At 46.3% G+C, this 68,341-nt stretch overlaps 7 protein-coding genes across 50 annotated transcripts; 3 read left to right on the plus strand and 4 right to left on the minus strand.

Annotated features, from left to right (window-relative positions):
- Positions 1 to 3,066: 3,066 nt before the first annotated feature.
- Positions 3,067 to 5,331, minus strand: LOC100191157 (RING/U-box superfamily protein). Of its 2 annotated transcripts, none has more exons than XM_008649057.3 (2): positions 4,625 to 5,065; positions 3,067 to 4,281 (listed from the first exon to the last, which is right to left on the minus strand). In XM_008649057.3, exon 2 carries the CDS (start codon positions 4,265 to 4,267, stop codon positions 3,266 to 3,268), a length of 1,002 nt encoding a protein of 333 aa, XP_008647279.1. In that variant the 5' UTR covers positions 4,268 to 4,281; positions 4,625 to 5,065; the 3' UTR covers positions 3,067 to 3,265. The 2 variants fall into 2 exon arrangements, with proteins under 2 accessions (XP_008647279.1, NP_001130065.2); NM_001136593.3 differs by lacking the exon at positions 4,625 to 5,065 and adding an exon at positions 5,085 to 5,331 and having other exon boundaries at positions 3,075 to 4,281.
- A 2,445-nt stretch (positions 5,332 to 7,776) lies between these two features.
- LOC100126901 (ferric-chelate reductase (NADH)2) lies at positions 7,777 to 11,891 on the plus strand. The gene is made up of 9 exons (NM_001112602.2): positions 7,777 to 7,997; positions 8,579 to 8,720; positions 8,823 to 8,913; positions 9,069 to 9,146; positions 10,090 to 10,170; positions 10,267 to 10,356; positions 10,989 to 11,054; positions 11,145 to 11,231; positions 11,328 to 11,891. Exons 1-9 carry the CDS (start codon positions 7,886 to 7,888, stop codon positions 11,418 to 11,420), a joined length of 840 nt encoding a protein of 279 aa, NP_001106072.2. The 5' UTR covers positions 7,777 to 7,885; the 3' UTR covers positions 11,421 to 11,891.
- A 5,200-nt stretch (positions 11,892 to 17,091) lies between these two features.
- Positions 17,092 to 28,849, plus strand: LOC110354864 (uncharacterized). 39 transcript variants are annotated; one of them, XR_004850010.1, is made up of 22 exons: positions 17,092 to 17,646; positions 18,106 to 18,185; positions 18,362 to 18,437; positions 18,910 to 18,969; positions 19,098 to 19,167; positions 19,244 to 19,348; positions 19,824 to 20,445; positions 20,524 to 20,717; positions 20,797 to 20,905; positions 21,042 to 21,190; positions 21,528 to 21,736; positions 23,129 to 23,224; positions 23,340 to 23,456; positions 24,113 to 24,220; positions 24,956 to 25,369; positions 25,834 to 26,067; positions 26,264 to 26,382; positions 26,512 to 26,634; positions 26,739 to 26,924; positions 27,251 to 27,476; positions 27,561 to 27,899; positions 28,302 to 28,849. XR_004850010.1 is itself a non-coding variant. In NM_001351740.1 (12 exons), exons 2-11 carry the CDS (start codon positions 18,156 to 18,158, stop codon positions 21,733 to 21,735), a joined length of 1,623 nt encoding a protein of 540 aa, NP_001338669.1. In that variant the 5' UTR covers positions 17,413 to 17,646; positions 18,106 to 18,155; the 3' UTR covers position 21,736; positions 21,899 to 22,230. The 39 variants fall into 39 exon arrangements, 1 of the variants encoding a protein (NP_001338669.1); XR_004850015.1 differs by having other exon boundaries at positions 25,861 to 26,067; positions 26,274 to 26,382; XR_004850012.1 differs by having other exon boundaries at positions 28,305 to 28,694.
- Positions 28,850 to 29,099: 250 nt separating this feature from the next.
- On the plus strand, positions 29,100 to 32,325 carry LOC100282945 (uncharacterized). Of its 2 annotated transcripts, none has more exons than NM_001155850.2 (7): positions 29,100 to 29,524; positions 29,641 to 29,698; positions 29,807 to 29,911; positions 30,799 to 30,856; positions 31,233 to 31,408; positions 31,585 to 31,642; positions 31,744 to 32,325. In NM_001155850.2, exons 1-7 carry the CDS (start codon positions 29,349 to 29,351, stop codon positions 32,037 to 32,039), a joined length of 927 nt encoding a protein of 308 aa, NP_001149322.1. In that variant the 5' UTR covers positions 29,100 to 29,348; the 3' UTR covers positions 32,040 to 32,325. The 2 variants fall into 2 exon arrangements, with proteins under 2 accessions (NP_001149322.1, NP_001399158.1); NM_001412229.1 differs by having other exon boundaries at positions 29,807 to 29,872.
- Positions 32,326 to 33,488: 1,163 nt separating this feature from the next.
- On the minus strand, positions 33,489 to 34,870 carry LOC100281959 (lipid binding protein). Its single transcript, NM_001154877.2, has 3 exons — positions 34,293 to 34,870; positions 34,043 to 34,147; positions 33,489 to 33,826 (listed from the first exon to the last, which is right to left on the minus strand). Exons 1-3 carry the CDS (start codon positions 34,702 to 34,704, stop codon positions 33,696 to 33,698), a joined length of 648 nt encoding a protein of 215 aa, NP_001148349.2. The 5' UTR covers positions 34,705 to 34,870; the 3' UTR covers positions 33,489 to 33,695.
- Positions 34,871 to 37,062: 2,192 nt separating this feature from the next.
- On the minus strand, positions 37,063 to 40,867 carry LOC100384428 (uncharacterized). Of its 3 annotated transcripts, none has more exons than XM_008649968.4 (7): positions 40,642 to 40,867; positions 40,395 to 40,547; positions 39,478 to 39,548; positions 38,884 to 39,003; positions 38,469 to 38,587; positions 38,140 to 38,221; positions 37,063 to 37,820 (listed from the first exon to the last, which is right to left on the minus strand). In XM_008649968.4, exons 2-7 carry the CDS (start codon positions 40,540 to 40,542, stop codon positions 37,806 to 37,808), a joined length of 555 nt encoding a protein of 184 aa, XP_008648190.1. In that variant the 5' UTR covers positions 40,543 to 40,547; positions 40,642 to 40,867; the 3' UTR covers positions 37,063 to 37,805. The 3 variants fall into 3 exon arrangements, with proteins under 3 accessions (XP_008648190.1, XP_008648189.1, NP_001170436.1); XM_008649967.4 differs by having other exon boundaries at positions 40,636 to 40,867; NM_001176965.2 differs by having other exon boundaries at positions 37,080 to 37,820; positions 40,748 to 40,839.
- A 1,824-nt stretch (positions 40,868 to 42,691) lies between these two features.
- Positions 42,692 to 47,115, minus strand: LOC542500 (centromeric histone H3). 2 transcript variants are annotated; one of them, XR_002748548.2, is made up of 8 exons: positions 46,869 to 47,115; positions 46,745 to 46,770; positions 46,604 to 46,652; positions 46,333 to 46,448; positions 46,164 to 46,241; positions 44,082 to 44,157; positions 43,056 to 43,341; positions 42,692 to 42,989 (listed from the first exon to the last, which is right to left on the minus strand). XR_002748548.2 is itself a non-coding variant. In NM_001112050.2 (7 exons), the coding sequence occupies exons 1-7, from the start codon at positions 46,942 to 46,944 to the stop codon at positions 43,289 to 43,291; spliced, it is 474 nt and encodes a 157-aa protein (NP_001105520.1). In that variant the 5' UTR covers positions 46,945 to 47,054; the 3' UTR covers positions 43,130 to 43,288. The 2 variants fall into 2 exon arrangements, 1 of the variants encoding a protein (NP_001105520.1); NM_001112050.2 differs by lacking the exon at positions 42,692 to 42,989 and having other exon boundaries at positions 43,130 to 43,341; positions 46,869 to 47,054.
- Between the last annotated feature and the right edge of the window lie 21,226 nt (positions 47,116 to 68,341).

The following is a 68,341-nucleotide window of genomic DNA, read 5'->3' on the forward strand; positions in this document are numbered from 1 at the left end:
CACTATAATATGGGAAGTTAGTGCCGTCGAAGTGTGGTGGCCTATGGGTATCCATCCCTTCCTCTAAAAAGTGTCGGCTCTTTTAGCGGTGAAGCTAAAGCGTTTCAAATGAGCCAAACCGGCTCTGATACCACTTGTAGGAAACGAGTGACGACTAAGAGGGGGGGTGAATTAGGACTCCCAAAACTTTTACTAAACTAGGCCACAATTAAATCCCTAGAGTAAAACCTTTGCAAGTAATCAAACTAGAGTGTGCAAACTAGGTTTTGTCTAAGTGTTGCTATCTCTACCGCAAAGGCTAAGTTTCAATCTACACTAAACAAGTATGACTACAAGATTGAAACTTAAATGCTTAATATAAATGCGGAATGTAAAGAGCTAAGTAGAGAAGCAAACTCTCGTGGATGACGCCGGTATTTTTACCGAGGTATCCGGAACCACGCAAGGTTCCGACTAATCCTCGTTGGTGCCCCTACGCAAAGGGAAGCCCACGCGAGGGCCAAGCACCACGGTCGAGTAACTCCATAGAGAGCCACGAGCCTTCTCCACGCGCAAGTGGTGCTCCGCTTCCGGCTCCTCTCGGACGCTCCCCGCCGTCTCCACTATCGAGCTTTCGGCCGAAACGCCGCGGGCCTCGTTCCCTCCGGTACACGGTGGCGGCCGTGACACAAACGCGGTTGTCACGGTCTCGCAAGACTCTCGCCCCACTCGGTACAATTACAACGACTCACGCAAGAGCCGAGGGGTTGTGTGGTTTTACAAAACTCACTCAACTAACTAGGGTTCATCTAGAGCAAGCGCTAAAGCGGTCTAACTAACCTAAGCACTTCGCAAAGCACCTACGCTAATCACCGAGTGATTCTATTTAGCACTTGGGTGTTTGAGCTCTTGGAAATGTGCACTATATGCCTTGGTATGTTGCTTGGGCTCCCACCCTTGAGAATGGCCGGCTGGGGTGGTATTTATAGCCTCCACACCCCCAACTAGCCGTTGGACAGAAAGCATCAGCTTTCTGTCGTCGGGTGCACCGGACAGTCCGGTGCACCACCGGACATCCACTGTGCAATGTCCGGTGCATGCCATGTCAGCCGACCGTTGGCGCCTGTAGCAGTCGATCGTTGGACCCGACCGTTGTCGTCTGCCCGTTGGCACACCGGACAGTCCGGTGCACACCGGACAGTCCGGTGCTACAGCCAGAGAGCGCCTGTCTGCGGCCTCTCTGCGCAGACTGTCCGGTGCCTCACCGGACAGTCCGGTGCACACCGGACACCAATGTCCGGTGCGCCACCAGGCGCTGGCTGACAGCCCTTATCTTGGATTTCTTCGCTGATTTCTTCGGGCTTCTTTGTTCTTGAGTATTGGACTCCTATGCATCTTTTTATGTCTTCTTTTGAGGTGTTGCATCCTCATTGCCTTGGTCCAATTCTCTTCGCATCCTGTGAACTACAAACACAAACACTAGAAAACTTATTAGTTCACGGATTGTGTTGTTCATCAAACACCAAAACTCAATTAGCCAAAAAGGCCCGGGATCCATTTTCCTTACAGATGAAATACCAGTCAGAGGTAGATCGAGGCTTGAAGGGTTCACTGTTACTAACCTTCATCATTATCGGGCTGAGATTTTCTATGTTGTGGTTGATAAAATTTGTGTGGAAATGAATCATCGGTTTGGTGAAGCAAACACAGAGTTATTAGTTTGCTTCTCATATCTTGATCCAAAAAAATCATTCTCCAAATTTGATATCAATAAGCTTGCTCGACTTGCTAAAATTTATGATGCAGATTTCTCGGATGGTGATCGTGCAATAATAAGAAGCCAACTTGAGACTTATATTCATCATGTGAGAAGACATTCTGCCTTTTCTAGTTGCATGGATATTGAAAGTTTGGCAGTAAAGATGGATGAAACTGAAAAGCATATGGTTTTTTCTTTAGTCTACAAGCTTATTGAGTTGTCATTAATACTGCCAATTTCAACAGTATCGGTTGAAAGAGCCTTCTCTGCAATGAAAATAATTAAGAACAAACTGTGCAACAGGATTTCAGATGAATTGTTCAATCACTTGATGGTGTGTTACACAGAGCGGGAATTGTTCAAAGCACTTGATAATTCAACCATAACACGATGATTTCAGAGTATAAAGACTCGAAAAATAAGTCTACCTCGTGTTATACGAGACTAGCACATTATATACATGTAAGCAATTCTTTAAGTATTTTATAGTATATGTATTATTTTTTTACATCATATGATCTTTTAAAGTTGTCCAGGCTTCTAAAAATTTCTGGCTCCGCCACTGCTCAGCATACTCAAAGATTGCACCAAGAGAAGGGCATGCGATGTACTACCTCGGGGTACTCGAATATTTGTAAAAACCGTGATAAATAAAAAATAACGGACGGAGTAACACATAAGGAAACATCTTCAGAAACATACAGAGCGGTAAGATCATTGTTTCCCCCCGTAGAACCTAAGCAAGGAGTTCCTTTGCAAGCCCAAAGTGAAGTAGCTTTGTACACCCAAGGCTTTGCTTGGATACACTCTTGTCTGTCCACCCTGATTTGCATGTATTGAGGTGGATTGGGTGGAAAATTAGCTGCGGGTTGAGGTGGATTGCATTACATGTGCAGGCATCATCAATATAACAGATTTCAATAGGGGCAATTCTCCTCGTGTTCAGTCAGCAGATACTTGATAGGATGATACATTTCAACTGGTAAAGCACGGGCCAGGCATGATCCATGATAGTTTATAAGACTACCATATTCCAGAAATAGTTCAAAGACATCCCATCTGGGCCACAAAACACAGCCAGAAAATATTAATATTTCTAACCAAATGTGTAAATTTGGTCACAATATTTCAGGTTGCCTTTCGTGATATTGATATCTGTACTCCGTGGCCGACAGATTCTCCCCAAGAATGTTTGGTGTCTTCCCATGACGAGGCTTACCTCTACTGGTGTTCACAAATCACAAACATTTTACGACTAGCACTAGTTCAAGACAATAAACATGGGTGGATTCTCAGAGCCAAGAAAGTAAATGATCGCACACATAGGATGCAGAGATGCTCAGTAGCTATGAAATCAATCAACAGTGAAATGATCGCTAAAATCCTGGCAAAAAATGGAGCTGTCACAAACTTTGTACCTTGCGATTCATCCAAGAAGGATTATCAGTACAGAAAAATAAGTTATCTACTGACAAGGTCCATTGCTATTCTCAGATGTATGGGCATTATTCACAAAGGAGGAAGAGATCAGCTTTCGCCAGCATTCATGTTGGTTCCAGAAGTGGAGCGAGTCTGCTGATCAGTGAAAGCGCCTCTGACAGTTTGTGGTTCAGGTGTTGAGAATAGCCCACTGAACCAAGGAACAAGGGCCCACGCTCTGTTACTGCTCTCACTGTCATCTTCAGGGCCATCGGCCCTGACTTCCTCATGGGTGTTCTCTGTTCTGTCCACATTGCTAGGCTCATCCAAATCTTCTGTCTCTTCAGATGGCAGCTCAAACCGGCACACAGGGCAGGAGCTATGGAGTTCAAGCCATGGCAGTATACAAGGAGAGTGGAACTTATGCTCACAAGGCATTTGCTTTGCCTGGGACCCTAGCTCAAGATCATCAAGGCAGACTGAACAGCTGACAGCCTCTGCTATTTGGACAGTGGGCAGAGCGTCAACCGCCTCTTTGTTTGCAGGAGGGGTGCCATACTGGCTTGGATCATTCTCAGTCAAATATTGAAGCAGCAGGGTTAGCCCAGCCCCCAGGACATATTCTTCCATCAAGCCATCATCATTGCTAGATCCACCTTGGTCATCTCGGGCCTCATCAGCATCAAGCACTGAGCGTTGCAAAGCGAGGGCTTGGTTGAAGGCATTGATCAGAATGGAGAAGTCACTATCCCTATCAGCTCTAAGGTCGTCCTGGATGCTGTCAAACGCCCGACGGAGAGCTGATGGCCGCCCATGCCTCCTGATGAAACTCTCAAATGCACGGCCTATATCATCATCGTAATCATCATCATCTTCTTCATCCTCACTGTCCGCCTCCGCCCTTGGCTGCTCAAAGGGGTTGTTCGACGCTCCCCATTGTGATGAATCCCGCTCTGACTGCTGGCTGGCCAACCCATCAAATTCCTCACCAATCATCTCTTCAATGAATCCACCACCACAAAATGGGCACTTGATCTCCTCCCCCATGGCCTCCTCAACAACCCTCACACATCCATGGCACCAGTACCTTGTAACTGCAGCTTCTGTCATCCTCCAAATCCTTCCTGCTTGCACAGAGACAAAAGGTGTCAACAAGGCACTATGATTAAAAAGGGAAATGTGCATTGATTCCCAAGTGAGTAACAATAGGATACAACTCATCATTGACGAGAGTAAGTGCAGCATCTACAACAACTTTATCAAGAAGAGATGAAACAAGATGAAGACTACAGTGGCCATCTGTGGCTGAACTTCACTCAGTAATGGCAGGCATGGAGATCTTCTAATAAATCGGCATCAAGAATAAGAACAAAGCTAGGTTTTGCATCGAATACAGATATTAAAACTCTCTTCACTTCAGTTGTATAGGAAGAGGAGCAGCAAGCTGTCCTTAAAGAGAAGACCCACTTGGAGACGGGGCAGCACTGGCAGATCTTCTAGACGGGGAAGGTAGAGATTAGGAGTCGAGATTCTCAGAAGAATAGTTCCTCATAAGAATACTCGAATAGGTCCCAATTCCATACTTTCCATTAGAAGAACAAGATTCTATTCCACCCTATCACAAGTCGTTGTGGTTCGCGGCGCAACACCAAACTAATTCCCTGTCCTCTCAGGATTCACTCACATTGCACACTGTTCGCGAACTCATCTCCCCCAACCAATTCCCTCGAGAAATCCCCAATCTACCGAGCAGTGCGATCCCCTCTTATCAACACAATATATTATCGGGCCGAAGCAACCCAGCTCCGGGCTCTTGATTTCGGGCACCGGAACCAATCGCCCCCACAGAAACTACTTTCTCCTGTATATACGATTAAAAAAAAGAAGAGAAGAGGAAGAGCTCGCGCGAAGAGACGAGACGACTGACCTTCGTGCCGCCGGCTGTTCCCCTAGTAGGGGATTGGACGACTGACCTTCGTGCCGGTGCCGCTAGTAGGGGATTGGACGACGGCGCTGGTCCTCCGTCTGCGCCCGTCCTTGGTAGCTTGGAAGTAGGATGGAGGGGAAGAACAACAAGTTACGACGCAGATGGCTGGCTTGCTAGATTCTTTCGAAATGGATCCTGGCGCAAATCTCCAACGAATAAAGAAAGATAGGTACTGGAAGTATTAAATATAATTTAATTATAAAACTAATTATATAAATAAAGATTAAACGGTCGCCATGCGTCATTTTTTTACAAATAACCTCTCACAGTCATTTCAAATTAATTCACCGCACGTCTATATATACCAAACGATGCCCGACACGGCTAGATGCACGTGGGCCACAACTATGGCACAGACACGTCATGACGGCCTGCTAACTGTGTCGGGCTAGCCCGTTAGTCCGTCGATCCATTTAATTAAATTAGCGTAACGACGCCCGACACGGGCTAGATGCACGCGGGCCACAACTATGGCACAAACACGTCATGTCAGCCTGCTAATTGTATATGTCTAGCCCGTGAGGTGGGGTTCGAACCCATGCCCTGATGGAAGAAGGGCGGAAGACACTGGGTGAAACTGTCTAACCAGCAGAACATCACACTAAAATGTTTTTAATATTGAATATAAATTGTATATAGGTATATACGTTTTTTGTGTAAAATAAAAAAAATCGTGTCGGGCCGGGCCAGTACTACGGGCCGAGGCTATAGCTCAAGCACGGCACGACGTTCTTGGCTCTTGCAAGCATTAGGTCGTTTCTGAGACCACATTGACGCAATGGACTACATGGTGTTTGAAGTTGCTAAATTGGATGGAGCAGCAATGATTTGTCACACTAACAGCAAATGAAAGGTTATTTATTGGCTTTAAACGTTAGTAATTGCTACGAAGTACTCCCTCCGTTTCTTTTTAGTTGTCGCTGGATAGTTTAATTTTACACTATCTAGCAACAACTAAAACGAAACGGAGGGAGTAGCATAATTTATATGGAGCGCATCCAGTTTTTATTGATGCATGACTTTAGCAATCACTCTATATTTTAATATATCTTTTTTATAAGTTTGATTTCATGGGACTTATTTTAGAAACTTGATCTCACAAACTTTCTCTTATTTGGTCTCTGTATGATGGAATTATGTCATTTTATGATCTCTGTTCATTCAGTCAATTGTTGTGAACTCTCTTCGAACCACTCACTTCATTGGCCGTATTATACCAAGACATATTTGCATGGAGTAAACATAATATTAGTTAGCCAAATCAAAAAATATATTATACAGAGAGCGGAGACAATCAATAAAAAAATTTGAATTTTTTTATGGATAATTTATGTGGGTATTGTTGTAAGCTGTCGCAACGCACAGGCAATCGACTAGTAGTTTTATAATTAAACTGTATTTAATACTGATCAAACCTAAACTTTAGTTTGGGAACCACAAACACCTTTACAACCTGCTCTGCTCCTTTTCGCCTTTTCTGGGGAGTTTGTTGAATGCTTGTAATTTACATTTTGGCTGGTAAAACCTCCCTTCCAGTCGAAGGTGCCTATACCAGCTAATCCTCCTGCCCCAACTATTGTTTTATTTTTAACTAATCAATCGTGGAGAAAAACCAAAGTAGCAGGATACCGGATGGAGTTGGTTCTTGCTTGGTACTACTGGTTAGAAATTTTGGATACAGACTACAGAGCAACACGATCTGTACGGGTGTGGCACAGCATGGCATTGACCGACGAACGCTTCCTAGTCGACCTTTAGCTTCGCCTTGATGAACCGTATGTGAGGTGGAATACGGTGAAAAGCAATTTCTTTCCGTCGTTTGGTTCTAGAACCCGATTGATTCTCATAATTAAATTTTAGTCTCTATCTGCTTGGTTAAGAACTAAACATTTTAGAACAATATTAAATATACTATAGAAAGACTGAAATAGCCTTGTATATTTAAGACGTCATAGAGTGATCAATAAATGAAGGGTGGGGAGAGGAATAAATCTATTTAAATCCATTTTAGCTACCTTTTTGACAAATTTAAAACTAAAACCAATTATTATCTACTTTAAGTTTTTTCGTTTGGTGAAAAATAGACTAGAAGAGACTAAAACTAATGACTAGATATTAGTCCTTGGAATAAAACGTAGTCTTAGTCTGTCTTTGGTCGACCGTATAAAATAAAGAATATAATAATATATATAATAATGTTTGATACTTTTTTAGGTAAAGTTTGAAATAGGATGAGACAGTGATTATATACGTGCGGTCTGCGGACGGAGAGGGAACGGCCGGTCAAGATGGATGGCGATTGGCTCCGTGTTCAATGGAGACGGCATGGGCTCGGTTGGGAATCGGGACAGAGAAAAAACGCCACCATGGCCGCGTCCATTGGAGCCCAGTGGGACAGGCATCATTTGGCGTCGGGCCGGTACGGTATTGGCGGCGGGCCAGCTGACGAGAAGGAACGGCCGCAGCCCATCCTGATTCCTGTCCTCCCAGCACCGGTGTCTCATCAGGAACAGGAAGCGAACACCGGCGGTTGTCCCGTTCCAATTCCAACCAACCTACCTAGGCTCCGCGCGCACCTACCCCGTCTCTGCTCCGGGGAGCGTCACCAGTCAGTCACGGCGGCTCTAAAATCTCAGATACCACCAGACCAGACCAGATCCGTCCCGCGAATCTAAGGTCAAACCAACCGCGATCCGCGAATCCGCGGAGAGGAGGGGAGGGGAGGGGAAGGGCGCGGGGGCATGGAGTTCCTGCAGGGCCAGAGGCTGGAGACCACGCTGGCCGTCGCGGCCGCCGTCGTTGCCGTCGCAGCCGGCTCCGCCTACCTCTTCCTCCGCAGTAGGAAGCCCAGGGGTGAGAGCCCTTTGCACTTCCCGTCACCAGTGACCCGCGCGCGTGTGTCATTAGAGTATGTACGCATCTCTGGCTCTTGATGGCTGAATGACTGAATCATTCTGCGCTGGTGTTCTGCTGAGCTGAAACAATTTTGTAGTGTGCTCTCTGGATTGCACGCGAGTAGGTGATCCGCTGATTTTTTTTATTATTATTTTTTTTATTTTGTAATGCTAGTAATTGGATTTAGCTGTGTTGGCACCTCTGAAGTCTGAGCACTAGTGTCAGTAAAGTTACGTAATTCGCCAAAGCTGGACACTCGGAGATAAGTTCCTTGCTAGGCCAAGGCCTTCTAGTCGACATGCTTCTTTGGGTTCTTAAACATTTGGGGACTGGCCCTGTTTATCCTAACAACCGTGATTATGTCCTTGCTTCTTGGTACTTTGTGTATGCATATATCGTTCTACTTATCTCAAGTGAGCTACTTCTTTTGAAGCTAGCAGCTCATTCTTTTTTTTCTTCTTCTTTAGGAACATGGAGCTCGCAGCCTAGTCCCATTTTTCTCTTGTACCTCATTTGTGTTGGCTGTGTCTGTTCTGTAGGATGCCTAGACCCCGAGAACTTCAAGGAGTTCAAACTTGTTGAGAAGAGGCAGCTGAGTCATAATGTTGCCAAGTTCAAGTTTGCGCTCCCAACACCTACTTCTGTATTGGGTCTTCCAATCGGACAGCATATAAGCTGCAGGTTTGGGCTCTTCGTTACCACTTTTGAAAGTGGGTTCGAAAGGCACAGCCGTTACTCTGAATTTCTTTCAGTCTTACTGTGTCTACCTCCCAATCGTTCCAGAGGACAGGATGCTTCTGGCGAGGAAGTGATCAAGCCTTATACTCCAACTACTCTGGACTCTGATGTTGGATCTTTTGAGCTTGTTATAAAGGTAAGTTTTCAATGAGATGCCCCCCCCCCCCTTTTTTTTCTTTTCCTAGTCATTTCATTGTATCTCCAGTTGTGTTATGCATCTTCGGTCATCGATGCAACTATTTGTGCACTGTTGTGATTCACCACATGTTTTCTTTCCTTCTCGTCGTGAAGATGTATCCCCAAGGAAGAATGTCTCATCATTTCCGTGAGATGAAAGTTGGTGATTATATGTCTGTGAAGGGACCTAAGGTATACGGTATACCTGTATCACATTGTATTTTGTACGTAGATTCTGCCTGTTCCATGTCCGAACTTACACACTTTACATGCTCCATTTGGTTCTATGTCATGATACATATTTTGGTATCGGTTTTTGTTTTGTCTATAATCCTCTGAGTTACTGAGTATTATTAGGCATCACACTGGTCATTCTGTGGTTGTACACAAAGAGTAAAAAATGGTTCAAATACCACCTAGAAACCATTTGATTATATTTTGGGCATTGGAAAGAGGCGTTCATTTGTTTTGTGAGAGTGATAGCATTTATTTTAGCAAACGCAACAAATGAACAAAACAGCAAAGAAACCACCTAGAAGTTTTGTATTTTGAATGAAGTTGAGAAGGCTAACAACATCTATTTTGAACCGGAGGGTGTGTTTTATTATAAAAAAAATGTAGATATGTCTGTGAAGGGACCTAAGGTATACGGTATACCTGTATCACATTGTATTTTGTACGTAGATTCTGCCTGTTCCATGTCCGAACTTACACACTGTACATGCTCCATTTGGTCCTATGTCATGATACATATTTTGGTATCGGTTTTTATTTTGTCTATAATCCTCTGAGTTACTGAGTATTATTAAGCATCACACTGGTCATTCTGTGGTTGTACACAAAGAGTAAAAAATGCTTCGAATACCTTGCTCCCTTCATTTTTTTTTTGGCATTGGAAAGATGCGTTCATTTGTTTTGTGAGAGAGTGATAGCATTTATTTTAGCAAAGGCAACAAATGAACAAAACAGCAAAGAAACAACCTAGAAGTTTTGTATTTTGAATGAAGTTGAGGAGGCTAACAACATCTATTTTGAACCGGAGGGTGTGTTTTATTATAAAAAAAATGTAGATATGCTCCTGGTATGCATCTAGGCCATTTGATATTGACGTTAAATAATTGCTTCTCTAACCTAGGGCCGTTTCAAGTACCTACCTGGACAAGTGAGAGCATTAGGAATGGTAGCTGGAGGATCAGGCATTACTCCAATGTTCCAAGTAATAACACGTCGTTCAAAGTTTTTCTTTACGATGGTATAAAAGCTGAGATATAGTTTTTTAGTACCCAGCCGTGCATTTTTTGTCTTACTATAGGTCACAAGGGCAATTCTTGAGAACCCAAAGGACAACACGAAAGTACACTTAATCTATGCAAATGTCACGTATGAGGATATTCTTCTGAAGGTATATGCCTTTTTATGCTGACAGACTTCATTGACTCTTAACCTGATATCAGTTATATACCTGTATGCAAAAGGGTCTGGTTCAATTGATGGTGCCTATTTGGTGAGACACTGGTATCATTACTCTCCATCTGTCCAGCTTACATTACGAATAAACTAGTAGGTCTGGTTTCTGAGATATGGAAACAATCTGATTTTTTGCTCATAATTTATGGATCATGCCATGAAGAGCATAAACATGTCTCAGAATACCAGGCAAGTTGTGTTTTTTACTAGAATTCTATATACGGTCTCTTGCAAAAAATTCTTATATAAAAATATGTGTAAGCAGCACTCTTTGTCTACAAATAATTACGGATTTATTTCTCCACAGTAGAACTAGTAACTCTTGTCTCAGTTCTTGTAATCTGTTTACATTACTGTTTATTGCTGACGATGTGTTTATATTACTTTTATAGACACATGTTTGTATGCTACACTAAACCATCACAGTAGAAGCAATCTTTCTGCGTGAAAGCATGCTTTCGTGCCACTGATGGGGCTTATGACGACACTACATTCGTGATGAAATCGCTATTATTATCATACAGTACGGTTACCGTTTTTGCGTGCTTTACATCTAGCTTGATGCAGGAAGAACTTGACGGCATGGCCAAAAACTATCCTGATCGTTTCAAGATCTACTATGTCTTGAATCAGGTTTACTTGTATTTCCCTATAATTAGTTGGTACCCTACTATGCTTCGCTCGTCTGTGTGTCTTACTAAACATGCATCGTTTCCTGCGCAGCCTCCTGAAGTCTGGGACGGTGGCGTCGGGTTCGTGTCGAAGGAAATGATCCAGACTCATTGCCCAGCGCCTGCCGCCGACATTCAGGTAAGCTTTTCCGGTTACTGAAAGTATTTTGAGGGAACTTGGATGGGGGCCATCAGTTTTTGCTCGGTGGAAGTCAGATCAGTTTTCCGTTTTCAGGTATTGCGATGTGGACCTCCTCCCATGAACAAAGCCATGGCCGCGCACCTGGACGACCTTGGCTACACGAAGGAGATGCAGTTCCAGTTCTAAGCGTTACATTCTCTCTACCAGTACCAGAATAAACGGGGGTGGAACAAGTTTCGTCGCCTCTTTGAGCAGACGAAGCCTGACCATATCGCCATATAGCTCCAAACAGACGCGGTTTGCCACTGACAGTCACAGAGCGTCGTACTTAAGGGGTGTTTGGTTTATAGGGACTAAACTTTAGTCTCTCCACTTTATTCCATTTTAGTTCATAAATTATTAAATAGGGAAACTTAAATAGAGTTTTAGTTTCTATATTTAGTAATTTAGGGACTAAAATGGAATAAAATAGAGGACTAAAAATTAGTCCCTAGAAACCAAACACCCCTTTACTCTACCTGGATGAAAGCAGCAGTACAGTACCCACCTAATTTGTATCGGTGTCGGGACATTGTACCATGCCGTTCTTTTGTATCGGTTTGTCACTCACTCACTCCGCGAGCCAGCAGCCCAGCACACGATCCATCGTGTCATTTTGGCAACGTCATACAGATACAAAAAACTGCATGTGCAGCAGATGTGCTCTGTTCTCTCCTGCAGAGCGATGAACGCGTACGCGCACGGTAGCAAGCAGGCGAGCAGGCCGACATGTGTTCGCTGCAGCTCCTGCCGTGTGAGGGTGAGGCCGAAACACGAACAGCACGGCGACGTCTGGTGCAGGCCAGAGCGACACCAAGGCGCTCGTCGCCTTCTCCTGCGCGCCTGCTACACGGTTCGTGGCGTGCCCGTACGTGTACGTGTGATTGGCTCGTGCTCGGGGGACATGGCAGTGCCAGTGCCAGTGCGTGCGTCCTCGGGGTTACAGTATATAACAGGCTGCAAGGCCAAGGCCACGTGTCTGAGTGTGACGGACACCACACGGTCGGGGTCGGATGATGAAGACATGGGAGGTCGTCAAGATCGAGAAGTTCCATATATACTTAAAAAAAAAGACTCTCTGTGTCTTGCTTTTGTTGCAAGAGGGCTCCTTGGTGGCCATGGCGAATTCGTGTGGTCGTCGTGTGTTCTCGTTGGGAGAGGGGAGGGGGCACTGATTACTGAGCCTGGGCCATGCTATATGTAGTAGCTTAGCGGTTAAGCTTTCACTGATGTACTACTGGGAACCCCATAATATTACCACCAAACGCACTTGAGTGAGTGTGCAAACCGTAGGGACCAGAAATTTTAAATAAAGTTGTATAAGGTGAAAAGGACGCATCGGTATGTTTTGTTTTTTTTGTCTGTTTGCGTAGGTAGTAATAGATACAGCTAGAACTTTAACATCAGCCATGTGATAAGCTTCCCAAATCCCAAATGTGTGTTGAGGTGGATTGAAAGTGTAATTTAAACTAATTTATATTCCAATCCACCTCGACACGACACGTGGATTGAGTCAATACTAGAGTACACAAATAAAGCCTTATCTGGTAGACAAACGATATTCCCTTCGTTCTGAATTATAGGACATTTTGATTTTTTTTAGTTATTATATATTTACATACTATAATCCCTCCATCTTAAAATAGTATTTGTTTTAGGATAATAATGAATTCATATAATATTTAATGTATGTGTCTAAATTTATTGTTATCTATTGGAATATGGACAAAAAGTATGGAGCTGAAACGAACTATAAAGTGGAACGGAGGAAGTAAAAATAACAAATTTGAAAGTATCAGAGCGTCTTATAATTTACAATAAAGAAAGTCCGAAAAAGGATTTGTCAAACTGTTCACTTTGGATTAAAATCAATTATTTATATTGGTGCAACTATAATTTATATACACAAAACACTGTAAAAATAGTAAAAGTTTAAACCCAAACGAACATGATGTTTCGTTTGTAATTTCGTAGAGAAGCCGAATGGTGGACGATGGCCTCTCGTGGAATATCGGACTCACCCTCACGGCCTCACCACCGTTTTAAATGGGCATCATGCAAGGCATGGCCCCCCACTAATCGGCCGAGTGGTCTCGCCTCCAATGATGGCAATGGCATGCTTTCAGCGAGCTCCCTCTACTCAATTCCTCATAGCTAAGCTTCATACCCCGAACCACATCTTTCGCACGCAGCTTGCGTTTGGACCATTGCGCTTCACACACAGATCTGCACTACGGCCTAAATGCGCTACAACACCGTATCCTGCGCATTCAATTTTATCAACATCGAGTAGGGTAGGGTAGGGGTAGGGTAGGGGGGCGGCTGTCTTTTTCTTTTCTCCAGTCTTCTTCTTCTTTTTTCTCCTTAAAAGGAACTAGAGTAACCATTCTATTAACGACCACTTTCAGTGGGTGGCTTTGTGTCTGTTGCTGGAAATTTGTCTTCAAGGTCATGTGCCCTCACATACATCACCTTTGCGTACCTATAAGGGCGTGTACAACCCCCATTTCATAGGGGTTTCTTGAGGTGTTTCTATATAGTTAACTCAAAAAATACAAGAGACGAGTTCTTCGCAAAGAGTACGTCTCTACACGATTCTTTATACGTGTTGTCTTTTAACTGTATTTATGATTTAAGAGATCAGAGTTGTATTATGCAATTTTTTTGTTGTCTCTTATACTTAGAAAATTGTTCCACCGTCTCAAAATTGTGCATACCCTAAGGTATATGTCTTCAAGGGTCAATCCTAAAGGAAGGTTTCGTTTTCATTTAACGAGGTGTTACATGAGTAAGTATGATGATATGGACACTAAAGTTATGATCGACGAGTGAGAGAGAAAATGTTTCATTTAGGTAAAACTAAGGCGTCGTTTGGTTTACGAAATGTAACGTAAATGAAAAACTCGGCCGTAGGGAAAGACCGCCCTCCCGATATTACCGAAAACAATGGTCCCGGACGAGAAATCCCTGAACCCTGGCCCCCATCACTAACGGGCCGGCGTCAACTGTCCACTCTGGAACGGCCCAACCGAAGGGTGGCGCACATGACATTGTAACCCGAGAGCGGATGGAGCATAACGAGGGGATTTTTTTAACCAAGCCTGAAAATTCGCTCCTGAGGGGAATCGAACTCAGGACTTGGAGGTGCTACTCGGAAGTCCTTAACCACTAGGCTAGAGGCCCTTTCGCATGTAACGTAAATGACAACGGTAATAATTACCCGTGGTAATAAGTTTGAATATGACGATATCAATTTTTAGTGTAGTATCTGATTACTGTTAGAATTAACCAAACATGGTTTAATGTTATCGGTTATCGTTCAAATATGTGAATCAAACAACATCTAAGTGTGCACTCTTTTCACTTAGAAATCAAAGAAAATTCTCTCGTTGTCGCTCAAACCTATAACAATTCCTTCATTGCTATCCAAAGTTATAGACTTCTCTCACTTTCGCCCATTTAGAATTTTTGACCCCTCGTTGCTATTAGAGTTGTATGGACAAGCCTCATTCCTTTGATTACCATCCATACACATATATATAATTTGTTCTTTTAAATGCCATTGTGAGAACAAAACACCGTTACAAGGTGTTTATTACATAAGACTATGTGAGCATAGTTGATAACCAAATTCGACCATTTTTATGAAAATATGCTTATACGATTTATTTCATCACATTAATTACATTTAAGTCTTATTTGGTGTTATACGCTCTATTAAATAATTGGCATCCTCCGCTATTCAAAGTCCGAAAAAACAACGCATCCTTATATGTAGACCCTCAACTCTTCCTGGTCTTGTAACTCATGTGAACATTATTATTTGGAAATGAAATCAGTATCTTTATAACATGGTATAGCTTCCAATCCACTCATGATAAAATGATACTAGGGTAGTTGACAGTAACGACCAGTAAATAAAACATAGTGGTCATCCGAGACACAAAGAATGATCAAAACAAGTGCAAATTTGCATAAAGATTGATGGCCATAATACAAATCCTCACATGTAATTTCTTTTCTCCATATATTGATTGTTGGAACTTTTAAATCTATGTCCCTAATTTAACACCACTGCTCCGCGGTGCTAAACTAATGGCACGGATTTAAAAGTCTCACTATTAAATGCCTTGACTAGTGTCTAAATAAAAAAAATGAAAATAATGCATAAAATGGTTGCTTTAATTCATCAAATGACTCTAGATGATGTGACACCCCTTAAAGGTAACAAAAAGCTCTCCAATTAAGATTAGCCTATAGGCAAAGTCAACGTTTACCCCGCTTGTTCGAATACGGAGTAATTCCAAAGGTAAAACATGTCCCATATATTCTATACGTCACTCAATGGGCAAAACTGTCATTTTTAACCCTAGCTCTACCTAGCAATGTAAGGGCATGTTTGGATCCATCTGGAACACTTAAACTGCTAATTTTAGCATCTTGAACTCCAAACAGATTGATTAATAAATAAGCTAAATGTTAGCTAGAATTATTTACTCATTAATCATTTGACCTTGCTATTAGGTGTTGATAGATTATTAAATTCTCTCCAGAATTCCTGGTCCCTCTTAGAGCTAGTATGAGAACTTTATTTTTTTATGGGATTTTTATTTTCCTAAAAAAATAATTTTTCTCTTAAAAAATGGAAATTATTTGAGAAAATGTGGTTCCAAACTAACCCTTAATGCTCAGAAATCTCAGATAAAATTTAAGTTTCTAAACAAAACTAGCCTTTACGGGGTCTTCTAGATCGAGGAATCAAGACTTAGGCCCTGTTTGTTTCAGATTATAATCTCTCCAGATTATATAATCCAACGCAAATAATCCAGTAGTTAAACAAACACATAGATTATAGGTTCAGATTATATAATCTAAACTTCAGATTATGATAATCTCATAATCTCCTCAAGACTAGCTTATTTGAGATTATTTTGGCAAAAGACCCACTACCCATGGTAATATAAATAGAAATTACAATATATGTTATCCTTCTTTTCTCACCTCAAATAAACAATAAGGGTATTGTTGTCTTTGTGAGTAATATATATTTGTATAATCTAAACTACCAAACAACTACATATAAATTATAATATATCTAGATTATAATCTGAATTATATAATTTAGGTTATAATCCAGATTATATAATCTATAAGCTGAAACAAACATGCCCTTAGTCCCAAACTGTTTTGGATAAGGGTGGAGATTATTCCCAGGCTACACATGAAGCATGCAGAGCAGCAGTGGTAGTATAAGGGTCTGTTTGTTTACCCCCCAGATTATATAATCTGGATTAAATAATCCTAAAAGGCAAACAAACAGTCCAGCTTATTTGCCTAGATTATATAATCTAACCCCTTGGATTATGATAATCCATAAGCAAGTGAGGAGGTGCTTATTTCAGATTATTTTTTTCCCACTTCCCCACTACTCTTTCAAGTTTCCTAGAAATTACCCACCATTGCCATTATAATCCACCGAATCGTTTTTGCGCCTAGTACTAGTCAATTTGGGGATGAAGAAAGTGACATGAATGCCTTCCGTGATAATATTGCTAATGCAATATTTGCCAATGTCAATTAATTTTTTTTTTCATATATGAGTTTCAACCTAGTACAAATATAGAGGGCATTCTTGTCTTTCTCATACAAAAGAATCCTATTAACAACTCAAATAATCTGGGTAAACAAACAGGACTACCGAGATTATATAATCCAGATTATATAATCCAAATTATATAATCCTCCAAAAATAATTCAGATTATATAATCCATGGGGTAAACAAACAGGCCCTAAAGCACGCAAGGACAGGATTGACCCATGGCGCCTGTCCTGGCGACCTCACCTTCGCAGACGGAAGGCCCAACCGTCTCGCCTCCCTCGCGCCAAACCCAATCCGACGAGCCGCACGTGCGCCACTCAAGCTCTCCTCCCCCCTCCCACTCCTCTCCTTCCCACGGTCGGGTCAACCACCCCCACCGGAAACCGTGCTCGCGCCGCGTCCGTTCCCGTAAACAATTGCTGGATCCCCATTTCCCCACCAAGAAAAGCAGTAGAACCGCGCCGGCCCACGCCCCGCTGTACAGTTGTCGCGCTCGGGCGGCCGAGTAGTTTAATCCTCGAGGAAGGAGGGGGGCGGTCGCCCCGGATGGCCGTGTCCTCGTCGCCTTCCTGCAGACCCACTCCCGGGTTTGAGGCGTCCCTCCTCCTCCGCCGCCGCTCTTTCCGGTTGCGTTTGGGAGGAATGGTTGTGGAGTTGGTGGATTCTCATTCTCCGCTGGGGTTTTAGGAGGATTCCGGGCTCTTGGCCGGGGAAGCGGAGATCGGAGGTTCTGCCAGGCGTACGGATTGGGCGCTGGAGCTCCTGTTTGTTTGGTGGGTTTCTGGCTTTCTGCTGTCGGGCTGTAGTTTTCAGATGTTCTTCTCTTTCGTTCTCGGTGTTTCTGTTGCACTTTATGATGTGTACAGAGTTCTGCATCCTAGAATGGTTAGATTTTGAATGGGCCATCCTTCGTTGAGGAACTTGTGGGAACAATGCTTGGTTTTTCATGTCAAAAATTACATTTTGTGTGTGTGTGTGGGTAAGTTTTCGATGTTTTCCTCTTTTTGTTATTTGTAAATTGTAATCGAACAGTGAGGCACTTGGTTCCAAATAACGCTGTGGATCCGGCGTAGTTTTTTCGTACTTGCTTGAAAAAAAGTGGAGGTTTCGTACAACTGCTCCCTTTTTATATTTCCTGTCAGAATTCCATGTATATGTTTCTTTTATTTGGTGCTACTGTGATAACCTTGATGATCTTAGCTCGTTTTCGTTCTATTAAATTATGTGTTCAGAATTGAATTTTGGGGAAAAGCTTCCACCTTTCTTCTGCCTTTAAAAGGAGATGGCTTTTTCACACGACGGAAAGATGAAGGTATGAATTGGTGTGCCTATTGTTTCACTTTTGTTCATATCATGGTCATGATCTTTCTGACCTTTCTATCATTGTTCCTCTTCCTTCTGTTCTTTCCAACTAAATCTTGAATGCATTTGCGTAGCTGTAATTAAATGGAACATTTCACCTAAAAAGTGTTCTGCTTTGTACTATAGGGCTGTCAGACAAACCTTTTCCGGACAAAGGATAAGAAAGTCGTCAAGATGACAGATAGTGCAAGCTGCTCCACAGGTTAGTTCACCTTATGTCTTTCGGAAAACTGTATCAACACTCAATGCAGTAATAAATGGAATATATAGCTCACTAGCTTACTGGCTAATTTCATCCGATCAAATGGGTAATGGCTGAAGCTCAAGTCAGTTGGCAACCACAAAGATATTGTCGATTGAGCCTATGTTGACTTTGTAGAACTATCGATAGCTACTCTTCCAGTCTGTACACAATTTTGAAATGAAATAAAGAGATCAGATTGAATTCAAATGTCTTTGCAGAACTATGGATAGTCACTCTTTCAGTTTATACAAAATATCGAAATGAAACGAAGAGATCGAACTGAATCCAAATATGGTCATATAGTACTGCACTTGATATCTTCATTACAGAAGTTCAACATTTTATACATAATGGACACGGTATAACTTTTCTAGTTTATTCTGAAACCATAATAGTAACCAATTGTTCCATGTTTTCTTGTTTATTGTAGCTAAGTATGGATCAAGCAACTCAAAATCACCATCTTCATCCCCCTTCCGGAAGCTTTCAGGTTGATTTTATACTTGCCAATTTTGCTTTTGAGCTAACTCTACTGACAGTACAAAACTACAGATTTAATTTGTTTTTCTTTTGTTGTGTGTGTGTGTGTGTGTTTTTCTTTGGACTAAATGAAAGCAGAAGTTAGGAGCATACGTCTCAACCATTTTCTAAGTCACTCTTCAAATGCTACAAAATATGAACATGTCAGGTAAGAGATTTAATGTTGCATGTTCAGTTATACATGAAAACCAGAACAACTCCTTATTCTTTACCTTCTTGTTTAGGATATTTGTCTCCACATGGAATGTTGGAGGAAAAGCACCTACTGCCGAGTTGAAACTGGATGACTTTCTTCCTGTTGATGACCATTCAGACATTTATGTTTTAGGGTAACCAGCCTCATCATTACTCTGAACCTTATCCATGTTAATGTCGTCAATTGTGGTGCTAACATTATCTCAGAAAAATGTGTAATACCCCGTATGTTCTGTTCCTTGTTTCATGCTTACGTTTAGGATTCAGTATAGTCAGGATGTTCTTGATTCTTTATCTACCTTGGTATATCGGACTGTAATTGATATACTGGCATTTATTTGTGCTTTCCGAAATGAGGCTGTAACTTCCCTTTAAGGATTGAATTTTTTTCTCTCTGTTTTTTCTTGAACACGAAGGAGAATTAAGTCTTTTTTAATGAATGAATCACTGTATTGAGAAGGTGAAAACGATTCGAATATCCGATTACAATTCCATGGAGAATATGAAAACAAAGTAAACCTATTAAGGATTGGAATCTATTTGTATTTCATAAGTTAATGGAAGATGCCATCATATTACTTATTTTATTTGATTTTGATCTTTTAACAGCTTTCAGGAAATTGTGCCTCTCAATGCTGGTAATGTCCTTGTGATAGAAGATAACGAGCCAGCTGCAAGATGGCTTGCTCTTATAAACCGTGCGCTAAACCAACCAGTTGACACTGTTGATGATATATTTCAGCATAAACCATATCCCTCCCTGGATTCAACCTCATCCCGGTCAACACCATGCCTTGATGGTTCCTTCTCCAACCGTTCAAGAACAGCCAGTGGTTCTATAATCTTCCAAAAGTCCTTGAAATCCATCAAGAAATCTTACATGCCATCCCAGAGAAAACAACTCAAATTCTGCAATTGCCCAGTGGAAATGGCCAAGAAATCCTACAAAGATGCTTGCTTTTGGTGTCCACAAGCATATGCCAATGACATGGACTCCTCAGAAGAGGATGAATTGGATGACAATTTGAATGATATTTTTGGCCTTAATGATGATGGCGTTACTTCGTCTGTTTCTGCCTCCAGGGACCAGCTAAAGTATAACCTCATATCTTGCAAACAAATGGTTGGTATTTTTGTCACAGTCTGGGCAAAGAAAGAATTAATGCAGCATATTGGACATTTGAGAACGTCCTGTGTTGGTCGCGGAATAATGGGATATCTTGGAAATAAGGTAAGAGGCTAAAAGAAATATCTGAAAGCATTTTCTGTAGAGTGTAGTAGATCCCTTATATGATTCCTGTTGATACAGGGATGTATATCAGTAAGCATGACACTATACCAGACAAGCTTTTGTTTCATCTGCAGCCATTTGGCTTCAGGTGAGAAGGAAGGTGATGAATTGAGGCGAAATTTAGATGTGTTAGAGATTCTAAGGCTCACACAATTTCGAAGGATTTGCAGAAGAGCTGGGCGAAGAATCCCTGAGAAAATTCTTGACCATGAGTAAGAAAGTTATCCCACAAATGCTTTAATTTTTTCTTACTTCCTGCAGTTTTTTTAATTCATATTATCTTTATGTCAGGCGGGTGATATGGTTAGGAGATCTGAACTACCGAATTTCCTTGAGCTATGAAGATACCAAAAAACTTCTGACTGAAAATAACTGGGATGCCCTTTTTGAAAAGGATCAGGTGAACTCCTCAAAATAAAGCTTTTCTTTTCTAGAAGGAAGACTAGTTACAGAATAAGAGACCAGTTCAGTTTTTATTTTATATTACGGTGAAATGATACTAGAATTTCACTGACATGTTACACAATTTTTCTCAGCTCAATATCCAGCGTGCTTCTGGAAGTGTGTTCAAGGGGTGGAGTGAGGAGAAGATATATTTTGCTCCCACATACAAGTACTCTTGCAATTCAGATTCTTATGCTGGAGAGACTGCCACATCAAAGAAAAAGAGGAGAACCCCAGCCTGGTATGTACTACAATGTTTGAGATAGTTTCAGAGAGTTCAGATCTCATTCTCATATGATAACACTCGTCAGTGGCTATGAAGTATCCTAGAGTCCACAAACCTCTTTGCAACCCGAAAACCTTGTGTTTCCCCTTTCTGTACCATCTTTTGAGATGAGTTAAATCAGATTTGGACAGCAAGGTAAGTTGTAAGCGTGGGGAAACACAAAAGAGGAATCATTCTCATGTGCAATAAATAAACAAATCAAGATGATTCACATATTCTGAATTCAGGAATCACACTTCCCAAACCATGAATACATAATACTATTAATGTCCGGTTTGTTGCAAATGTTCAGGTGTGATAGAATACTATGGCATGGAGATGGTATTGCACAGTTGTCCTACTTCCGGGGGGAATCTCAATTCTCTGACCATCGTCCTGTTTGTGGGACATTTATTGTTGAGGTTAAAAGGCTAGATGGTCAATCAAAGCGGCGCCCATCAAACACCAACATTAAAATCGGTGCTGAAGAGTTGTTACCGACAAGAGACAGGCATAACTAAGGTACTTATGTGTCTTCAGCCTTCTTGATATTGCATTAATATCTGCAGGCACTACAGCAGTCTGTGTCCTTAAGCAAAGCACAAAACACTGCACTAGACCAGTGAACCATACTTGCATAGCTATGGCCCATGGCTAATTACTATTATTGTTATGACACCGTAGGTGCTGGGGCGGGGCCCAAATCACCGATTAAAGCTAGGTTTTTGTGTGACTTGGGAACACAACACCGCGGAACCTTCGTAAGGACGCTAAGCTATCTGTTCCTCGAGGAAATTACCTGTGACCATAGAAATATGATTAAAGATCATATGCTTATTATTATGTTGTTGTTATTGTACATCATATAGTCGCGTACAGTTTTGAAAGGAACATTAGTCATTAGTTTATATTGTATACTTGTAAAACTTCCTCACAGGGTTGTTTTGGTTTTCATTTCTACTTCTTTCATTTGTGTAATTTCCAAAGTTCAACAGAGTAGCCAAAGCATGTTCGCTTTCTTTGTTGTACTGTACAAAGTTTGTATTTTGACCTTTGTAGGGGTCAAGTTTTGAATTTGTGTATCAGCCTTGCTGGAAGGAGTTTAATTGTACAATATACTACCTCCCTCCTTGTCTATTTGACGCCAAATAATGTAAAATTGAACTGCAAAACGTTAAATAAAAAAACAGAGGGAGTATCATTTATCCCCTATCGTGATTGTTAAATGGATTAAGTACTGTGAATGGACAAAAAACTGATAATTTATCTGTGTGTATATCGCTTAGTTTCCAAACACTTGAGCAAATAATCGAGCAAATCAGAGTAGATGACGGACTCGACAGATAACAAAGGATCGTAGCGTCCTCTTTCTCAGAGCAAGATTAATAACAGAGTTCTGACTATAAATAAGATTAAGCTATACAATAGTTGTCCTTTATTTATCTACAAAAAAGTTATTATTATTATTATTATTATTATTATATTCATATTTTTTTATATTTCTTCTATGCATCGACAAAAAATACTTACTAAATGGCTATAATAGCATAATTATACTGGTTGCAGTTAGAGTTTTTTTATAAAAACAAAAGGTTTTTTATTTTAAATGAAATATCTCTATCTCTACTAACTCCCCGCCGCTACCGAACGCCCACCCGCGCGAAACGCCCGCCCGCCCGCCTGCCCGCACGCTCGCCGCCGCGAATCCCGCTGCTACCGAAGGGCCCGCACGCCCTCCGCCGTGAATCCCGCCGCTACCGAACGTCCACGCAACCGCCCTACGCCCGCCGCCGCTACCGCGCCAGCACGACCACGCAACTGCCCGCGCGAAACACCCGCCAGCCGCTCTGCACGCCTTCCTCCTCCTACTCCTCTTCAGCGACGGCCACCACCTCACCACCATTGCCTTTGTAGGAAGCGAAGGTGGATCCGACGCCGTCTGCCCCCGCCCCTGGTCATCACAACATCCGGGCCTCCCGCCTCCTCGACAACGAGATCCGCGTCCTCAAGGTGAGCGAGCCCAGTCTTAGATCGGAACCTCGCGGTTTTGGAACTCTCGTTTGTTCGTCGTTAGGGTTTGCGTCTGATCTGTTGGACTTGTTTGGTTTTTTACGGCGGTACCCAGGACGAGTTGCAGCGGACGAACCTTGAGTTGGAGTCGTTCAAGGAGAAGATCAAGGAAAACCAGGAGAAAATTAAGCTCAACAAACAGCTACCCTACCTCATTGGCAATATCGTTGAGGTTCTGTCTCTTTCCATTCGGTAAAATCCCTGCGTGTGATTGTTGCCCTGGGTTAATTTGAGGCCAGGGAAGTGAATGGGTGAAAATGATTTGGTCTATAATCACATGATTTGGTGTGACAGCATACTTAACTGCTTGTTCTATTATATTATGTTTATTCATTTATAATTCGTGTTAAACACACCAAGGCGCACTTAATCAGGAACAGAGCACACTTTCCTCTTGTGCAGACACTTCAAATTAGTTAGCGTAGTTTGTCTTTAGTACACCATTGGTTCTTTAATTGAGTAACCGACTAACCGTGGTCTGGCTAAGTATCCAGACATTCATAAACTTGGAACTTGATAACTGGTTTATAACCAACTACCTTAGCTTTCAAAATTTCGAGTCTCTGAGTCAGTATACAATAATTTTTGAACATTTGATGGCTTTATAGATCCGTGTATGTATGGAGCATTCAAATATCTCACATCGTAAATGAACCATGACATATATTCGTGTAGCTGACTCTGCTGCACTCCTTATCCTTTGGAAATTATAATAACTAAATTTTTGTTTCCTTATTATTTGATATTTGTCAGGCAGGGAGTATTAAATGATTTTATTTTGTTTATGAGTTACTCATATATGACTTGCCCTTTTCTCAACTGTTCTAGACCTTGGAAATGAATCCTGATGATGAAGCTGAGGAGGATGGTGCTAACATTGATTTAGATTCACAAAGGAAAGTAAAATGTGTTGTTCTGAAGACCTCCACAAGACAAGTGAGCAATCTGTTCTCTGCTCATCAGGGTCATGTCTTTTGTTGTTCTTTTTTTGTGTGTCCTATGATTTCTACGGTACCTCTGTTGTGTTTTGTTTGATTGGATTCTCTGGTTTATGTGATGGAAGTTAACCATGTCCAGTCCAGTTACTCAGTCAGTTCATGGGAGTATATATGATTCAGAGTGCGTTGAGCTGCATGCTATGCTGATCCGTAGCAGAGTAGCGGAACCGGGAAATTGCTCTCAGATCACTCGGTGAAGAACTGGAGATGACTTCAAGCAGTGAAATCACGTTGTTTCTGTTGATAATTCAGACGAAATGTGGCTCAAACATCTAATTAACCATTTTCCTCAATGAAACTGCCCCCCTGATCCTCCTACCCAAATAGGAGTGTGGTTTCAGACGATTCATGTAATGGGTATATATACGTGATATGTTTGTTGGCCATAAAAAATGAAACGTGCATGGTCTGATGGTAGCAGACAAATTTACGACCAATCAAGTATCAAGATAATGAATAATTTGTATTATCAGCTAGCACCAAAGTTTGGTTATCTCTGCGAATTTCTTGAAAGCTTATACTCGCATGAGTCAAGTATTTGTTTTTTTAACACAAAGCCAAGTTCCGTTTCTTAATCATGAACACTTGTGCACATTAGTTTTGGCTGATGACCGTCTTCTCATGGGCGCTTGCTGGTGTGGTTTGCTGATCAAAATGGGGTCTTTCCTTGCAGGTACACTGGACAGCAGTGTGGCTTGCTGAGCCTGCAGTGAGAATGCGCCTAATGGCTGTTCTGGTTGATGGATGCCAGGGACTGAGCGGTGGTGCTATGGCTGGTGTGATCCATGGGCAAGCACAACACGGAGATCCTATGTTTCAGGAGTTTGCGGGCCGATTACTGCGCCGGGTGTGCTCGCCGTTGTTTGAGATGGTCAGGAGCTGGGTGCTAGAAGGGGAATTGGAGGATGTATTTGCAGAGTTTTTTATCGTTGGGCAGCCAGTGAATTACCAGCCAGAACGAAGGTGATGAGATGGCGTCAAAGGTAGCTTTTGATCACCCAGAACGATTCTCCGAAAAGTTCGAGTTCAGTGCAGCCAACATTGAGCCCCTGGTTCAGACATGCATGACAACTCTATCCTCAAAGATGTAAGTCGTAACAAATCTTTGACATTATGTTCCATCATTCAGCCTTTGTGATGCAGATCTTTTCATTTCATTTATGTTCTTTGGTAATTCCTACATCTATGGTTAATACTTAATATTTTTTCACAGAAGTGATGTGATTTTTTCTCTGTGAAGTGCTGTTGCACCACTTTTTTGTGTTGTTTTGGTAAAACAGGAAAAAACTTTGTTAGGGAAGTAGTAACTTTTCAGGGTTTTCTTTTCTTTATATGGGCCAACCAAACAGAAATAATTTTGGAGATTTAATCGGTTCTCACATGTCATTAATCCTTATACCAAACACACGAACTCATATCCAAGCAGGACTGTAACGAACTGTTTGGGAAAGACCAGGTAGGCTTTTATGTTTTATCGTCACATTGCAAAATACCCTTTATTCAGAAGTCCTAGCTCATCTTTCCATTCCCTTTAATGATATCTGAAAGTAGAGCTGAAGAAGGGGCATCTGTTTGAAGGATGGACTGAAGGGGTCATCAACTTTTGGGTGCTATTAAAGTGTTCATATACCAAACACAGTTTTGCTTTATATGTTGTCACCTGACCTATGGAGAAAAGGAAGGAGATGAACTAAAAAGGAATGCTGATGTTCAAGAAATCCACTGGAGGACAATATTTAATCCAGTTTCGAGAGTCAACATGCCTAAAACGATATATGATCATGAGTGAGTAATATATTATATATTGTTTCTGGTTACCTCTACTTTTTAGTGGTTCATTTGGTACTTATTTTAATAGTTGAAAGGAACAAAGCATTATCTTTAGCCATTCTTGAATATTGCAATACTATTAGAACTTTTGCTTTCATAGTTTACCAGTTCAGTTCATGGTAGCTATATTTGGTGACGCATTGCAGTTTAGCTTGTTTCAGAAGGAATGTAGGGCTAGGTGATCTCAACTATAGGATCAACTTACCATATGAGAAGACACACGAACTCATATCCAAGCAGGACTGGAACGAATTGTTTGGGAAAGACCAGGTAGGCTTTTATGTTTCATCGTCACATTGCAAAATATCCTTTATTCAAAAGTCCTAGCTCATCTTTCCATTCCATTTAATGATATCACAGACATTAAGATCGATGATGACATCAGGGCTTACTCTGCAGATGTGATCTCTAGAATGTGCTTTGTAAGCGGCTACATCAAAGGAAAGGAAATCTTTATGAAGACCAGAGAACTCTAGCAGGCTGTCTGAAGACAAATGTGCTAGCTGAAATGACTGGCCTAAGGTTAGGGGTTAAACGAACTACTCGTGTATCAAGCGCATATTTGATTGTGAATAAACAAAAAGAAAGAACTATTTTTGACCTAAGGCAACACATTGATTGAACAGACCTGTAAATTGTAAAATTAAAGGTGATGATTTGGAGGCCATGGTTCATGTTTGTGAGCTCGTTGCAGAATGGCGACAGCCATTTCATTCAAATGTAGTGGTGCACATTGTATGCTACTGACGATTTGGCCATAATGAAATTGATGAGCCGCCCCTCAGTCCCTCACCCAACCTAAGATGTACAAGGTACACACTCTTCTTTGTTTCACTTTGTTGTTAAGATTTGGCACAGATTTATACATACTTTTGTCTTCACATATTTATTTCTATTCTGGTTCTTGCTTTACCATTTGAGTAGTGATACCTTCAGTACCCTATCTAGCTAAATGTTGAAGGACAGAAAAATATGAGTCTATTATGTATCTTTTGGTATCATAATCAGAAGAATTCTTAGAAATATGAAATCAACCTAGGTTCTAAATAATCAAATTTGGTGGAGTTTCAGTATTCTTTGACACTATCAAATGTGTGATTGTACCCATCACATTTTTAAAGTTTTCTGTTTGTGTCAGGTGATTAGGAACCATCCAAGTGTGTTTGAGATTTATCAAAGAAAGTTGTTAGAGCCTGGAAAGATCTCAAAGAAATATATTGATAAGTTAAACAAGAAGGTCAGCACTGTACTTAATGAGTATTTCGAGAATAGCAAGGACTATGTTCCGAACAAGAGGGACTAGATTTTAGCTTATTGGCAGGGTTCAAGTCACCAAAGCAGATTTTATGTATCTGAAACATTGGGTAAATAGATCTACCTGTTTAGTTTGACTTTTTCTGTGTTTCCTCACATTTTAAGTGACCTTTACCTGACAATCAACCATGCAGAGTCAAGCCAGAGATTCTAAAACGTGTTGGAGAAGCCATGACTACTCTGCCAAAATTTCAATCCTCACAGGGCTGTGAATTTTTTTTATCAAAGGCATCAAATGATTGAGACTAGAGAAGACATTGATTGGACAGTTGGTGAAACACTTGTTTTTGCTACTCTTATCATTGAAGGGAACCACGTCAGGTTAAGTGGTTAGGATGTTGAGAGGGGTACATTTAGCCACCGTCATTCTGTCATCCATGACCAAACTAGAGAATAGTACTACCCACTGTACCATCTTGTTATGAACCAAGATGAGGAGATTTTTACTATGAGCAACATGTATGAACAATATGGTAATGGTTTGTTCCAGTTATGGATATGCATTGCTTAATAGCTTAAGTTCGTCTTTTATAGGAAACATGAAATATTACAATAATCAAATAGACCCAAAACGAACCAGTTTATCGAACAACTTTGGATGTCGTCGGAATGCACAGGCATTGTACTATTTTTACTAATGTTATGGATGTAGTAATGAACCATCCAAAGAATTGAAGCTGAGGAAGTAGTTTATCTGTGCCAAGCTTTTATTGGTTGCTATACTATTGCCAAGTAGTGGCTTTGTTGTAAACAATCACAATTATGAATCTCCATGAAATGACTCTTTCGAAATTTTAAAAGGATGAAACAGTGTGTCACTGGTTTTCTAGCAGGAACCAAGGGTATAGATGCTACAAGTATCATTTGTTTTGTAGCAGGACAACAGGAAAACTGAAGGCGCACTGCACAGTTTGGGTGAGAGCGTTGCTTCATTTACAGGAGTAGTTCAAGTGACAACATCTGTGGTTGGTGCGGCTTGCAGCAGCTAGGCCAGTAGCACTGCTTTGAAGAGATCGATTCAGCTGAAAGTGGGAAATCCTGCTAAAAGATGAAGGGATGAAGGCCATATACATACACTCCTTCAGGTGCTTTGTTGGATGCGCCCAACATTTTCGTCCAAGAGTAAATACACCTGCGAGGTCTGGCACAAAGTTAAACATCTGGCCATGTACTCCTTCAGCCATGAAATTTTCTCCAAAGTTTGTGCAAGAGTTTCAGGGACCTATTTCTTTGTTCCGAGGGTGTACATATCAAAGAAGTTGTCCATAGCGTTACAATCCTCTGAAATTCCTTGGGCCCCCTTAATTTTAAAAATAAGGGCCAGGTGTGGAAGATCCATTTGTTTTGACACAATGTGCTTAGTAGTTGTGAGCTATAACACTGTGTACGAGTCTTCCGCTGAGTTAATCACTTTTTTGCTTTACCTTTTTTTATAGAATGGTTACTTGAACCTTGTACTAGAGTCATCGCGTATGATTTTTTTGTTGCGCCAATATGTTAGATCCAACACGTTCCTGGTATGATGTGTTGTCTATATCACGTGGGTGTTTATCTTGGGTATTATCTGTTGGTTGTATCTTGTCATTTTTGTGGGTGTGGGGTCTGGACGGTCCGGTGCAAGTGCAACCGCGAGGCAGACTATCGAATGTTTGATTCCGTAGCAACACACGGTATATATCTAGTGAATTAATAATAATCCAAAGAAAAGGCTGAGAGGCTGTAAAGAGTGTTGAAGGACGCTCGGTTCCTTCAGGTGCGGCGGCGACCTTGTCTAGGATTTTACCCGTGGAACGTGGCGACCACTTCCGACGGGCCACTCGCCGCCGCTCGCCCGCCCTGCTCTTCACCCCTTCTCCCGGGACCGGGACAAGCGATCTCCCGTCCCCGTAGTCCGCAGGAGAGAGATTTTTTTCTCGGTTGCAATGAAGAGTTATCCGTGGGCGGGGGCCCGCCCTCTTGCCGTCGTGCAGCTCCTCCTCTTCCTCGCCCACCTCGTCGACCGCGGCGGTGCTGCCGGTGGAGGCAGCAAGGGCAGCTCGGTGTACCCGGCGGCTGTCGTCTACCCGCATCACTCCCGCCAGATCTCCTGCAAACCCAGGTAGGCAACCCCCATCACCGTTCCATCGCTCGGTTGTCCTGCCTGTATGCCATCTCGATTTCATCGAAAACACATGAGATGTCTGACTGGAGATCCATGGTGCTTGTACGGTCCAGGGTGTTCCTGTATCAGCACTTCCTCAGCGACGACGAGGCTAACCACCTGATCTCCCTCGTCAGTGCCACTCTACCGCCCCACAATCCCACAGAACGTTTGTCTTTGCTTCTCGATAATGCCCGAACTCGATTGAATTTTGGATATTGCTCGTTTTCATCTTTTCAGGCGAGAGCGGAGCTCAAGAGGTCAGCGGTCGCCGATAATATGTCTGGCAAGAGCACGCTCAGTGAGGTCCGCACCAGCTCCGGCACCTTCCTCAGGAAGGGCCAGGTTAGGCCCTTCTTACTTTCGCTGTTTGGTTGAACTGCCTACAAACCCCTTTACCCAGGCTGGCCCAGAAATCGTACGTGCAAACATTACTAATTTTCCTTGGGAAAATGAAAATCCCTTGGGAAAATGAGGTTCCCAAACTAGTATAATATATTAATATGCCATAGATATTGCACCATGGAACTGCATCATCCCCAACAAGAGGCATCTCACTAGTTCGAGTGTTACAAATTACCCTTGGAAAGTCGGAATGCATACTTAGTGTATTTGCCTGTTGATCATGCTAACTAGCAATATAGTTGCTTTGTTTTCAAATCAGGCGACTGCTATTTTTAGCATGTTGCTTGTGGTGAGTACCTGAATCAATGTACAAGGTATTCCTGAAGAGGCCAAGAGGTCCAAACAGAAACTAGAAAATGCTGATGTGGTTGAATGAATGAAAAATCGGGAATTTTAAAAGATTATATAGTGCTTTCCTATGTTTTTGTCAAATCTCATAGAAGATACTGGCATTTAGCCCTACCGACCAAATTTCGGAATTCTGATTGCTGGCACTGCTACTTTGGATCAGAGTTTCCCCTCCCTTTAGGATTACGAATTCATACCCTCAGCTTGTACTTGTGTTTCGGCGGATAGACAGGGAGGAAAATAAAGTATTTCGATCAATCTGGTCTATTAGTGGATGCTGAGCATCTATTTGGCATGTACATTAGAATGAAAGATGTGGTTTTAGTTTATCTTATGGGATTTTTTGTCATGTTTTATTCCAGCTCAGCATTTGTATCTTATATCTGGTGACTAATCATACCTAGTGTCCAAGAGTACAACAGTCGGCAGACGGCTGTTGAGGCATTTCTCTTGTTCACATGGTTCTTACTTGATGACAGGATCCTATTGTTGAGGGTATAGAGGACAAAATTGCTGCATGGACATTCCTTCCAAAAGGTTGTGGTTCTCATTGAGGCATTAACGCTGCATTCTTGCATTTTTTGAAGGCACAAAACTTCTAATTCTAGTGCTTGGTGGATTATCCTTAATATTGTTTTATCTTTTGTTGAATTATATCTAGAGTTTGCTAGATGTTACATGACAAGGGCAGTTCACAATTTTCAGTAGACAGTAACTCTTTGCGAAGTGTCGTGACCATGCCTGTATTAGAATCGTTCAAAAGTCTGCTTTGAGAATAGGGTGATTGTTTTGTTGTTAATCTCTTCTGTTTACATCTTCCTATTTCATGTATAGGTTGGACCTGCCAGAATAATGAGAAGTTTTGTACCACTTTTAGTTTTTGTTTTCCTTACGGGTGTTCTTTTCTAATCAGAGAATGGTGAAGATATCCAAGTCCTAAGATATAAGCATGGGGAGAAGTATGAACCACACTATGATTACTTCACTGACAATGTTAACACTGTCCGTGGTGGTCATCGCTACGCTACTGTTCTTTTGTACTTAACTGATGTACCAGAAGGAGGGGAAACGGTTTTCCCCTTGGCTGAGGTAAATTTTTTTATATTTTCCGTGACGTTTGTGTTTAAAGAGATGGTAGAAAGTGGTTCAGAAGTTTTTTTGATTTTTTTTTTGTTCTGGCTACATGTGTCTATCATGTCCATTTCCTATTTTATTTTGGGCTCTGATATTAAATAACGTTCTGCTGCATTAATAATTCTTAAAAGGAGCCCGATGATGCTAAAGATGCAACCTTGTCAGAATGTGCTCAGAAAGGCATTGCAGGTATTGTGTTTGAACCAGTGCCTCTCTTGGTATTCCTTATTCTTGTTTCCTACGTGTGCCATCTGACATATTTCTCAATCAACCTGGAACTTGTTCCTCAGTGAGACCACGGAAAGGTGACGCCCTCCTTTTCTTCAACCTTAACCCAGACGGCACCACCGACTCGGTGAGCCTCCATGGTGGTTGCCCGGTCATAAAAGGCGAGAAATGGTCGGCTACGAAGTGGATCCGTGTGGCCTCGTTCGATAAGGTCCATCACCCACAGGGCAACTGCACCGACGAGAACGAGAGCTGCGCGAAATGGGCGGCCCTAGGGGAGTGCATAAAGAACCCAGAGTACATGGTGGGAACCACAGCGTTGCCTGGTTACTGTCGGAGGAGCTGCAATGTGTGCTAGGGTCAGGACGTGAGAGTACTAGTATTTGTTAGTGCATACCACTTGTATCCATAGTCTGTTGTTGGTCTCCTACATCTCGCATAAAAGAAATACTCCTATGCTATAGGTTATGCCGATGGAGGTGCATTTAGAATAAGCCTAGTATTTGATCTATTGATTTATTAGATTGCTTGGTTCTGCTAGCTCATAATTTGTACCGGAACCTTAGAAGATCTTTGATTCGTTGTCATCTGTAACATTTTCTCGATATATATATGGTGTGCATTTCTGGTCATCCCACAAAATCACCAGGTCTCTCCGATTCTACAACTTAAAGCATTCGTGTGCTTTCTATCTCGCTCTCTATCAGACTATCTATTTCAAACCTATTCTGAGAGCATGTAGTTTATAGTGTAAATACAGTATTTTGCATGGCTTTATGAGAGCGTAGTTTATAATGTAAATACAGTATTTTGCATGGCTATACGAGAGCGTAGTTTATAGTGCAAATACAGTATTTTGCATGGCTATATGAGAGCGTGTAGTTTATAGTGCAAATAGGGGTGGTAATAAATCACGATTTAAATATTTTTTCATAAAAAGCTAAGTCATTTAAATAATTTTAGTTAAAAGATGAATAGGAAGAGTCTTATCCTAATTTAATTTAATTCTTAAAATTTATAGTCTAAAATTTACAGTCTATTATCGCTTTTAAGTGCAAACAATATTTAGGTAAAGAAAGCTAGTGTGTGTGTTCCTGTAGACGCGTTGAGGAAGAGTTCCCGCGCGTCGTGCCGTCCTGCGCCTTCCCGAGTTTGGGTGGACGTGCCAGCAAGCAAGGAGCTAGTTTTAAATCTGGATGTCTCCGAACGGAAACCTCCAGTCGCATGGCGATCGGTAAACCTGCCTGCCTGACCCACCTGCACCTGGCATTCTGGCCATCTCATGAATTCATCAGTTCATCAGCCCACACAACCCAACCCAACCGAATCCTGGCCACACCTGCACAAAATCTTATTGGACGCTCGCAGCTGCAGTTCTGGCCACGCTGCCTGACCTTGGCCTGGTGACCGCAGCCGCCGAGCTCAGCGGCGTCACATGGGAGCGCCGCCCATCAAAGCGGCGGTTGGGGAATTCAATTCGTCAGTGGACGGGGCCGGCCGGGCGACGGAGGAATTCAATTCATCAACGCAACGGACTGACGTGACGTGCTCTCTCGTGCATTCGCCTCGCTGAATTCAATGCGTGCCTGCCCGCCCGCCCGCGCTGGCCTCACGTCGGCGGCGTTGTTCGGTCTGCCTGCATGCGATGCGACCTTTCCCGCCGGAATTCTGTGCTCTAGCTGCTGGTGAAGATCCGCGTGACCAGTCACATGAAAGGCATGAGTGGAAGGAGCAGGGTGCGCGTGACGACGAATCGCTCGTCCGAGCTATGTCACAGTCACACACGACACACTGACACTAGCTAGCTAGACATGAACGGGACATGACATGCATGTATTCTCATTCTCATCTCGGCTGGCAAGAAGCAAGGCTAACGCCTTATGATAATCGATCGAGTCCGCGGTATGTGTATAGTACAACAGAGGCAGCATAGAATAGAAAACACAGTGAAAGCTTATACTACGCAACAATGTCCAGCTGCGCAATGCATGCGGAGACGAAGGAGTCGTCGACCTTAGAGCATCCCGCTGACGGCGGCGGCCAACGGCAGCATGGCGAGGGCCACGAGGTGGCTGCCCGCGCCGGCGGAGGAGCGGCGCGCCGCGGTGCTGGTCGAGGACGGCGGCGAGGCGGTCGGCGATGTTCCTGGAGAAATGCACATGTGCGGACTCATTATTAAGAACTCCGTTCTCGAATGAAATATACTACTAGCGGTTAAACCGGATAGATCGTGCACAAGCACAAGAGCAACGAGCCAACGACGTGTACTGCTAACTCGCTCGATGAATCAGTTCGCTGAATTCGATCGGGTTGTAGGAAACATGGGTTATATTTAATAACCAAACGAAATGATGTTCTTACCTGGGAACTGTGGGCCCTCCCCGGAGGGAGAGATGCCTGACATGGGCGAGGGAGACCCTGACATGGGCGCCGCAGCTGGGCCCACGCGGACGTGATATCCGAGGGCTGCAATTTTGCATCAGTATCAGTAGTAACCCACGATTAGCTCAGCGAATTCATATTACCAAAAAAAACACGTACGATACGACAATTGTGCAGTGTGCATAGCTGCAGCAGAGTTTAGAGTAGAGAGACTGACGGGGTGACGGACCTGTGCAGGTGGAGACGGGCGGTGTGGCGACGCGGCAGACCCCGGGGAGCGCGAGCGCGCGGCCGTAGTCGACGGCGATGCCGTAGGAGTCGGCGGCGCCGGAGAGGAGCTCGCAGAGGCAGACGGGGTTGGAGCCGACGAGGCCCGCCAGCTCCGGGCAGCAGGGCGCGTCGGGGCGCCGCGCCGTGCTCCCCTGGCTCACGTACGGGAGGCAGTCCGACATGTTGAGCAGCGAGTTCAGGCACGCCGAGTCGATCCCGGTCCCGCCCGCGGGGCCCGGCGCCGCCGCCGGGGACGGCACCGGCTGCGCGCTCGACGGTGACAGCAGCAGCAGAAGCACTAGCGTCGCCGTCGCCGCCGCCACCAGCAGCGCTGGCACAGCGCACGGCCGCCGCATCGCCGCCACCACCATGGGTGTGTGTGCAGTGTGCCTGCGTGAGGTGAGGTGAGGTAGCTAGGCCAGCCGGCTGCGGAGATGGCGGTCGGACAGCACACGCATGCGATGCGATGCGGCTTGTTAGGACTTGAAGCGGCGGCGTGCACGGGTCACGGGATGGGGATGGAGATGGATGGATCAGTAAATTCGGAGGTGGCCATCCCCCGAGCGATGCACCGTGCTTTATAGAGAAAGAGAGAGAGACCCGGCAGCCGTGTAGCGTAGCGGTGCACGCCGCGCGCTCCGTGTGGTATGCGTGCATCCCGATCGACCCGAACGGTCACGACTGGACTGAGCTGCTGCTAGCAACAGCCGTCGGCCGTGTGCGGTGTGCTCGCCCGCCGGACGACCAGCAGAGAGGTGTACTAGCCACGGCGATGTGCTGGCTTAGGTTGCGCCCAGATCGAGAGCGGAATAAATTGGGTCGGTTTTAGTTTCTTGGTGGCGCTGGCGCGCGTACCGGCCGTGTGTATGGCGGCGGTGCTGCACGTATCAGTATCGCATTCGCTAGTATACTACTAGTCATCTAGCCCCGTTCAGATTTCTTTCTCCCCGGCCCTGTGGATGTTGTGTTGCAACGTGCTGCACTGCACGCCTGCACCTGCACGGGATGTTGCGCTGTGCAGTGGGCTGTGGCCTGTCCGTACAGCTGAAAAAAGCTCGAGCTCGACAACCTGGTTCGGGCTCGCAGTAGCTCGACTTAGCTCGGACCGGCTCGATGCTTAGAACAAGTCCGAGCGAGTCTGTTTTTATGGCTCGTGAAAAGAGCGAGTCAGCTCAGCTCGTGGCTCGTGGCTCGACCCAACAATAATTTATTACATAAAATCTTAATTAGCATATAATATTAGTACCGAATAGACAATTAATTTATGTTATTTGAGATACTATACAAAAATAATATACTTTATATATTATATTAGTGATATATTTATTTTACTAATTTAAAATATGTTATTTAAAATATTTTTAAGATTTTATATTATAATTTAGAGAACAGATTTACTTTTATGGCTAAACTTGTTGGCTCGATGAGTCGGCTCGCGAGCCAAAAGCGAGCTGAACCGAACCGCTTTTTCGAGCTCGCAAGATAGGCGAGCCGAGCCGAGCTCGGCTCGTTTCCACCCTACCCTGTCCGGATGGAGGACTGTTTTGTTTTGAGCTCCTACTACCCTAGAGCAGTTGGGGGTGGTTTCCAGAGGGAACAAACCTCGAGTATGTGAAAAGCACAGGGCCCCGGCGCGTTAAATGCATGGCCATGGCAGTTTGTCACGCTCACGGTCAAAAAATATCTATACTAAATTTAATTATAAAGCATAAAACACAAAAAAATATTATGTTGTTAAATTGTGTATTTTTTAGTTTTTTTATCATTTATAAATCATCTATAGACCCGTTATGCATGTTGGGCCATAAGCCAGCCCAACACGATAAATAGCATGTGTTTAGACCTTAGTTTGTGGCTCGCGGACTAGCGCGACATAACTCGTAGGCCAATCGAGGCCAGATCAGGTTAGCCTCAATTCATACTAAGCTTTAGCGAGCTCGTGTCGAGCCTAGCCGAGTGCCTCATTTATACATGTATAGTTAGGCTATCTCCAGCAGGTTATCTATCTCTATACTCATATTCAAACTCTATTTCGAGAACAGTCTACAATGCAAACAAATGTTTTGGTGATCATATGTGTAAGCTGCTAGACACGATCTTATAGCGGCATAGCGTGAGACCTATGATGTGTTTGGTTTGTCTTTTGGCTTTGACCTTTGTCGTCTAAAAACCAAACCAAAGGACGGGATTAAAAAACATTTTTTTTAAAAAACCGACTTTCTCGCAGTGTAAAATTGAAAGCATCTCTAGACCTGCTTTTAGTGGCTTTTCGATAGAACTGTAAAAATATGTATGGAAGAATTTTTAGCAGTTTTTAGTGAATTTTACCAAATAGTTTTTAGCTTTTTAGCAGTTCATAGCTAACAATAACTTTTTTTCATAACTCAGAGCCTATAGCAACTTATTTCACAACCATGGCCCAATGAAATAAACCCTAAGTTACTAGGTAACCGCCACTATCTGTCGAATACTCGAATGCCATTGTCGATTATCTCTTCTCTACTTTAAAATAGTAGATCCTAAATCAACTACTGTTGTGGCGTGTGCTTCCACCTGCTTTGTCACAATACCTACCGATCACATTATGCCACTGTAACACTAACGCTACATTAAACAACCCTTCGTTCTCGATTAGTTGTCGTCCATAGAGATTATTAATTTTTTATATACTTCTAAAATTTACATGATTCATAAAATATAAATACAAATTATATAAATCATAAACCATAAATAAAAACTGTATACTTTATAGAATATAAATAAAAAATGTATGATTTCCAAAGCTAAAAATTACATTATTTGTGGAGTTCATAGCTGACGTCGCACACGCAACATGTGTGATCAACAAAAAAAAAAACAATGCTCTCTTGAATCACTAACCATCAATTACAAAGATAAAATATAGTGTTAAAGGTACAACCAGTTTATATAGCGATATCAAAGTTAAAAAGTTTAATGAAGGATAAAAGTGAAGTCGAATTTAGAACCGAAGCCCAGTTCAAAGACGAAAGCTAGCTGCTATCCCATGATGCCTCCGACGACGTAGCACAATCCTCTGATTGCTCGAAATCAGCCAACAATACAAGATGCAACCTCAACCGCAGAAAAGAAGAGCAAAGTTGAGAATTCAGCGTGAGCAATAAGACCACCGAAGCCCTCGTGATATTACCGAGCATGTGCTAACAAATTAGGCGATCATTTTGCTATGCCAAGAGACAGCCGGACAGGCCGGCCCGGGATAGTACAACGACTCAGACAGTGGCGAGCACACAGTCAGACATGGTATACCTTGCACAAAACCAAAACAGAAGCACGGAAAATTACAGGTACCATAAAAAACATCTGATACCTAGCTCCTCGACCAAAAGAGCCTTTTATCTCCCAAAAACACACCACGTCTGACACAATCACGACTATATACTTCATAGCTGTAATGGTAGAGGCAGTTTGCTTCCACTGATTGAAGCCTTGCCTAGATGCTTCGAGCCTAATAGAGAAATTAAGGACAAGTGGTCAGCAGCGTGAAACTTGGGTTCACATTTATAACCGAAAAATTGTGCAAGCAAACGCGAATGAACCCAAATAAATTGATAACAAACTGCACTCAATGATAACATATTTTTCTAAAATTTATTAAAACCAGGTTGGCCAGTTTTAGAGAAAATTGGCTGTGCGTGGATGTTTGCACCAATCCATTGAAGTAGCTGTATGACTAATTGACTATCTTACAGATTCATGCACCTTAAAGTCTTAATCAATGTGCGTATATTCATTTGGTTGATCAAATTGTAATGCAGTTAGAGTACCTTGTTAGCGATGTTGTTCGAAAGCCAGTCAAGCCCCTCATACAAACCCTCACCAGAGGTAGCACATGTGCTCTGGATGTACCTGCAGTGAGTAAAGATGGGCACATCAACGATTTGGATGGCTTCAGATACAAGCAACAAGCAGTAACAATTCTGTTGTCAAGGAGACCTAGCATACATCACTTGCATATTGCAAGCTGAGCAGAATATTTTGTGCTTAAGGTTAAATGTTTGATTTATGCAAAAGTACATTCCAAACACCAATACACAATTCCTTTGTCAATAAAACAGTGCAGGACAGCACACAAATTTCAGAATGATAGGATTACCAGTGCCGCTGGCGCAGGGAGTGCAGGCCAAGCTTATCGGTAATTTCAGCAGCGTTCATGGCATTAGGCAGATCTTGCTTGTTTGCAAACACCAAAAGCACAGCATCACGGAGCTCGTCCTGACAGCATAAGACAACAAAATAGTGCCACTAGTTATATGAAACCGTCAGAACTAAACTATTTCAAAGGATGAAAAACGTTTACATGAGTGTTTTAAATTTAAATTAAAACCAAGGAAAGTGATACATAATTTCATTCCTATATGTAAGGTAATTTTAGAAAAAATTTGCCTTTAAGGTAAAACATTTTAAACTAATAAAAATCTTGGCCGAAAAGATGGAACCATAGGCCACCCATAATTACTACAGCATTCATGGTCCATTCAACTGCAAGTAGTAATACACTTTGATATTACCTCATTCAGCATCCGGTGGAGCTCATCTCTGGCCTCAACAACACGCTCTCTGTCGTTGCTGTCTACAACAAAAATGAGGCCCTGGGTGTTCTGGAAGTAGTGCCTCCACAGGGGCCGGATCTGTAACACGCCACAGAAATCATCAGATCACAAGAACATGCAGGCTAAAAGTAACATAGCACAAAGCTGCAAATGCTTATGATGGACAGGTGCATTCCAAACAAGAAGTTGAAGTTAATGTTTTATGCAAATTTAAATGTATCCCACATATCAAGATAGAGTGTTACAATGAAGTCATGTATAATTCTGCATGATGCAATTGATAGAGGACAGACCCAGTGCCAAAGGTTCCCCACACTAGTCGGGTCTAGGGAAGTGATAAATTGAGATAAGCCTTCCCCTGCAGATGCGGAGAGGCTGTTTCGAATACATGACTAGTGACTCGGTGAGACAACTCTCACCACTGCACTAGGCCTGCCCTTTTACATTATTCAATTGATAAATTTCTTATTATTGTACAGCACAGTAAAAAAACAAACAGCATGGTGTAAAAATGTCATAACCAAAAGAAAAAGATTTTAGGCAACTTCTTACCTTGTCCTGACCACCGACATCCCAAACAGTGAAACTAATGTTCTTGTACTCGACAGTTTCAACGTTAAATCCTGCATTTTCAAGAATAACAAGTTTAAAAAGGAACATAAATGATATCAGATCATAAAGGCAAATTCTTACAGAAGGAAATAATCAAAAAAAAATACTTGAGTATAAATCAGTAATAGAAGTGTAATTTTACGCCTGAACAAAACAAATAACAATAATAAATATAGAATATGTTCAGAAACTCACGAGCAATCCAGAAAGCCACAAATGAGTCGTTGGTATGACTATAAGTCTATAATAAAGCTTTTAAAACACACATAGATAATTTTACTTTCAAAAACAGTGACCATTTGTGTAATGGTTTAGTTAGGATAATCAAAATGACAACATGCCAAATAAGTCTATCCTATTAAGACTATCTTAAATTTGTCCAAAATGTGCATCAGTAAATAAAGTGTTGAAAATATTGTCTAATAGAAGACTTGCTACCGCAGGTTGATCTCAGGAAGTCAACCATTAAAAAAGGTTCAGCACATAATAATAGTCTGGCGACTGACTAGTTTAATTAGCATCACTGTGGCAAAGCTTATGTCCCATGTGGAAGTTAACTTACAGGATTCAATTTTCCGAAAGCCAATTAGATGAAACATATGGCCATTGTGCCAAGTTGGATACAAATTCTAAAATAAGATTAACTTGTACAGAAATTCAACAACATATCAACTGTGAATTATCCCTATATCCAATTTCCTACTAGAGCCCAAAGTATCAGGTAGTTCTATGCCTAAACTAGAGCTAAAAATCAAACGCTGCATGCATTAAAAAATTAGACAGTTATTGAATTATAACAATATAAACATGGTGTAACAGCAGTAGCACATGACCCAGGATGCTGATGAGGGGCGTACCAATGGTGGGGATGGTGGTGACGATCTCGCCGAGCTTGAGCTTGTAGAGGATGGTGGTCTTACCAGCTGCATCGAGACCGACCATGAGAATCCTCATCTCCTTCTTGGCGAATAGCCGCCTGAACAGCTTCGTGAACGTGAGCCCCATCTCCGCTGAGATGTAAACGAAAGCAAAGGGTTCAGCCTATGGATCCACTCACAGTGCGCAGATGATTAACAATAACACTAGAAACAAAGCCACCGCAACTAGATCCACGGAACCCGATGGCACAAGCACGCAGATCCGCGGCAACGGCGCACGCGAACCGTGGAAATGGGTCAGATTCGAGAGGCCGCAAGCGAAGAAAAACTACCCAAGATTCGATAGCACCCGCGTGGTAACGAAGCAGAATCGAGCGGAGCCGGTCAAACACTAGATTCCTCGAATAAATTCCTCCGAAAATCGATGAAACGTATCAATGGAACTTAGAGCAACTCCAGTAGTTCTCTAAAAGAATTCCTAAATCAATAATTTAGGTAGTTAACATGAAAACTATTCTTCAACAGTTCCCTAAATTAACTTTCTAAATTTAACAACTTGTCATCTAACCTTATTTTCTCTCTACATTTGGCAACCATTTAACAACTCCCAAAACAAAAATGTTGACTGCATTATATAGTTTTTGTGACTAATTTTTATATGGATAAATACAAAACAAAATTACAACCTATATTTAGAGAACTATTGGAGAAATCACATTTTTTTACTCTAAAAATCATTTAGCAACTTCTTAAATATGTGATTTAGAGAGCTAAAATTTACATAACTATTGGAGTTGCTCTTAGAGCAGTTATGTAAAGGTCCTTAAATATGAATTTAACAAATTTTAAAAAAAATTATTCTCCAACATTTATGTACATTATTAGTTCTCTAAATTTATAAACTCCATACAAAACTTAATTACATTCCTACATTTACCAACCTTGTTGTAACTCCTTAAATCAATTGTTGTGTTTCCATCCATAATATGTCCTGTTGACCACAAATTCATCTATGTCTGGTTTCCATCGATAATATGTCTAGTTTCCATCGATAATTTCGACCTCTCAAGACATCAGTGAAAGTTGTGATATTGATTTCTACCGTCAGCTCAATTAAAAATAAAAAACATATTTTTTACGTAGATAATTTTAAAAATTAGCAACTAATAAATATGGAACTATTAGAGCATATATATTTTTCTACTGCTTAAAATGTGTTAGCAACTTTTAAAATCTATAATTTAGGGTGCTAAATTTACATAATTATTGATTGAAGATGCTCTTAGAAGTGACCTTCCGCTAGACCTAGCAGACAAATCGATCGCCAAAAGCGCGCAGAAACACTGCAAGCATTGAGGCGAGTTCGCACCGACCAAGAGCTCAGCCGGATTGAGGAGTTCTAATGAAGAATTTAGGTAGTGTTTAGTTAAAGATCCAAGTAGAACGGAGTCGTTCTGTCTCAGTTTTGTTGTTGTTTGGTTACAAAGTAGCCAGAACGGAGTGACTCCAATTAGTGAATATTCTCCTTAGATTCGAAACCATCTCACTCCAAAAAAATTAATGGGACGGAGCCGCTCCGTTCCCAGCCCGCTCACACAGCTCGCCCTCCCATCCATGCGCAGCAGCTCGCGCGTCTCCCTCTGCAACCAAACAAAAAATAGAGCCGCTTTGTTCCAGTTCACTCTGCAACCAAACAAAAAAAACAGAGTCGCTCCGTTCCAGCTTACCAAATACAGAACAGAGTGGCTTCGTTCTTAGAATTAGAAATGGAACGGCTCCGTTCTACTTGGCTCCTCAACCAAAAACAAAGTCTTAGAGGAGTGGTTACAGAGATCGCAAGGCCGCGCCCCGGTGACTAGGTGATCCATTCTCTTCCCAAGTTCTCTGTGACCCTGTGGGTGCGGGCTTGGATCACAGGCGGTGCTTAATTATTTAAGTGGTTCATCAACGCATATAGGGTGCTTAATTATTCTCGTCTTATATTTTAAACTTCACTCTTTAATTTTATAGTATAAAACTGTACAAAACAAAAAACAATATTTTACATGTTTATAAACACTAGTGGTATAATCAAATTAGATACAGACAAGTATTGCTTGTACATATTTGTTTTCATATTTTCTCTTCGGATTCGAATCGGATACAGATATTATCGAGTTATGACAGATAAGATTAGAATTGGTATCGACATCTTAAATATCCAACTTTGAATATATGGGTACGAATATAATTCAGATACGGATCGGGTACTGAATACGTGGACTCGAATACGGATCGGATTTCAACCTTCTTAGATAGATCAAATTCGAATACGGACAGATAATATTTGTACCATTTACACCCCTAATAAACACGATGAATGGCCTAAGAAGAGAAACAAGATCCAACTGTGTGTGTTCCAGTTCAAAAGGAGAAAGAACCATGGTTTACTCAGTTCTCTACTCAATTCCACTGTGCATAAAGGCCCTCCTGCTATCCTGGCAACTGCCGTAGCAGTGGTTCGGGTTTCAGCATGCAGTTTCAGCAGTGGTTCGGGTTTCAGCATGCAGTTTACTCCATAGTCCATACTGCAGACTGAATCGATCTCGGTTAGCTGAAGCAAACCGAGAATGAAAACATCATAGTTCGCAGCATGGTTACCTGAAGCAAACAAACTACTGAAGAGCAACCAAAACAACCAGTTATCCCACAGACACAATCTTCGGCTGTTGCCATATAGTCCACAGATGTTCAGCTGTTGCCATGTAACATACTAACTCCACAGATGTTAGACTGCGAAAAGGATTAGGAACCATGCAGCATTCAACAACACTAATGTCTAGCTCCTACAAACAAATTCACAAGAATGATGCAATCAGAATGGATATTATATATCATGCCCAACGCCTTCCTCCGATACGCCTTGCAAGTTGTATGTCCTTTTGCACTGCATCAGTAAGGAAAACATTTAGGGTAACACATTTCCTACAGATCCTTGAGTTGTCAGATTTCTCAATCAATGCTTGTGTTTATACAAAGCTGAACTAAATTTAGCACCACTAGAGATTTTTTTGTCCCACTCTCTAAGTTGTTACATTATTTACTACTCCGTGTGTCCCAAATTATAATTCGTTTGACTTTTTTGTGTCACGTTTGACCGGCTCGTCCTATTCATTTTTTTTTGCGAAAAAATGAAAAACTCAAAGTCACATTTAAAGTATATTATACTAAACAATATCACAACAAAAATTAACAATAATTATGATTTTTTTTAATAAGTCGAGCCGATCAAACTTAGATAAAAAAAGTCAAACGAATTATAAATTGAAACGGATGGAGTATTACTTGATGCCTTTGTTGAATGTTGATAAGCAAACCTAGCTGATTCCTTTGTTGATAATCAAACCATATAGCTGATTCCTTTGTTGATAATCAAATCATATGATTGACGTATTTGTTGGTAATCAAACCATATAAATGGCCTACTAAAAGTCAACAGTTGCACTTTGCGCTATTTGAACATTACTATTTCCGCTCGTAAGCAATTCGCCACTTCAAAATAACATCTAGATTTATCATATCCATCTGAAGCAGAATCACTAAAGAATCGTGCAACCAAAATGCATCACACATATTCATTAGGAGTAATGCTACAGAGAAAAAGGAGTTCACTCAGTGATAACTTACTGATTGTGACACGCTTGGCATGGATGGCACACAGATTCGCCATTTCAAACAGTTCTATCAAGTGGAATTCTGCTGCCTGTAGACAAGAACGAAAAACAATACAAGAATTTAAATGATGCACGTACAAAAATATGGAAACCTAAAACTCTTAATTAACCAGAACAAATAGAGAAAAGAAATAATCATGAATAATTTATGTATATGAAATGCAGTCTCAAGGTATTGAATAAATGCAAACTCTAAGCTCTCTAACCATGCCTACACAAGCGACAAAGTTATCAGCATTTGGATCACTATAGTCCAATCAATAGCAAGCAAGCTAGGAAAGGCCGCAATATGAAATCCATTTTAACTACACCACTAGGAAAGCAGTTAAATTCCCTTTTAACTTTTTTTTGAAAGGAAGGGGCAAAAGGTTTGTCGCTCCGATCTATATTAGAAGAAAGAGGATAATACAGACTCCAAGCAACTTAAGGAAACGAAAACAACATAAAAAGAACTAAAAAGAAATTAAAAAGAAAAGCAACAAAACCACTAGTCCAAACCAACTAGACTTCAGCTACTAGCATAATCCTTGACTGCCAGAGCAACTTGATCTACACTTCTACGCTGCCTTTGAAAGATTCTGTTATTTCTTTCCAGCCATAAGTTCCACCAAAAGTGAAATAGCAGACCGTCGAAACCTCTTCTTGCCTGTCTGCTGCAAAGGCTGCACATGTCCGTCCACCAATCATACAAAGAAGTGTCACTGGGAGACCCAGTCAGTAAAGGAAAGTTGGCCCGAGACAAAACTTTGTTCCACACCTCTCTACTAAAGGGGCAATCCTTGCATAAGTGGGGAATTGTTTCTGAGGCTGAGTTGCAACCTCTTTTATGAAGGTTATCGGCAGTCAGAATTCTCTTATGAAGTAGTGTCCAAGCAAAAAATCGGCATTTCGGTTCCACTTTAGCCTTCCAAATAGGGCAGAGGTTCATTTTAGTGAAATTGGATGCGAACTGGATTTTGTATGCACTGCTAGCACTGTACTGCCCATCTGCCGTCCATCTCCAAGAGATGTTGTCTTCCAAACCGTTAAGCTCTTGCATGTTACCTATGGCCTGCCAAAGAGAGACGACCTCTCTAAACTCCCCCTCACCCGTGTATGGTGAGCATAAACGAATCCAATTGTTGTTAGTGAGCGCTTTGGCGACCGTGATGTTCTTCCTCTTTTCCTTCTTGAACAGTGTTGGCGCAATGTTCTTAGGGGCTTGGCCTTGGATCCAACTAGAATTCCAGAATTCAGCTATCTTTCCATTGCCTACCGTGACAGTTGTGGAAGCATTGAAGAGATCTTCATCAGTTTTGTCACAAGGAAGCTTCAAGGCAGTCCACGCCCTATCTTTGCTCTTCCATCGTAGCCACAGCCATCTTAGTCTTAGCCCCCTCGCAAAACGATCAAGGTCCAGAATTCCAAGACCTCCCTTGTTCTTTGGGAGGCAAGTTACGGGCCAGTTGACGAGGCAGTGACCCCCGCTGCAAACTTCTGGATTGCTCCCTCTCCACAGGAAGTTTCTTCGTATTTTGTCAATTGTTTGCAGCAGCCATTTTTGAGGTGGAAAAACCATTAGATGGTAGATTGGTTGTGCGGATAGCATCGATTTTACAAGAGTTTCTATACCAGCCTTGGACAACATCTTGCCTTTCCAGCAAGGCCAGCCTGTTGTTGATTTTTTCGATTAGAGGTTGAAGATCATTCCTTTTTACTTTCCTGAAATGAAGGGGCAACCCAAGGTACTTCCCAGGTAGGCTAGAGTATTTGCCCGGAAACACCTCCATTAGCGCAGGCCATAATGCTGTCGGGTATCGAATTGGGAAAATTTCTGTTTTCTCATAGTTGATCTTTAGCCCTGAACACCCCTTTTAACTAAAAGCAATTAAACTACTTTTTAACTACACACCACTAGGAAAAACCGCAATATGAAATCCTGACTAGTAAGTAGTACCAGACCAATTAACAGAAAAAAAAGACTTCACGATAGCAATAGCAACTATGTATATGAAGAGGATCTTAACAGAGAGATAAGACATTTTTCATAACTGACCTCTTGCAGCGCAAGGAGGGCTTCTGCGGTATAGCGCTCTACTTTCCCGTTTGTTACGAAATTGGTTAACTCCCTCACCTGCATTTTTTTTCTCAGAAGAATAACTTTCCATTAGACAGAATGCGGAACAACCCCATACTATGCAGAGGACAAACACGCCTGCACCCACCACACGGACGAAAGGCGCAAAGGGGATGAGCGGTTCAGTGGACTTCTGGTACTTCCTGATCTCCCGCAGCGCTACAGTCCCTGGCCGCCAGCGGTGGCGTGGTTTCGTCTTCTTAACTGTTTTTTTTAAGAAAACATACTATGGTGAGCAATTAAGGTAGTAACTCCGAGACCATGACACCCACATGGAACTGGCACATTCGCCCTCATCTTGCAACAAAATTAGATTGCAAGCGAAACCCAGCATCCAGCAACGACAAATAGGTCCTCACCTGAGTCACCTCCAGACGCCGCTCTTCCCCCGGTCCCAGCAGCCCTTTCCTGCATTCCATCAAACAGCTTGCAAGCAAGTAAGAGCAGCCCAACAAAAAAAGGCAAAAGGAGGGAACTGATCCCCGCACGCACGCGCTCACCGGCGTCGCCGAGGTACTCGCACCACCTGCAAAAGACGGAACAAGGAACGTGCTTAGCACCAGGGTCGGAGAGAAGCGACAGCGTCTGCTTGCGAAGCGGGGGGGAGCGCGGGACCCGGGTTACCTGAGCGCTCGAACTGGAGCTTCTTCTTGGGCTTCTCCGCCGTCTTCCTCACGGCCTGGTGCTTGGTTCGAGCCATCGCGGTGGGCGCCTCGCACTGCTCTCGTGGCCGACGGTTTCGATTCAGAACTCTCGGGACGGGAGGGCGTGTCGACGGTGAGTCTTTTTTTTAAGGGGGCAGGAGATGGTGAAATGAAAAGAGGTGCAGCGTTATTATGGTGAGCAGTGAGCACTGAGCACACTGGTGTGGTGTCTGCGTGCGAGTGGCCGAGTGCCTATCGATGTAACGGCTACCTGCCAACCTGGCGTGCCGAACGTTTGAGTAGTGGGCCCGGAATGCAGTGAGAGATGCTTTCTTTATCATCGTCCTCCCAGCCGGTAACCAGCATTGAGTTAAAAAAAATCTTTACATCTCGGATGTAAAAAATATCTTTTACAGCTCCTCACATACACCAGCTGCTTATCCATATAAATAAAATAAAAAAAATATTAAATGATTATTTTATAAATTTTGATCTATCTTTGTGAACCTCTAAATGTGAATGTGATAGGCTGTAAAAGATAGTGTTTACATCTGGTATATATAGGATTTTTTTTCCGCACTGAGCCACTCACAAACCTTGACATATTTGGGTTGAAGTCCCGAAAGTAATGTGTAAACGCTCCTCCCTTCTAAATATGCAGAAGATTTTTTTTTCATATTTCCTTCAACAACACAACGTCCTCTAAAACGTTCTTTTAAACATAGAGGACGTTCATTCGTCCACTATCTTTTAATACTTTAAATAATAGCAAAACAAATATATATACTCTTTCCGTCTCTATTTATAATTCATTTGATTTTTATATCAGATTTGATTGTCTCGTTTTATTTAAAAAATGAAAAATAGAAAAAAATCAAAACCATACTTAAAGTATATTTGTACGGACGAAACCAGCGCACTTTTGCGCCTAGGTAAACCATCCACATCAACATAACATATGGACACCGTTGATTTGGGCTCCTCGCAATATTATCTGTACGATCTTGGCCAAAGGGTTGGGAACCATCTAGAAGACATGTGAAAGGTACAATTGTATCCCAACAGGGCGCATGCTGCTATATAAAAGGTACAATTGTATCGATGCCTCTATTTTAACATGTAATTGTAGATTTACCTCTGTTTTTTAGACTTTGCGTATTTACCCCTATTATTTAAAACAAAATTGTTGTATGTCACTACTCCATTAGTTGTACTGCACGGTGCTATGTCTTGATAAAATAGACAAGGAACAACTACGCCATTACCACCTTTTTAGAGTATAATTGTAGTTTTACGCCTAATTTTTAGACTTACGTGTTTTTATGACAATCCAAATTATTTTCGCAACAATTCAAATTATATTTACAATAATTTGATTATTTTCAAAATTTTAAAAAAGTACCTTGACAAATTATTTTGTAAAAAAAATAATTTAATTTGTTGATAAAATAATTGTCAAAATATTTTTATTTTGGAAATAATTTAAATTATTGCAAAACAATTCTAAATGTTGTCAAAATAATTTAAGATGTTATGGAAACAATTTGAATTGTCATAAAAACATGTGAAGTCTAAAACATCGGGCAAAGCTATAATTACACTCTAAAACAGGGTCACTAATCCAATTATCCCTTGTCTTTTTATCAAGACTTAACATTGTTAAGTATAACTAATGGAGTAGGGGTATACAATAGTTTGATTTGAAAAAACAGGGACAAACACGCAAACTCTAAAAAAATAGGGACAAATCTGTAGTTACACTCTAAAACAGAGGCACTACTGCAATTGCCTCTACATAAAAAGAGAGAAGTGACTAAGATACTAGTATGCCAGATAAACACTAGAGACCAAAGGAGAACGCATGTAAAAGAGAGGGAGAAAGAAAAAACAAAAGTAAAAAAATACGAGGAAGAATCATGGCTATGGTTAGTTGTCACATTGCAAGGAGAGCCCTCACTTATGGTGATCTAGGAGTGCAGCAAGGAAAAAGAGGTATAGACCAAATCCTTGACGAAACATTTGCATATAGATTACAAAAAAACAAGCTTGGTTCCCTGCATTGCTCATTCATTTATGATCAGGCCATTATGCTCCTCCATTAGCTCATTGTTAGTATAATCTTGATCCATCTTTATCCATGTCTCATTGTTGGGTCTCGAAAATGGCTTAACCAATGATGACAATGTTGGTGAGTTGTCAAGTTTAACAAGTCGTACTTGATCTTTCTTTTCGCCCTGCTCGAGCTCGCTCTCACATGTGATTGTTCTTTCACCATGCTTTGCTTCCTCTGTTTATGTAACAGTATCTTCTAAATTTGTAACAATATCAGTAATCATGACATGATGCATCGCCTTGCTTTGTGTCAATCGCTGAAATGTAGCAGCCATTGAAATGCTTGAAGGTAGATCCAGATAGAGTAGTGCACACTTTGTGGTCATATGCAAACTTCTAAGCAATTTACTGCGCTGGCGCATATAGGAACCAACCTCAAATTTGTCAGCAATTATCAATATATCCAAAAGGATAGTTGGCTAGGTTGTCATCAACTTGCCACTATACATAAAGCTTAGAAGCTCCATGACCGCATTTTCCTATGTTCAAAGTAAAAATTCGATAATTCAGGCAAAACTTCAAACTGTTAACAAAAAACATTTAACACATATGCACTCCCTTGTTCTTACGGGCCTAAAATTTTTTAGACAAACCAAGTTGGATAATGTACAACAAGGTAGCAAATGAAAATTACGGAGTGCAAACCACATTTAGATGGATCGCAACCGAAAATAGCTTAATCTTCCCTAGCAATAGCAAAAATAAGAAACAACTTTTAGAATGAACAAAAAATACTTTGTATCTGAGATATGTAGTAGTTCAAAATAGTTTGTCATGATGTAATATTTGGTTAAGCTTGCACTATAAAGGTTGTAGTGTTTGTAAGGTTCGATTGCACTATGTATGCAACTATAGCTTTAATTTAGTCGTGTTCATTTCAATGTATAATCATTGCATATAATTTTTGGTACAATTCATTAGTTACTAACAGTTTATTTTCATTTTATTTTTTTCGAACGTATACATCCATCACATAGAATATATACATGAGGAAAATAATACTAATCATAATTTGGACATTGATATTGACCACCCTACGAAAAGAAAAGGAAGTGAGATCAGTAACTTGTTTGGAGAAGACAACAAAATGAGACGTTGTGAAAGGATTAAAAAGAGAAAGATATCCAATAATCTTGAACCCTCCAACAAAAAATATGTGTACATAGATTTTTGAACCCTCATAATGGAATGGTAGATTTCCCATCAAAATATATCCAGCAACTAAAAGGATCATACACACACAAATCATACATTAGTAAACTGAAAGGGAAATAGGCTTACACCTTTTCCTAAATGATTTTGGTGGTTGAATTGCCCAACACAAATAATTGGACTAACTAGTTTGCTCTAGATTATAAGTTATACAGGTGCCAAAGGTTCAACACAAACCAATAAAAAGTCCAAGAAAGGGTTCAAATAAAAATAGCAAAAGACAACCGAAGGCTGCCCTGGTCTGGCGCACCGGACTGTCCGGTGTGCCACCGGACAGTGTCCGGTGCACCAGGGTGGATCAATCCAACTTGCTAGTTTCGGGTTTTCTGGGAGCCACTCCGCTATAATTCACCGGACTGTCCGGTGTAGCACCGGACTGTCCGGTGTGCCAGCGGAGTAACGGCTAAATGCGCCAACGATCGTCTGCAAAAGCAACAGTGAACAGCGAACAGTGCGCGACTGCGCCCGCAGAGAGCAAGCACCAGATTGTGGCAGAACCGCCCGAATTATTCCAGCTTAAGTGCCCAAGTCACACCCTTAAGGACAACAACACACTTAAACAAGAATAACCCGTCAGTCCCTCGGATCTAGTCCGATAAAGCCACTTACCAGGATCGAATACCACTAGCTCACACGAAGGTGAGGCACAGAGAAATACAATAAAACATAATACCACAATTTTAATAAGTATCAATAGTGATTACATTATCGGAGTTTCAAAAATAATAACCATAAATTTTAATGCAGCGGAAATAACTAACAGAGAAAACCGAGTAATATGGCGAAGCCTGGCCATGCTACTCCTCCTGGTCCTCTCCTGCGGAAGCAATAACCCTCTCGACCATCTATCCCGGTGGCAGGGATGGAGGCCAAGTCACACCAGCAACAAATCATCCTAAGGAGTACCTGCAAAAAATTGTGCCACAAGCAAGGCTGAGTATACTAATACTCAGCTAGACTTACCCGGTGTGAGGAGTCTACTCCTCTACCTCTAGACATGCAGCTGTTTGGCTGAGGGGTTTGGTTTGCCAAAAGCACTAGCTGAGTCTAAAATCAAGTTTTAGCTTTTCAAGTTTTAGTAAGATCCTTTTTAAACTAGATGAGTACCTAGCTACTCATACATGGTATCAAACATTTTTAACAATCAACATGTTTTGCCAAGTCAACACATTTCCACTTGTTACTCAATGTAGCAGCATGGATCAAGCAGTCTCATTAGCTGCGAGAAGCAGACGATACGAATCGAGTTTTTAAACCTTGCAAGGTAAACCTAAACACACGACGTGGCGAGGCACTCCGTCCCCACACACATCAACCGTCCCCATCGATTCCCCATCAGCAGATCAGGGCTCACCGCCTTGGCGTACAATGCCTCACTGACCCCGACTGCCGTCGTGCAGTGACCGCACTTGTACCCACCATAACCGGAATGGGAGACCACGTCTCAGGTCGCGTGAGGGGATATGTCCACTGCCAGGTTCACTCAGGTACTAGGCTTACCGATTTACCATATTTCTCGGCATATGTTTAGTACGTTCAAACGCTTGACTCATGGTACCACACCTTAATCCTTATTCCAATTTCCGTCCTGTAGACAACGCATCCCCATGGACCGTTGTCAACAGACCATCATCATTCCGATATAAATTGGATACAAGCAATTTCCTGACCTCGCGCGAGTGCTAGAAAAATCACTCGACTTCTACCGAGATCCCTAATTAGTAAAGCAGCTACTCGACCTAGCATACTAGTATCCATCTCAAAAAGGAATCCTGAGTTCATGCAACTAGGGTTTCAGTCAACTCCTACACTTAAGTGCACAGTACAAGCCTACAAACATTAAGTGTAGTAAAATAACATATATAAACGGTTATGCATAAAACCGGGGCTTGCCTTTCAAAGCTGGGGCGGGGTACTCGCTTGGCGAGCATCCACTGGTTAAGTCCATCCTTCTTTGGGTCGTCCACCATCTGCATCTTGTGGTTGGCACCACGTCACTTGCACGATCATCCTCTCTCGGTCCTAAATGAGATGCAAGATGCATATGTATGAATATGATGAAAATACCACAACATATACAAAGACACAGTAGCGAACTAACATTAATTTAGAAGACACCGTAAACCACCACATGTTAGCATTAGTTATCTACACATTATCGGGCATACGTAGTCGCTACCACTGGAAAGATGACGACCCTTACTTTACTTAACCAATACAAACATGACCACACAAGCATGAGCACAAGTGTTTACCATGTTCACTTTAATCATTCATTGGCTACTTATTATTAAACTAATTAAGTACACCTAAATTTGCTAGGACTTATATATAGACAAACATAGTTAAAAAGGAATAGTTACTTAATCGGGTTGTACAATTGTTCGCAATACTCTAATGCAAGCATACATCCAAGGGCACACAATAAAGTGATAGTGTAATCACAATTATAAATTGTACTACTTTAATGACGTTGGTTACTTAGTAGTATTAGCAGAAAGCCAAAGACATGACATTATTCATTTTGTTTCCCTAATATATTACTGCACTTGCTAACTTTTGATTAAGCTAAGCTATTTATTAGACCTTAACCAATTTAGTTCACTAACTTAGTGAGATGTGTACTATTTACTTATATATAACCCAAATTATACTAGTCACTATTATTATTACTCATGTTCAGTCAAATCCCAAAACAAACAAGCACTCGACTCAAGACAAGCACACTGGAGTGGAACAATCAATCACAATTAACATATTTAGGACAACAGCACAATAGTTGTTTCAGTCATAACTCACAAGATCTTTATCCAAAATTAGTGAACAGATACTTTTTGGAAAGCTTATTAAACGCTCTATAACTTTGGTATTTTCATCTCAAGGTAATTAAACACTTAATAAGGTTAAATAGTGATACATGACAGTTTTATTTAGATTTGGACAGATTCAGACTTGTGACTTCAAAAATTTATAACTAGAGACTCAAGCATTCAATCAATTGATCCTAGACTTTCTGGAAAGCTAATTAAACGTTCTATAAATTATTTATAAACATCTCAGGTTGATTAAAGTGTATCAAAAGTAAAAGACACTAGAAGGCTTTGTTGTCTAGATTTAGACAAATTCATACTTTACACTTCAAATATCCATAACTAAATCTTCAGATCACCAAAAAGAGTGATCCAAGACTTTTTGGAAAGCTTAGCAAAAGTACTACATAACTTCTATAATCACCAAAAAACGATTCTATGTTTAACCAAGTCAAACATTTCAGTTTTCGACATTTGTCCTGACAGTGGACAGAACACAACAACCGTTTTGTAAAATTCATAACTCTTAAACTATCAGGCATATGCTTATGAAATTTTAACACAGGCAAGATAAGAAAAGTATCTATAACTTTCTTATAATGATCATGAACTGATTGTAATATTAACTTAAGCAAACAATTCACTCTCTGAAATCTGTATAGAGATTGGACAGATTCAGTTACTGAATTTGCGAAAAGCACAACTTCTAAACGATCAGACTTATGTCTGTAACATTTTAACACAAGTAAGATAATAAAGTCATCTACAACTTTCTTATATGGCTTTTCTACAGAAAACATAATTTAATTCATCAAACAAACAACACGACGAAAACAGTACGTGCAGCCCAAAACAGCAACCAATAAAATTCAGCTCTGTCGGGGACCATAATTAGGGGTACCCTCAAGGCTCCTAATTCCCAGCTGGTAACCCCCATCAGCATAAAGCTGCAAAGGCCTGATGGGTGCGACTAAGTCAGGGATCAGTCCATTCGAGCGACTCGATCACGCCTCGCCCGAGCCTAGCCTCGGACAAGGGCAGCCGACCCCGGAGGATTTCCGTCTCGCCCGAGGCCCCCCTCCAACGGCGAACATATTACCGGCTCGCCCGAGGCCCTGCCTTCGCCAAGAAGCAACCCTGACTAAATCGCCGCACCGACCGACCAAATCACAGGAGCCTTAAATGCAAAGGTGGCCTGACACCTTTATCCTGACGCGTGCCCCCCGGCAGAGCCGAAGTGACCGTCGTCACTTCGCCGCTCCACTGACCGGCCTGACAGAAGGACAGCGCCGCCTGCGCCACTCCGACTGCAGTGCCACTTGACAGAGTGAGACTGACACGCAGTCAGGCCCTGCCGAAGGCACCATAGGAAGCTCCGCTCCGCCCGACCCAGGGCTCGGACTCGGGCTAAGTCCCGGAAGACGGCGAACTCCGCTCCGCCCGACCCAGGGCTCGGACTCGGGCTCAGCCCCGGAAGACGGCGAACTCCGCTCCGCCCGACCCAGGGCTCGGACTCGGGCTAAGTCCCGGAAGACGGCGAACTCCGCTCTGCCCGACCCAGGGCTCGGACTCGGGCTCAGCCCCAGAAGACGACGAACTCCGCTCCGCCCGACCCAGGGCTCGGACTCGGGCTAAGTCCCGGAAGACGGCGAACTCCGCTCCGCCCGACCCAGGGCTCGGACTCGGGCTCAGCCCCAGAAGACGACGAACTCCGCTTCGCCCGACCCCAGGGCTCGGACTCCGCCCTGGCCTCAGCCGACGGCCTCCGCCTCGCCCGACCCAGGGGCTCGGACTCGACCTCGGCCACGGAAGACAGACTCGACCTCGGCTTCGGAGGAGCTTCCACATCGCCCAACCTAGGGCGTAGGCCAGCCATGTCAACAGGAGGCGCCATCATCACCCTACCCCGAGCTGACTCGGGCCGCAGGGAACAAGACCGGCGTCCCATCTGGCTAGCTCCGCCAGATAGGCAATGATGGCGCCCCGCGTACTCTGTGACGACGGCGGCTCACAGCCCCCTTACGGAAGCAAGAGGACGTCAGCAAGGACTCAACCGCTCCGACAGCTGTCCCTCCGCCAGGCTCCATCGCTCCTCCGACGGCCACGACATCACACCAGCTGGGTGCCAAAATCTCTCCGGCTGCCACAACGGCATGTACTTAGGGCGCTAGCTCTCCTCCGCTAGACACGTAGCACTCTGCTACACCCCCCATTGTACACCTGGATCCTCTCCTTACGCCTATAAAAGGAAGGACCAGGGCCCTCTTAGAGAGGGTTGGCCGCGCGGGGACGAGGACGAGACAGGCGCTCGCCTGGAGCCGCTCGCTCCCTCTCCCGCGTGGACGCTTGTAACCCCCTACTACAAGCGCACCCGACCTGGGCGCGGGACGAACACGAAGGCCGCGGGATTCCCACCTCTCTCACGCCGGACTCCGGCCGCCTCGCTCTCCCCCCTTCGCGCTCGCCCTCGCGCTCGACCCATCTGGGCTGGGGCACGCGGCGACATTCACTCGTCGGCCCAGGGACCCCCGGTCTCGAAACGCCGACAGTTGGCGCGCCAGGTAGGGGCCTGCTGCGTGTTGACGAACAGCTTCCCGTCAAGCTCCAGATGGGCAGTCTCCAGCAACCTCTCCAACCCGGGACGGTGCTCCGTTTCGGGAGTCTTGAGTTCATGTCCCTCGACGGCAGCTACGACATGATACTCCTTCCACCGTCGCGCGACAACGACAATGGTGGCCGACAGCCCGCCCGCCGGCGGCGGAATCGACGACGTCTTTCCCGCGTGGTGGAAGAACAACCTTCGAGCTCGTCCCGCCTTCTTCCCCGCCGACGGAGGGGAAGGCAGGGCAACCAAGGCCAAGCAGGAGGCAGCGCCTCGTTGGCTGTCGAGCGAGTCGGCAGCGCCGGCACCCCAACGGGGGGCGCGCCGGGTATCGACTTCGCGCTTGAGACGAAGACGAGCGCCGTCTCCTCGCAACACGCCAATCCCGAGCAAGCGGACGACGCCAGCGCGCTCGCGAAAAGCTTGCTGGACGTCACCCTCGTACCCGAGACGAAGGTGCAGTCAGTCCCCGACGTGACTTTATCGCCGCTCGTCGACCAAGAGGTACCGACCGACTCCCATCCCACGTCATTTGGATTCAGCCTCAACCCGCCTAGCGACCTCGCTTTGGCGGGCGCTCTCGTAGAGGCGAGTCCAAACCCTCTGGGGTTTCGCATGCGGTCGCCTTGGGACCGGCTGACGGGCGTCTCGACCTACGGGCCCTCTGGGTCCGAGGAAGACGACGACCCCAGCATCTGTTGGGATTTCTCTGGACTTGGCAACCCCAGTGCCATGCGGGACTTCATGACCGCATGTGACTACTGCCTCTCCGACTGTTCCGACGGTGGCCGCAGCCTCGGCGACGAGGACTGCGGCCCAAGCCGCGAATGTTTCCACATCGATCTAGGGGGTCCCCCCGAAGGCAATCATTTCGGCATGCAAGAGGACGGTGATCTCCCTAGGCCGGCGCCCCGCGTTGATATCCCACGGGAGCTGGCTGTGGTCCCCGTTCAGGCGGGGGGCCATGACCCACAGCTCGAGCAAATCCGCGGGGTGCAGGCCAGGCTCGACGAGGGAGCAGGAGCGCTTGAGCCGATCCGCTGGGACGTCGGGCAGGCATGGGCGGGCCAACCCCCGGCCGGAGAAATACGTCATCTGCCCCAGGGCTTCCAGCACCGCGTCGCCGACGACGTCAGGGTCAGGCCACCACCCGCATCTAGTGGGGTCGGCCAGAACCTGGCTGCAGCAGCGATGCTTCTCCGTGCGATGCCGGAGCCATCAACCACCGAGGGCCGGCGAATCCAGGGGGAGCTCAAGAATCTCCTGGAAGGCGCTGCGGTCCGACGGGCCGAGAGCTTTGCCTCCCGAAGGCAGGGGTACCCCTCGGAACCTCATGCCGCGACTTCCCGATTCATGCGGGAAGCCTCGGTCTACACCGGGCGCACGCGCAACACCGCGCCTGCGGCCCCGGGCCGCCTCGGCAGCGAGCACCATCACCGCGACCGTCGGGCCCACCTCGACGAGAGGGTGCGCCGAGGCTACTACCCCAGGCGTGGGGGACGCTACGACAGCGGGGAGGATCGGAGTCCCTCGCCTGAACCGCCCGGTCCGCAGGCCTTCAGCCGGGCCATCCGACGGGCACCGTTCCCGACCCGGTTCCGACCCCCGACTACTATCACAAAGTACTCGGGGGAGACGAGACCAGAACTGTGGCTCGCGGACTACCGTCTGGCCTGCCAACTAGGTGGAACGGACGATGACAACCTCATCATCCGCAACCTCCCCCTGTTCTTCTCCGACACCGCTCGCGCCTGGTTGGAGCACCTGCCTCCGGGGCAGATCTCCAACTGGGACGACCTAGTCCAAGCCTTCACCGGCAATTTCCAGGGCACGTACGTGCGCCCCGGGAATTCCTGGGATCTCCGAAGCTGCTGGCAGCAGCCGGGAGAGTCCCTCCGGGACTACATCCGGCGATTCTCGAAGCAGCGCACCGAGCTGCCCAACATCACCGACTCGGATGTCATCGGCGCGTTCCTCGCCAGCACCACCTGCCGCGACCTGGTGAGCAAGTTGGGTCGCAAGACCCCCACCAGGGCGAGCGAGCTGATGGACATCGCCACCAAGTTCGCCTCCGGCCAGGAGGCGGTCGAGGCTATCTTCCGAAAGGACAAGCAGCCCCAGGGCCACCCATCGGAAGATGTTCCCGAGGCGTCAACTCAGCGCGGCGCCAAGAAGAAAGGCAAGAAGAAGTCGCAAGCGAAACGCGACGCCGCCGACGCGGACCTTGTCGCCGCCGCCGAGTACAAGAACCCTCGGAAACCCCCCAGAGGTGCCAACCTTTTCGACAAGATGCTCAAGGAGCCGTGCCCCTATCACCAGGGGCCCGTCAAGCACACCCTTGAGGAGTGCGTCATGCTTCGGCGCCACTTCCACAGGGTCGGGCCACCCGCGGAGGGTGGCAGGGCCCGCGACGATGACAAGAAGGAAGATCACCAAGCAGGAGAGTTCCCCGAGGTCCGCGACTGCTTCATGATCTATGGTGGGCAAGCGGCGAATGCCTCGGCTCGGCACCGCAAGCAAGAGCGCCGGGAGGTCTGCTCGGTGAAGGTGGCGGCGCCAGTCTACCTAGACTGGTCCGACAAGCCCATCACCTTCGACCAAGCCGACCACCCCGACCACGTGCCGAGCCCGGGGAAATACCCGCTCGTCGTCGACCCCGTCATCGGCGACGTCAGGCTCACCAATGTCCTTATGGACGGAGGCAGCAGCCTCAACATCATCTACGCCGAGACCCTCGGGCTCCTGCGTGTCGATCTGTCCTCTGTCCGAGCAGGCGTTGCGCCCTGCAGTGATCCTGACGAGGCGGAAGTTACGACACTACTTCGAGTCTCATCCGGTAACTGTGGTGTCATCCTTCCCCCTCGGGGAGATCATCCAGTGCCGAGAGGCCTCGGGCAGGATCGCAAAGTGGGCGGTGGAAATCATGGGCGAAACGATCTCGTTCGCCCGTCGGAAGGCCATCAAGTCCCAGGTGTTGGCGGACTTCGTGGCCGAATGGGTCGACACCCAGCTGCCGACGGCTCCGATCCAACCGGAGCTCTGGACCATGTTTTTTGACGGGTCGCTGATGAAGACGGGAGCCGGCGCGGGCCTGCTCTTCATCTCGCCCCTCGGAAAGCACCTGCGCTACGTGCTGCGCCTCCATTTCCAGGCGTCCAACAATGTGGCCGAGTACGAAGCTCTGGTCAACGGGTTGCGGATCGCCATCGAGCTAGGGGTCAGACGCCTCGACGCTCGCGGTGATTCACAGCTCGTCATCGACCAAGTCATGAAGAACTCCCACTGCCGCGACCCGAAGATGGAGGCCTACTGCGATGAGGTTCGGCGCCTGGAAGACAAGTTCTTCGGGCTCGAGCTCAACCACATCGCTCGGCGCTACAACGAGACTGCAGACGAGCTGGCTAAAATAGCCTCGGGGCGAACGACGGTCCCCCCGGACGTCTTCTCCCGGGATCTGCATCAACCCTCCGTCAAAATCGACGACGCGCCCGAGCCCGAGGCACCCTCGGCTCAGCCCGAGGTACCCTCGGCCCCCGAGGCCGAGGCACTGAACGTCGAGGAGGAGCAGAGCGGGGCCACGCCTGATCGAAATTGGCAGGCCCCGTACCTGCGATATCTCCGCCAGGGAGAGCTACCCCTCGACCGATCCGAGGCTCGACGGGTAGCGTGACGCGCCAAGTCATTCTTCTTGCTGGGCGATGAGGAGGAGCTCTACCACCGGAGCCCCTCGGGCATCCTCCAGCGATGCATCTCCATCGCCGAAGGTCAGGAACTCCTGCAAGAAATACACTCGGGGGCTTGCGGCCATCATGCAGCGCCTCGAGCCCTTGTCGGGAATGCCTTTCGGCAAGGTTTCTACTGGCCAACGGCGGTGGCTGACGCCACTAGAATTGTCCGCACCTGCGAAGGGTGCCAATTCTATGCGAAGCAGACCCACCTGCCCGCTCAGGCTCTGCAGACGATACCCATCACCTGGCCCTTCGCTGTATGGGGTCTGGACCTCGTCGGTCCCTTGCAGAAGGCGCCCGGGGGCTACACGCACCTGCTGGTCGCCATCGACAAATTCTCCAAGTGGATCGAGGTCCGACCCCTGAACAGCATCAGGTCTGAGCAGGCGGTGGCGTTCTTCACCAACATCATCCATTGCTTCGGGGTCCCAAACTCCATCATCACCGACAACGGTACCCAGTTCACCGGCAAAAAATTCTTGGATTTTTGCGAGGATCACCACATCCGGGTGGACTGGGCCGCCGTGGCTCATCCCATGTCGAATGGGCAAGTAGAGCGTGCCAACGGCATGATTCTACAAGGGCTCAAGCCTCGGATCTACAACGGCCTCAACAAGTTCGGCAAGCGATGGATGAAGGAACTCCCCTCGGTGGTCTGGAGCCTAAGGACGACGCCGAGTCGTGCCACGGGTTTCACGCCGTTCTTCCTGGTCTACGGGGCCGAGGCTATCTTGCCCACTGACCTGGAATACAGCTCCCCGAGGACGAGGGCCTACACCGATCAAAGCAACCAAGCTAGCCGAGAAGAATCGCTGGACCAGCTGGAGGAGGCTCGGGACAGGGCCTTATTACACTCGGCGCGATACCAGCAGTCCCTGCGACGCTACCACGCCCGAGGGGTCCGGCCCCGAGACTTCTAGGTGGGCGACCTGGTGCTTCGACTGCGGCAAGACGCCCGGGGAAGGCACAAACTCACGCCCCCCTGGGAGGGGCCATTCGTCATCGCCAAAGTTCTGAAGCCCGGAACATACAAGCTGGCCAACAATCAAGGCGAGATCTACGACAACGCTTGGAACATCAAACAGCTACGTCGCTTCTACCCTTAAGATGTTTTCAAGTTGTTCATATACCTCGCACCCACGCAAAGTTTAGTCATCAAGGAAGGGTCGGCCTCGCCTCGGCAAAGCCCGACCCTCCCTCGGGGGCTAAAAGGGGGGAGACCCCCTCTGCGTCGAAATTTTCCTCGAAAAAGGATCTCTTTTTAGCAGAATTTCTTTCGTGCTTTTTGACTACTTCGAAAAGCGGATCCTGGAAACGACGGAGTACACGTAAGCATCCAAGGCTGACCGAGCCGAGGGACTCCTACGCCTCCGGGATACGGATACCTCACTCATCACCTTCTGCGATAAGTAACTCGCGTTCGGATAAAGTGATTCCGCGGACCGAATAAGTCTTCACGCTCGGAAGCTCTTCTGCCGAGACGGTCCTTCAAGCCTTCTCGACTGAATCGGTGACAGAGCCTCATGGACGGGCGAAAGTACGCGTAAGCGGCAAGGCCGACCGAGCCGAGGGACTCCCACGCCTCTGGGATACGGATACCTCACTCATCACCTTCCGCGAGAAGCAACTCTCGCCCACACGAACATCCCTGTTACCGACGGAAAGTCCAGATGCTCGAAATAAGAGGAAAGGAGACGTGGCTTTACAACGCAGCGAGGGTGTGTTTTCTGGCCTCGGCGGCCGCAGAAGGCACACGCTACAAGACGATCTGATCCTGCAGGCTCGGGTCTTCACGCTGAAGGGGGATGTAGCACCCTCGGCATCGACGACGCCTTCAGCGAGGTCCGACCCAGCCTCGGACGGCGACGCGGTCCAGGGACTTCTCCGGGAATCCGGCCCGAGCAGGCGGCTCGGCCGGTTACCCTTGGGGCCTCGGCCAAGCATCTTCCAAGGGCGCCAGCCCGACCCGAGGCCTCGGCTGATCGACTCCGACGTCGACCCCCGCTGACGGGCAACCCGGCTAGGCTCCGGCCAACAAGGTTCCCATTTTCGAGCCAACTCCGCCTCTGTTCGTACTGATATCGCTACCCCTGGCCTCGGCTCATCGAAGAGCGGCCAAGGGGTCCCTTTAACTAAACTAGAGGAGCCTCAGACAACAAGGCCGATCGAGCTGAGGGATTCCTACGCCTCCGGGATACGGATACCTCACTCGTCACCTTGACACGGGGCGACTCATGCTTGGTGAAGCGGTTCAGATAATCAACAGGCGAGACTTAGTGCTCGAAAATGAGGAAAAAACACGGCTCCGTGCCGAAATTACATACATGTTCAGGCCTCGACAGCCACAATGAACAAAAACACTGGCATTCGAAGTGCCATTACAAACGGAACTCCGGTTCCCCCTCCGCAGGTACGAACAACCCCACTCCATGGGGAAGGCCTGCGGAACAACAGAAGACTGACGAGCGGCTCGCCGCCGCCCGCTCTGACTACGACAACGACCCCCGCACCAGATGGCCGAGCCACAGCAGTGCAGGCCTCAGGGCTGGCGCTGCTGCAATCTTGCCCTCGCCCACGCCGACGCTCGAGGGGCGAGGACAAGTACGAAGAACCGGAGGCCCGGGGTGCGGGTGGTGGCAGTGATCCCGTCGGCGACGGGGACTTCTCGAGCCGCCTCCGCCTCGGCGCTGTTAGCGGGGGCCGCCGGCCCCCCGGCAGATCCCCACTCAAATCCTCCCAGACGAGTGGGGCGCCGGCCTCTGCCGGAGGGCGCCATCCCGGTGCAAAAGCAGGGCCACCCCAGAACACGAATGCCGCCCTAGCAGCGCGCGGCATCGTGGGTGGTCCTCCCATGCTCACGGCGCGGCAGCCGCCCTCCGGCAAGAGGGGCCGCCGGGAGCCAAGCCGACGACTCCGACACGCTGGAGGTGACGACGCCCACCGTCGATCAGCCCCACGTTGTCCAAGTCCGCGCCGCCCGCAGGGCCAGTGAGCGCCTCCTCCCTCGAACGCCGCGGGAGAGGGTGACCCGCAGACCCGCGCGGGAGTTAGAGCGCCGGCTCAGCCTGGACCCCACCCCAGCGAGGATGATGAACATCCTTGAAGCTGAGGGTGGGACCAAGATCGCGGCCCGGCTTGCTCTTCCCCACCCAGGAAGTGGTGGTCACCATCTTGGGTGACCACCGGCGTGGGGGTGCAGCCGGGCCGGCTGATGAAAATCCTTGAAGCCGAACGATGGCTGAAAGGTACCAACTCCCACGGAGTTGCGTTCCTCCAACGAGGAGGCGGAAAGACGGCGGGTACCCCCCATCCGGGGGCTTGGAAGATGGAAAGACACGACGCATAAGGGAGGAAGAAGACATGGTTGCCTTCCGAAAGGGGTCGCCCTCCTTTTAAAGGCGACTCTCCCTACGTGCGCCCCCAAACGCCACGGGCCGAGTCTTCTCCAACACGCTCCAAGGCCCTCCCCTGCGGCGCGGGGGCTGGGTCCCGCATGTCATGCAAACCGGCTCAGAAGCAGAAGAAGCCAAACCGCCGCGCGCGGTGCACACAACCGCCCAGCGGTTACAAGCGATTCCCCACTTTCGCCCAGACCAACGGGCGGAAGGGGCGGGCAGCCATGCAGGCGGCATGCAACCGCGCCAGGTGGACGCGCTTCTCCGACTTCTGACACGCTGGCTTGGAGGCCCAGGCCCACGCGTCGCGCAACCAGCGCGCCAGTTGCTACATGCGAGCAACCGCACCGCCACTTGTGCCACCGTCGCACCTCTTCGGTCGCGGAGACTGTGCCGCGACTCGAGGCGACCCAGCAGCGCCAGCCTAGCACGACGGTCAAAGCGGCCGAAAGTGGGCCGACAGTAATGGCGGTGGCAGGCGGGCGGGCGCAGCAGTCACGTCGTCAGCCGGGATCACGTCCCATCCTGGGACAGCAAGAGAGCCTCCTCCCACGGCGTGAAGACGGTGCACCCGCGATCCGTTCCTCGAACGGCTCGCGCACGCGCAACGGCCGCCCCGCCAACCACTCGCCCCGTCGCATTAACTCCGCGGCGGGACAGGCGGTGCCTCTGGCAGGAGAAGCGGACGACGCTTCGCCTTCGCCGTAATAACCGCGTCAAAAAAGGTACGCCACGTCGTTCGATTTCGTATCCTTTTCCTTTTTCCTCTTTCTCTATCTCTTGCAACAGGGACCGGGAAAGGGGGATACCCCGAAAAGGATCCTTCTCTGAGAAGGAACCGGGCTCCGAGCCCCCCCTACTGATCAGAGGTTCGAAGGCTGGCCCTCCGAGGGGTTCAATAGTCGCCTCAGATCGCGTGGGCCCGACACCCACTACTGGTCAGGGGTTCGAAGGCCAGCCCCCCGAAGGGCTCCATGGCCGCCTCAGGCTACTCGGGCTCCGCGCCCATTACTGATCAGGTGTTCGAAGGCTGGCCCCCGAAGGGTTCACAGTCGCCTCAGACGCCGTGCGAGGGATGACCAGGGGTACGTTCGATACATAACCGAGGCTCGGGCTGCGCTCCCGAGGTACCCTAGGACATTTCCGAGACCAGCGGGAACGATCTTGTAACGGAATCCCATCGGAGGGAGGCATCGAGCCCTCAGACCCCGTCGCCAGGGGACCGGATCCGGCAAATCACCCGCAGGTACTTTTGGGCGTGCCTCTGGGCCCCTAGCCGACCCCCAACGAACGGGGCACGGACGTCCACTCGGATTACCCGCTTGCAGCTCACCGGAGACACCATGTTCGGTGCCCATCGAGGGTAACATGGCGCTCTCTCCCCCTCCTCCTTGCGGAAAGGCGACGTAGGGGTGTATGTAAAAAAGCCGAGTCTGTCCCTGATCGTCCTCTCGCCCTGTGCGAAGGCTCGGGAGCTGCTCTCGCAAACCCGGCTCCGGCCAAACCGTTGACAGCGTCAACATACCAGCCCGAGAGCTTGGGCCCCGACCGTGCACCCGGGCTACGGCCAGTTCGCATGAGGGAACAACCAGACCAGCCGAAGCATTACGCAAGGCATTAAGACCTCGAAGGAGTGTAACCACTCCTCCGAGGCCTCGGGGGCTACACCCCATCGGAACAAAATGCAACCGAGAAAGGCTGGTCCCCTTGTAAAAAAGTGCGACGAAAGCCTCCAAGCGAGTGCTAACACTCCCTTCGAGGCTCGGGGGCTACTGTCGGGGACCATAATTAGGGGGTACCCTCAAGACGCCTAATTCTCAGCTGGTAACCCCCATCAGCATAAAGCTGCAAAGGCCTGATGGGTCCGATTAAGTCAGGGATCAGTCCACACGAGTGACTCGATCACGTTTCGCCCGAGCCTAGCCTCAGCCAAGGGCAGCCGACCTCGAGAGACTTCCGTCTCGCCCGAGGCCCCCCTTTTAACGGCGGACACACCTCCGGCTCGCCCGAGGCCTTGGCTTCGCTTAGAAGCAACCCTGACTGAATCGCCGCGCCGACTGACCAGGTTGCAGGAGCATTTAACGCAAAGGTGGCCTGACACCTTTATCCTGACACGCGCCCCCCGGCAGAGCCGAAGTGACCGCCGTCACTCCACCGCTCCACTGACCACTCTGACAGAAGGACAGCGCCGCCTGCGCCACTCCGACTGCAGTGCCACTCGACAAAGTGAGTCTGACAGGCAGTCAGGCCTTGCCAAAGGCGCCATAGGAAACTCCGCTCCGCCCGACCCCAGGGCTCGGACTCGGGCTAAGACCCGGAAGACGGCGAACTCCGCTCCGCCCGACCCCAGGGCTCGGACTCGGGCTAAGACCCGGAAGACGGCGAACTCCGCTCCGCCCGACCCCAGGGCTCGAACTCGGGCTAAGACCCGGAAGACGGCGAACTCCGCTCCGCCCGACCCCAGGGCTCGGACTCGGGCTAAGACCCGGAAGACGGTGAACTCCGCTCCGCCCGACCCCAGGGCTCGGACTCGGGCTCAGCCCCAGAAGACGACGAAACTCCGCCTCGCCCGACCCCAGGGCTCGGACTCCGCCCTGGCCTCGGCCGAACGATCTCCGCCTCGCCCGACCCGGGGGCTCGGGCTCGGCCTCGGCCACGGAAGACAGACTCGACCTCGGCTTCGGAGGAGCCCCCACGTCGCCCGACCTAGGGCACAGGCCCGCCACGTCAACAGGAAGCGCCATCATCATCCTACCCCGAGCCGACTCGGGTCACGGAGAACAAGACCGGCGTCCCATCTGGCTAGCTCCGCCAGATGGACAATGATGGCGCCCCACAAGCTCTGTGACGACGGCGGCTCTCAGCTCTCTTACGGAAGCAAGGCGACGTCAGCAAGGACTCGACCGCTCCTACAGCTGTCCCTCCGCCAGGCTCCATTGCTCCTCCGACAGCCACGACATCACGCCAGCAAGGTGCGAAGACCTCTCCGGCTGCCACATTGGCATGTACCTAGGGCGCTAGCTCTCTCTCCGCTAGACACGTAGCACTCTGCTACACCCCCTATTGTACACCTGGATCCTCTCCTTACGACTATAAAAGGAAGGACCAGGGCCTTCTTAGAGAAGGTTGGCCGCGCGGGGACGAGGACGAGACAGGCGCTCTCTTGGGGCCGCTCGCTTCCCTCACCCGCGTGGACGCTTGTAACCCCCCTACTGCAAGCGCACCCGACCTGGGCGCGGGACGAACACGAAGGCCGCGGGATCTCCACCTCTCTCACGCCCGTCTCCGGCCACCTTGCCTCTCCCCCCTTCGCGCTCGCCCACGCGCTCGACCCATCTGGGCTGGGGCACGCAGCACACTCACTCGTCGGCTTAGGGACCCCCCGGTCTCGAAACGCCGACAGCATCGACGACACCTTCGGCGAGGTTCGACCTAGCCTCGGACGGCGACGCGGTCCAAGGATCTCCGCTCTAAAGGACGACGTCATCACCACGCCCGGGCAATCGCTGCCAGGGTCTTCTCCGGGAATCCGGCCCGAGCAGGCGGCTTGGCCGGGCGCCCCGGGGTCTCGGCCAGCCGTCCTCTGAGGGCGCCAGCCCGACCCGAGGCGTCGGCTGGTCAACTCCAGCGTCGGTCCCGCTATCGGACGACCCGGCTAGGCTCCGGCCAACCAGGTTTCATTTTCGAGCCAACTCTGCCCCTGTTCATGCTGATATCGCTACCCCTGGCCTCGGCTCATCCAAGAGCGGCCAAGGGGTCCCTTTAACTAAGCTAGAGGAGCCTCGGACAACAAGGCCGACCGAGCCGAGGGACTCCTACGCCTCCGGGATACGGATACCTCACTCGTCACCTTGACACGGGGCGACTCACGCTTGGTGAAGCGGTTCAGACAACCAACAGGCGAGTCTTAGTGCTCGAAAATGAGGAAAAAACACGGCTCCGTGCCAAAGTTACATACATGTTCAGGCCTCGACAGCCACAATGAACAAAAACACTGGCATTCAAAGTGCCATTACAAACGGAACTCCGGTTCCCCCTCCGCAGGTACGAACAACCCCACTCAATGGGGGAGGGCCTGCGGAGCAACAGAAGACCGACGAACGGCGCGCCGTCGCCCGCTCCAGCAGTAGCGACGATGACGACTTCTGCTCCGGGGGCCGAACAGCGACAGCACTGACCTCAGGGCGGATGCTGCTGCCAAGAGGCCCCCGCCCATGCCCAAACTCGTGAGGCAAGGACGGGCAGAAGGCCGTAGAGTTGGAGGTCGGTCCGTGGGCGGCCCTGGCTATCTCATCGGCGGAAGAACCTCTTCCAGCTGCCGCGGCAGACGCCGGCGCCGCGAGCGGCTCCGAAGCCACTCGCGTCCGAGAGCCAGGCACGGTGCAGCTGCCGGCGCCACGGACGACGACCGCCCTTCCCTCCGATCACTGAGTGAAGGAGCGGGCCACCGCCCACGCAGGGGCCGACCCCAACTCGGCACACTCCCCTCCCCAGCCCTGGTGATGAAAAACCTTGAGGCTGAGGGAGGGGCAGAGGCCGCAGCCCGGCTCGCTTTCCCCCACCATCAAGCTGGAGGTCACCATCTTGGGTGACCGCCGGCGGAGGGGTGCAGCCGGGCTGCATGATGAAAATCCTTGAAGCCGAACGATGGCTGAAAGGTACCAACTCCTGCGGAGTTGCGTTCCTCCAACGATGAGGCGGAAAGACGGCGGGTATCCCCCATCCGGGGGCTTGGAAGGTGGAAAGACACGATGCATAAGGGAGCGCGAAGACATGGTCGCCTTCCAAAGGGGGTCGCCCTCCTTTTAAAGGCGACTCTCCCTACTTGCGCCCCCAACTGTCGCGGGCTGAGTCTTCTCCAACACACTCCAAGGTCCTCCTCTGCGGCGCGGGGGCTGGGTCCCACACGTCATGCAAACCGGCTCAGAGCAGAAGAAGCCAAACCGCCGTGCGCGGTGCGCACAACCGCCCAGCGGTTACAAGTGACCCTCCACTTTTGCCAGACCAACGGGCGAAAGGGGCGGGCAGCCATGCAGGCGGCATGCAACCGCGCCAAGTGGGTGCGCTTCTCCGACTCCCAACACGCCCAGCATGGAGGCCCAGGCCCACGTGTCATGCAACCGGCGCGCCGAATGCTTCGTGCATCCAACTGCACCGCCACTTGCGCCACCACCGCGCCTCCTCGATTGCGGAACCAATACCGCGACTCGAGGCGACCTAGCGCACGACCCAGCAGCGCCAGCCTAGCGCGGCGGTCAGTGCGGCCAAAAATGGGCCGACAGTAATGACGGTGGCAGGCGGGCAGGAGCAACGGTCACGTCATCAGCCAAGCTCATGTCCCATCCGGGGGCAGCGAGAGAACCCTCTCTCACGGCGTGAAGACAACGCGCCCGTGTTCCGTTCCTCGAACGGCTCGCGCACGCGCAACCGCCGCCCCGCCAACCACTCGCCCCGTCGCATTGACTCCGCGGCGGGACAGGCGGCGCCTCTGGCAGGAGAAGCGGGCGACGCTTCGCCTTCGCCATAATGATCGCGTCAGTAAAGGTACGCCACGTCGTTCGATTTCGTATCCTTTTCCTTTTTTCCTCTTTCTC

Source organism: Zea mays, chromosome 6 (genome assembly GCF_902167145.1).
Source record: "Zea mays cultivar B73 chromosome 6, Zm-B73-REFERENCE-NAM-5.0, whole genome shotgun sequence".
Classification (NCBI taxonomy): Eukaryota; Viridiplantae; Streptophyta; class Magnoliopsida; order Poales; family Poaceae; genus Zea; species Zea mays.

Excerpts from the sequence above, each read along its gene's own strand:
- LOC100191157 (XM_008649057.3), bottom strand. The coding sequence starts at position 4,267 with ATGACAGAAGCTGCAGTTACAAGGTACTGGTGCCATGGATGTGTGAGG.
- LOC100126901 (NM_001112602.2), top strand. The coding sequence starts at position 7,886 with ATGGAGTTCCTGCAGGGCCAGAGGCTGGAGACCACGCTGGCCGTCGCG. Across the intron at positions 8,721-8,822 it reads GGACAGCATATAAGCTGCAG|AGGACAGGATGCTTCTGGCG; the intron begins GTTTGGGCTCTT and ends CAATCGTTCCAG. Across the intron at positions 8,914-9,068 it reads CTTTTGAGCTTGTTATAAAG|ATGTATCCCCAAGGAAGAAT; the intron begins GTAAGTTTTCAA and ends CTCGTCGTGAAG.
- LOC110354864 (NM_001351740.1), top strand. The coding sequence starts at position 18,156 with ATGGCTTTTTCACACGACGGAAAGATGAAG. Across the intron at positions 18,186-18,361 it reads CACACGACGGAAAGATGAAG|GGCTGTCAGACAAACCTTTT; the intron begins GTATGAATTGGT and ends TTTGTACTATAG. Across the intron at positions 19,349-19,823 it reads TCAGACATTTATGTTTTAGG|CTTTCAGGAAATTGTGCCTC; the intron begins GTAACCAGCCTC and ends ATCTTTTAACAG.
- LOC100282945 (NM_001155850.2), top strand. The coding sequence starts at position 29,349 with ATGAAGAGTTATCCGTGGGCGGGGGCCCGCCCTCTTGCCGTCGTGCAG. Across the intron at positions 29,699-29,806 it reads CTAACCACCTGATCTCCCTC|GCGAGAGCGGAGCTCAAGAG; the intron begins GTCAGTGCCACT and ends TCATCTTTTCAG. Across the intron at positions 31,643-31,743 it reads TGCTCAGAAAGGCATTGCAG|TGAGACCACGGAAAGGTGAC; the intron begins GTATTGTGTTTG and ends CTTGTTCCTCAG.
- LOC100281959 (NM_001154877.2), bottom strand. The coding sequence starts at position 34,704 with ATGGTGGTGGCGGCGATGCGGCGGCCGTGCGCTGTGCCAGCGCTGCTG. Across the intron at positions 34,148-34,292 it reads GCCCGTCTCCACCTGCACAG|CCCTCGGATATCACGTCCGC; the intron begins GTCCGTCACCCC and ends GCAAAATTGCAG. Across the intron at positions 33,827-34,042 it reads GGAGGGCCCACAGTTCCCAG|GAACATCGCCGACCGCCTCG; the intron begins GTAAGAACATCA and ends GCATTTCTCCAG.
- LOC100384428 (XM_008649968.4), bottom strand. The coding sequence starts at position 40,542 with ATGGGGCTCACGTTCACGAAGCTGTTCAGGCGGCTATTCGCCAAGAAG. Across the intron at positions 38,588-38,883 it reads TCCACCGGATGCTGAATGAG|GACGAGCTCCGTGATGCTGT; the intron begins GTAATATCAAAG and ends TTATGCTGTCAG. Across the intron at positions 38,222-38,468 it reads TCCCTGCGCCAGCGGCACTG|GTACATCCAGAGCACATGTG; the intron begins GTAATCCTATCA and ends TACTCACTGCAG.
- LOC542500 (NM_001112050.2), bottom strand. The coding sequence starts at position 46,944 with ATGGCTCGAACCAAGCACCAGGCCGTGAGGAAGACGGCGGAGAAGCCC. Across the intron at positions 44,158-46,163 it reads CCCTCCTTGCGCTGCAAGAG|GCAGCAGAATTCCACTTGAT; the intron begins GTCAGTTATGAA and ends TCTTGTCTACAG. Across the intron at positions 43,342-44,081 it reads TGCCAAGCGTGTCACAATCA|TGCAAAAGGACATACAACTT; the intron begins GTAAGTTATCAC and ends TTACTGATGCAG.